Raw genomic sequence first — 72,089 nt, 5'->3', positions numbered from 1 at the left:
GCAGAGCACAGGCTCCAGATGCGCAGGCTCAGTAATTGTGGCTCACGGGCCTAGTTGCTCCGCGGCATGTGGGATCTTCCCAGACCAGGGCTCGAACCCGTGTCCCCTGCATCGGCAGGCAGATTCTCAACCGCTGCACCACCAGGGAAGCCCTAGGTTTTTTTTTTTTAAGTGATCTAGTGTTAGTCCTTTAAAAAGAAAAGTCTCCTTTGCAATAATGCATTTAATACAATTAGATGAACAGCTTGAACATGGAATATTTAATACCTCCAATATCTTAAGCTACAAACTCAGTAACCAGCTGAATCAGATTGCTGCTTCTGATCTCTTCACGTGCCAGCCTGAGCTGTGGGGTGCCATATGTGTAAACCTGTGGGGGGAAGGCATCTTCTCTTACCAATCTGGGTGCTGAGGAAAAGCCCTGGTGACATAATCATGAAACATAAGAACCAGCCACCCAACAGTTTTCTTCATCTAAAATACGAGAAAGTTAGAGTAGATGATCTCCAATACTAACCAGCTGAATCTAAATTAACTTAGTGAACACCTGCGTAGCCAAGTAATGGCTGTGAAGCATACAAAGAAGGGCAAGACGTACAAGGAGTTTACAATCTAGTTGACTAACACATGAAAGACTAAGAGAAAATACAAATAGTGAGTGTTCAGGCGCAGAAGATGTTCAGAAACGGAAAAAAACATCAGGAGTTTGAGAAGGTAGAAGGTTCTAGGAGCAGACAGGAGCTGAGACGAGTCTTCCGGACACGCAGGCTCAGCGGCCATGGTTCATGGGCCCAGCTGCTCCACACATATGGGATCTTCCCGGACCGGAGCATGAACCCATGTCCCCTGCATCGGCAGGTGGACTCTCAACCACTACGCCACCAGGGAAACCCTGAGATGAGTCTTAAAAAAATAGATAGAATAGGAAGACAGAAGGGAAGAAGTAAGATTCCAAACAGGAGGTACTTGTATGAGCAAAGGTAGGGATGAGATAATTATCAGGGAACATTAACTGATAAATAAGAAAGGAGAGTGAATGTCAGGGATGTTGGGAAATTGGAATAGGCAGGGTTTATCCTGGAATGTAGAATCTATCATGGCATCAATACAAGAGAGTCAGTTACAAAATATATTGGAATTGATCAGGAGTAAAGGAGAGTTTTATTGAATCTATTTCTTATGAATTTTTAGAATAAGAGTACATTCATAAATATTTTCCGAATGATGACGAATAAATATAAAGCTATAAATTATGTTTTTGGAGTAAAATACATAAAATGTCAATTCTTCCTAAAGTAATCTAAAATTGAGTGCTATCAAAATGAAAAACTTGATGGAATCTGGTGAGGAAATGTAACTAAATAACTTAAAAGTTATTTCGTTCTTTTCTTCTTACATGGAAGAAAAGTTTAGTCAAGAAGGTCTAGGAAAATTCAGGTAGAGTTAAAGTAATAAGTGAGACATTCCTTATCAGATATTTCAATTACAGCAACAGAGGCACAGAGAGGTTAAGCAGTTTGCCCAAATGCACACAGCTAATCAGTGTAACAGCTGGAATTCAAACTCAGGCTGTCTAGCTCCACAGTCTATGCCCTTAAAAACTATGTTGTAATCCTGCTGTACAAGAAAAGAAGAGTCAGAATAATGGATAATATGGTTCTTCTTTGAACAAGATTTACATCATCTTTATAATGAAAACACTGAAGACTGATAAAGCCAAAAATTGGGGCATAACTACGTTGTGAAGATGGGGGGAAGGGAAGTTGAGGGGCCGCTGGAAAGGGAGCTGTGCCAAGGAAGCTAACTCTTCACTTCCGCTGGAGAAAATCAATAGGTGATATCAACAAACGGAAAAAACAAGGAATAGCAGCAGAATAAGCATATTGTTTATAAATATGGACGCTACTATGAGAAAATATAGTTTAAAGCGTTGAAGATGGTCGCCCCCTATGGGCAGAGGATGAGTAAAAATAGGTGGATTCACACCCACAACACCACTGCAGCAGTCAGAAGAACGAATGAGATGGATATGTAGCAGCACGGGTAGGTCTTCAAAACACAGTGCTGAGTAAAAGAAAAAGTGTATGTACAATAACATTTATAAAAATTACCAGTCCATGCACATGCAAAAACTCAACATAGATTCTAAGTAACATAAAAAACACTTCAGTGTGTACATCAAACGTATCAGAGCAATTGTCTATCAGAAGAGAGAAATGGAGATGGAATAAAACAGGAGGAGGCTGTATACATCAGTGTTGACAGTGTCCACGTGACTTAAGGAGTGCGATTAGCTCAACCCTCTGCACCTAGGTCAACATAAAAATTAAATGGAATTTAGGAATGAAGAGAGATGAAGCAGAAGACTGCTATTTTCTTTATAAGCTTTATAGTGTGGGGTTGACTTTTTAAACCATGCACAAGTATTATTTGATTAAAGACAAAATAAAAAAGAAAGTTGATGGAAGAAATATAGGTATACTATTTAAAGACTCCAAGGTAATCAAAAGAAGAGCTTGCAGTTATCACGTAATTATCAAATATGGGGAGGAGAAGGAGGAAGAAGGGACGCAAGTGTCAGTATCAGTATCATTCACAATAGAGAGTAAATAAATATGTAAATTGATGATAACTCAGAGAGAGATCAGGACAATATCTAGACATTATAAATTCACCGCTAAAAGAACTAAAGAACAGAAATAGTTAAAAGAGATTGCCTCTAGGGAGTGGAACTGAGGTGCTGGGTTAAAAACTGGTGCTTTTTATCACAAACTCTTCTAGACTATTTGTTATATTTAGAATTTTAAATTCTTTGAAATATTATTTTCAAACGGCTATTTAATAGTATATCATATGGATATAAATCTGATTTCTAAATAGGTAACATTTATTGATAATTCACTTTGAACTATCCTAAGCACTTGAAATATATTAATTTTATTAGTTCTCACAGTGACCCTGTGAGGTAGGTAGGGTTCTCATTTTATAGATGCTAAGATGAAGCGCAGAGAATTTGCCCACCATCACACAGCCAATAAGTGACAGAGCAAGGATTTGAACTCAGGTGGCCTGCCTTCAGAGCCTACCTACAAGCTTAATACCAATGATGTTCTAGTAGTGTAATTTAACCTGTCCCATACCTTAGGACAAGTAGTTTGTTTATAATTTTTTAATTCCTATAAATAAATCTTTGTGTCTCTTAAACTGGGTTAGGTCTCCCAGTTCAATGCTATCATAGTACCTGGTACTTCTCTTTCAGGTCAGTTTACACACATGTAATCATTTGTTTACTGAAATTATTTGTTTAGTGTCTGTCTTCTCCACTAGATTATACACAACTGTGAGGGCTGGAACTGTGTCTGCTTTGTTAGGGTACACACCTTCACATCTAGCAGGACGTGCTGCACTTAGTAAGTACTCAGTAAAAATTCCTGTTCTAACTGACTGACCCTGATTTCCTTAGGATAGATTTATGGAAGTAAAATTACTGGGTCAAAATATGTGAACACTTTAAGACTCAAAATACATATTATCAGATTGTTTCCCTACACATCACATCAATTTTCCCTCACACCAAAGGTGTATTTAAGTGCCAAATGCATTGAAGCTTTGACAGTAGGGAGTAGTATAATGTAGAATCTTTGTTATTTTGCTATATAAAAAATAGCTTTTAATATATTAATGTATCATTAAATAATATCATTAAAATTTCAATATTTCAGTTAATTAAAATAAAATTAAAAATTGTTTCTTCAAAATCCGTAAAGTGAGTCTTTCCTCCCCCATTTCTTTATTAGTTATTTGCACCTCCTCTTCTATAAATTGTTTGTATCCTTTGCCCATTTGATAGAATCGAGCAGTATTTTAGAAATTTAAGTGTTTAAAACATTTCTGTAGTCCACCTCTGAAGAATTTACAAATAATCTTACAGACCCATTTTATAAGAGTTTTATGCAGAAATACAGAGACTGCTTACCTGGAAGATTTTCAGTGCTTTTATAAGTCCTCCAACTTCATTCTTTAAGGAAAAAATGAGAGTTGCTCTTCCCTTTTCTATGGAATGATCTTTGTTTTCCTTATTGTCTTCAATCATGATGAATTTGGTGTACGTCTCTAAAAATAAAGTATGAAAATAGAGAGAAAGTTCTAAAAAAAAGTTGTACAACGCAGACAATATTTGGTAGCATAGATAATATTTGAAACTCAGACAATATCTGATAACATTAACCAAGTTTTAGTTTCCTCACCTGTAAAACATGGATGTACATATATACTTTGCAAAACTGTAATGAGACGACAATAAGCTAAACATTGCCTAGCATAGTGCCTAGAATATAAAAGATATACAATACATGTTAGTAATTTTCTTTTTTTTCTAATCCAATCCTTTCAGGGCATGACTCAAGCCCATGGGTTTCTTGTAGTCTTCCTGTTGTGGCCTGAACTGGGCACTCTTTCTCTATGAAAGCCTACCTCCTCTCCCCTTACAATTTTAGCACTTTATTGTACTGGGTCTTATTGTAGTTTCAGATGTACAACATAGTGATTCAATAGTTTTATAGATTATATTCCATTTAAAGTTATTATAAAATATTGGCTATATTCCCTGTGCTGTACAATATAATCCTTGTAGCTTATCCATTTTATACATAGTAATTTGTACCTCTTAATCTCTTACCCCTATTTTGCCCCTTCATCCTCCTCTCTCCCCACTGGTAACCACCAGTTTGTTTTCTGTATCTGTAAGTCTGATTCTTCTTGTTATATTCATTCACTTGTTTCATTTTTTAGATTCCACATATAAGTGATAACATACAGCATTTGTCTTTCTCTGCCTGACTTATTTCACTAAGCATAATACCCTCTGGGTCCATCCATGTTGTTATAAATGGCAGAATTTCATTCTTTTTTTTTCATTCTTTTTTATGGCTGTGTGATATTCCATTGTATGTGTGTGTATATATATGTATGCATATATATGCATGTATACATACACACCACATTTTCTTTATCCATTCATCTGTTGATGGACACTTAGATTGCTTCCATATCTTGGCTATTAAAAATAATATGAACATTGGGATGCATGTATCTTTTTGAATTAGTGTTTTCACTTTCTTTGGGTATAAACCCAAGAGGAATTTCTGGATCATATGGTAAGTCTATTTTTAGTTTTTTGAGGAACATCCATACTGTTTTCCATAGTGGCTGCACCACTTTACATTCCCACCAACAGTGCAGGAGTGTTACCTTTTCTCCACATCCTTGCCATTTGTTCATTGTGTTTATACTGGGTCTTGAATGGCTTCCTCAAATGTGTCACTCATATATGTGACATGTCTTCTAACAAGACAGCAAGCTTCTTCAGAACAGGGAGAAGGCCTCCTATTTCATTTGTAAATTTAAGAGCCTGGACAGCTCTGGACACAGGTGGACTAGAAGAATAGCTGCTAGCCCAGAGAATTCTGGTTCCATATAAGTATCTACTTTCTCTCTGACTGTGGAATCCCCTAGGCCATTGGCCCTGAAGCCTTTTTAGTATTGGCCTACAAGTGCCAAGTGTGTGTGTGTGTGTGTGTGTGTGTGTGTGTGTGTGTTGGGGGAAGTGAGGATTTTTTTTCCTTTTTTAAATTTTTTATTTATTTTTTTATTGGAGTATAATTGCTTTACAATGTTGTGTTAGTTTCTGCTGTACAGTGAAATGAATCAGCTATATGTATACATCTATCCCCTCCCTCTTGGACCTCCCTCCCCACCCCCATCCCACCCATCTAGGTCCTCACAGAGCACTGAGCTGAGCTCCCTGTGCTATACAGCAGGTTCCCACTAGCTATCTATTTTACATGTGGTACTATATTTATGTCAAACCTAATCTCCCAATTCATCCCACCCTCTCCTTCTCCCATGTCCACACATCTGTTCTCTATGTCTTCATTTCTATTCCTGCCCTGCAAATAGATTCATCTGTACCATTTTTCTAAATTCCACATATATGCATTAATATACGATGTTTATTTTTCTCTTTCTGACTTACTTCACTCTATATGACAGACTCTAGGTCCACCCACATCTCTACAACTGACCCTCTTGTTCCTCTTTATGGCTGGGTAATATTCCATTATACATATGTACCATATCTTCTTTATAGGGGAGGTGAAGATATTGTGGGGGATAGATGTAGGGTACGGTAACTTTGTACTGGTGACTCTCAATTGAGAAATAGACACTTGAGAAGTAAGATTTGGATTAATAAATGGTAACAGCATATTGAAGATTTATGGTTATTAGTTTTCTTTGGGTTATTAATTCTCCCTAATTGCCCAGTTTCATGTTGTTGTTCTAGTGGAGTTGACCTTTAACAACTTAAATTGACATAACCGATCTCACTGCCTTTCACCTGCTCTCATGCGTTGATCCAAGCCTGTAGAGCAGGTATAGTAGGATGGCGAGGGCTTGAAGCCAGATAGACTGTGTTCCAGTCCCCCGCAGTTCAAATTTCCCTTACTCGTGGAAGCCTTCCATGACGCCCCCAAGTCAACCCCTAGTGTTGGTTCTCATGGCACCAGATACTTCCCATTCATAACAGCAGTCGCAGGTGCAGCTGTAGCTCTGTATATGGTTGTGTCTGTCTCTTCAACTAGCCTGTGTGCTCTGTGGGGGCAGAGATCATGTATGCTTTTATGCACCATTGTGAGTACCTAGCACAGTCTCTGCACATAACAGGGAGTGGATCGATGTCACTGAATGAATAAATGAAGGAAAGATTGATTACAGACATGGTCCCTACCCTCAGGGAACTAAAAGTCTCATAGAAAGAGAATGAAGGATAAGCATTGTAACAGGGAACACAGATGGTGGCGTGATGGCAGTGGCTAGATTAATTATTCTGGTACGTGTTCAGAGGTGCTTCACTGAAGATGTGTTTGAATTAGGTCTTAAAGAAAAAGAGAGGAAAGAGTCCATGAGGAGGTGAAAGACAAAGGATGAGGAGGTGACCAACCACAGATCAATGAGGGATCATGTAGGCAAGGTAAGTGGGGCCAGATCCTTCAAAAGGCTCTGCAGTTAATGCAGAGGAGTTTGGACTTGATCTTCTATGCACATCCAAATACCCATCTCAGGACCATGGCAAGTCTGATCAAAGGCTAAATGAGAAAAGTTAGGACAAGGTAGTTTTCCATTAAGCTAAATTCCTGGCTTTGAAATGCTTTTCTATAGGATGATCAAAATGAGGAGCTTCATGAATTTCTGTCCTACTGACCGGAGAACTATTGTGAGTTTTCTCTTTCTGCCATAAAGACTTTTTCTTAACCCATACTGTATAACATTTGGGGTACCTTATAAGAGGCATCCCCAAGAGCCCTAGCTGGCTTGATAGAGGGTATAAAGTACCAAATATGGCTCAGTAATTTTCAACTGTATGGTAATAAACAATAGTCTGCTACTAAATCTGCCAATGGAATACAATTTTCTGTTTCAGAATTCGGTCTTTCTGATAGCTTTGGAATTTAGTTTAACAAATATTTATTAGGCACATACTAAGTTGAAGGACTTCTACATATAAGTTCAGAGAGTATGGAAATAAGAAAGAAATTCCCACTCTATGATAACAAGGTTCCATCCATTCTTAGCAACCCAAGAGGTGGGTAAGGGAACTGATATTTGTCAAATGTCTATATATATCATGCACTAATATTATCCCATATAATTCTCATAAAATCTTGGTGGAGGGGGACAGGAATTATACTCTGAAAAACTGAAGCTCAGAGAAACTAACTAACCTGTCCATGGTCACACAGCTAGAGAATGTAAGAACACATATTTAAAACTGCTTTTGGAGATGTGAAAACCTTTGGAAACATTCTTACGTGTCTAACCATCACTCAAAGACCATGTACTTTTTTTTCTTCCAGAGTATGGGTGACTTTGTCCTATAGTATACGGTTGCCAACAATAAGAGAGATGTAAAATAATAAAGCAAATTGCTAGTAATAAATCCAACTACAAATCCATGTAGGCAAGCTATAATTTCTATGTGCATTAATTTCCTTATTTGCAAAATTGGATGGAGGCTAATTAGCACCAATTTCGTGGCTATAAGGAGGAGGAGTATAATATACGAAACCCTTAGAACAGATGCTGACCTACACTAAGTACTCAGTAAATATTAGCTCTAACAATGGGAAGTGCACCCCAAATTTCCCAATCTTCAAAAAAAGAAAATGTTAAATGTAATAAAGTGGACATTCTAAACTTTCCTGGCTAAAAATTTTCCTTACCCTGGGAATTAAGCATTCACAAGATAGTTATAAACCTATTTCTTATAGTAACAAGCACATGGAAAGGTTGTGTTATGACATAACATTTAAGTATTCTTTTGTCTTAAGGTGATTTTCAGTTTCATTAGTTTATTTCTTATGAAACCCAAGTGTATTAAGTTCCAAATCTCAAGTGAATAATTTAGCAATTCTTTTGCAAACAAACAGATGAAGACTCCAAAGTACAATTTACTGAATCAGCCTATATTTACTGAGTCCCCATTTTCCCTCATATTGTCACCATAACACGCTGGAGTAAAAGGATTCTGCAAATATAACCTATTTCCTGGTCTACTACTATTTTCATAATGTAAGCAAACTTTAACAACTGGGAGCAAGGATCAGAGAACAGGAAAGAAAAGTGATTTTTGCCAGTCAGTGGTAACAGAATTTACCAGACAGAATTTCAGATCTCCTGATAGGTCATCCTTCAACGATCCCTCAGAGCTTAGAATGCTCTTCATATAAAACTATATCAAGATTTTCTTTCACATTTCAAAACCGACCCTTAAGCTCCCCTGGCAGGAGCCATTATAAGAAGGTACTAATAGTCATGGCTAATCTAACTCCAACCTTTTGGGGTTCATAATTCTCTTTTTCCCCTGGTTCCAAAATGGATCTAGTTTTGCCACCAACATTTCCCTAATGGGTGGGGGCAAAGGAAGGCAAAGGATACATGAATGGAATATTTATGATGAGTAAGGCATTTTACATTGAGATTTGGAAATATTCCTATCCCTCTTGTTAAGTCAATGTAAGAATGAAGCTTCTCAAAAGGAACTTCTGCTTAGAAACCAGAAGAAAAGAATTCTCACCCCTCCCCCACACCCACCCCAAAATAAGCTTAAGAGCACAAGGCTTTGACCTTTACTAAAATTTGGCCACAGCTTGGCCTGATAGACAGAACTCATGAAGCATCTTTATTCTGTCTTTATTGTTACTCCCAAACCCCTTTCAGAACCTGAGCATTTCCTCCATCACTTTTTTTCCTTTCCCTCTTCCAGCTACCTACCCCCTCCTACTCCTTCAGGGGCAAAACCCACAGTACTAGCCTGGTAAGATAAAAGGCTATGAAGTGTCCAATGGGTCACACTTGTTTGGATCCACGTCTCATGAAGAAGTATATATTTTACTTTTAAAGCAATACTCTAATAAGCCAGTGCCAACTGGTACTTCCCCTTTTTCTTTGAGAGGCCAGGAGTCATTCTCCTATCGAATTTCCTGACCTGACTAAAGATGTACTGGTGTGCAGAATCTGCCATTGGAAATAAGGAACACATACCAAGAAGTCGGTCAGAAGATCAACAGCCCCTTAGTATAGTAGAGGTCAATTGACTAACTCTTTTCTCCCCTTAGTTTAATCAGTAACAGTGTAATTTAAATTTCTATGATCTAGGAAGCACAAAGCACTATCGAATTAAAGTATTTTGAAAGCATGGATGCTGTTTGAAGACAGAACTAAAAGCTTTGGGAAAGACTGGTGTGAAAGGAGAGAATCCTCCAGAGAATCTTGATTTTCTTTTCTGAATGAGGGAAGGGAAAGAGGATGAAAGTAAAGATGAAATATAAAAGAAAACATGAAAAGCATTATTCCAGGAAATAATGGCACCAGCAAAGAAAATGGAAATAGAAGATACATCCCTGCCTGAAGATAATCTAATATGATAATAATACGTGTACAAATGAACTCCAGTGATCAGATTCATAGGCCACAGATTATAGCTTTACAGAACCATTTATAGTTAATTTAAGCTGTGCTCACTTCTACTTTTAAACCAAATAAGTGAATTCCATCTTCCTTTGAGAATTGACAGGCACAAACTTTCACTGGGCTAGAAAGTTCGACTCTAGTCTTCTTCCCCCAAGTCAACTAGAGTAGACCATCAGTGGGGAGTTAATTTTAAACTCCTGAAAACCAAATGGTCAGAGGCAAGGTTAAACTTACCTGGACTTTTAACAGGATCTGAACTACTAGGTCCTATGCCTCTTTGTCAGTTGTAACCTTGCAACCCCGGCTCTTAGTCCCATGTTGGGGTGGAGGTGAGGAGATGTGATGCTGAAAGGCTTTGGCTCAGAGACTCCCTTTTCTTTGAGGGTGTCTAAGGGAAGGTTCCCTTTATAGGAGGAGAAGGAAAAATGAGATGTTGCCATTTGACGGAGAAGAGAAAGAAGAATTTGTCTGTTTCTGCTAGCACAGAGGAATCACACTGACTTGGGTTCAACTCTGAACCTCAGTTTTCTCATCTGTAAAATTCAAGAACTATCTAACCCACAGGGTTTGCTGGGGAGGTGAAATCAGATGACATGTAAAGAGCCTGTTTCTGGCACAGGGGAGGCCCTCAAAAATAGTGTCTTTTCTCACCAAAGAGGGTAGGAGGAAAGGAGAAGAGTGAGTGACCACAGGAGTGCGACTTTGATTTCCCAGGCCCAGCTCCCCACGGGCATTTACCTCCTGGAGGATGACCCTGCCTCTTCCTCGAGCCAACCCAGTGCCCCCAAATTCGCGACGGTGGTCCCTGGTCCCGGTGGGAAGGGGCCACCCCACTCACCTCGGGCGCCGCTAGCAGTGAGCTGGGTCAGCCCACAGCCTCGCGCTGCCCGCCTCTTATAGAAGCAGGCGTCGGGGCCGGCCAATGGGCGCCCGAGGCGGCCAGGCAGTGGCCAATAAGAAAGGGGTTCGCCTGCCGGGTGGGGGGAGGGCCCAGGGAGCTTACCTCCTCTGGGAGCTGACGGTCCCCGCCAGCCTGAGCCGAGACTCGCACGCCTTTGCCTTCACGTGTATCTGACTGGTGTTTTAATTAAGCTAATGTTAGGCCGTCCTTAACTACAGAAGTCTGGCTAATATTAAACGACGGAGTTGGAAATTCCCTCCAAACCAAGATAACATCCGTTATTGACAATATGACATCTCGTAGGCTTGTACGGCTTCTCCCGTTTGGCGACCAAAGCAGGAATCCCCTCAACTCCCTCCACTTCCCAGATATCTCTGTGCTTCTAGGTTATTTGATAGTCCAGCCCTACCTCATCATTCTCTTGGTGACTTCCCTTGTTCCTTAAGGCAAAGCAATACTTGACCTTTTTAGAAGGGAAGTGCTCAGTACCTTTCCAATTAAAGAAACTTTAAAGCTGCAAATGGATGAGCATGCTATATTAGAAAATCATATGTGAACAACATGGCACTGAAGCCAAAAATTTGGACTAGCTTATTTATTGATTGAGTGCTCAGTCCATAAGATCCTGTCCTAAAGGACTATATATGTAACACATTATATTGTAGAACATTTTTTGCTTTGAGTTTTTAAAAGTCAACTTTGTTGATGTATAATTTACTTACAGTAAAATTCACCCTTTTGAGATGTACATTCCTGTGAGTTTTGACAAACATATGCAGTTGTGTAACCATCGAACAATCAGAATATAGAACATTTCCATCATCTCAAAAAAGCTTCCTTGTTTCAATTCTCTCCCCCGACATCCAACCCATGGCAACCACTGATGTTATGTCCCTCTAGTTTTTCCTTTTCTGGAATGTCATATAAAAGGAATCATATGGTGTGTGGTTTTTGTCTCCTGGCACTTAACATGATGCTTTTGAACGTCATCCATCCTGTTGCATGTCTATAAGTAATTTGTTCTATTTCACTGCTGAATATGGATATATTTTAAAATGCAGGGGCTTCCCTGGTGGCGCAGTGGTTAAGAAGCCACCTGCCAATGCAGGGGACATGGGTTCGAGCCCTGGTCCAGGACGATCCCACATGCCACGGAGCAACTAAGCCCATGTGCTACAACTACTGGGCCTGTGCTCTAGAGCCTGCGAGCCACAACTACTGAAGCCCACAACTACTGAAGCGCACCTAGAGCCCATGTTCCACAACAAAAGATGCCACTGCAATGAGAAGCCCGCTCGCTGCAACAAAGACCCAACACAGCCAAAAATAAAATAAATACATTTATAAATAAATAAAATGCAGGGCATCTACTACTTTCAAACGCATTTTTCTTTTTATCTGCATAATAATTCTATGAGGTAAATATTATTCTCATTTTATAGATAAGGAAACTCAGGCTCAGGGAGGCTCTATGACCCTTTTCTGGCACAGACTAGTAAACAGAATCAAGAATCAAGCAAAAGCACTCCGACTTTAAATCTGGTGTTCTTACTACAATATCATGAAAATCACTGGCCAGGTAGAGAGACCTTTCAGAACCAAGCTGGGGTGAAAGGTGGCTTTCCTAAAGTTGGGTCTATGAGAGGGCTTGAACCACCTCTGTTAAAGAAGAGAGATTGGGTCAAGTCATTCAGTGAATCCATAGCCAAGGAAATGAGGAGAATAGGTTGGGCACTGGCCCTGAGGTGGAGACGCTTGAGTAGTTGATATAAATGAAGCCCATCTGAGGTCACCTTGAAGGACTGAGCAAAGCAGGAATCTTTTCTGAGCCTCTCTAAGCATACTCAACTCCCACAACCCTGGAGAGACTCCAGGCATCTGGGTGTGCTTTCCCACTTCTCTGATAGAATTCTAAAATGACCCTGACCCTTCCCAAAACATCTCCAGCATGGTGCCTGGAATTCTACCAATTAAGAATTTTCACTGGACTGAATGATACAATTTAAATTAAATTCACATACTCTGACAAGGCACAGAGAAAGAACTATCAGTGGAGAAATATATATATTTGCCTAATTAGAAGCATTTCATTACTCTTAATGCCAAACCAATACCACAGAGTGAAAAAATGACATTTCCATGGAAGTTTAGAAAGGTAAATTAATCAAGACACTTGAAGAAAAGAAGCAGTCTTAGTGAATGTATTCATTTTCCATTGTTGCTGCAACAAATTGCCATAAATTTCGTGGTTTAAAACAACACAACTTTATTATCTTACAGTTCTGGAGGTCAGAAATCCAAAATGGATTTCACAGATCTAAAATCAAGGTGTCAATTTGGATTTTATATTCAAGTGCATGCTAATTACTTGAGTCATGAGAAGACTGAGAGAGGTCCAAGTGTCCTATTAATTCCTTTGAGTCCGAAAATTTCTCATAATTGGTTTGGCAAGAAGAGTGAGATTAGTTGCTAATGAGGAGATACATATGTAACTTTAGCATGATATAAAGCTGTGATTGTCAGTAAGTGGTATTAGGAATCTAGATTATTTTTATTAGACCTTGTTTCTCTCTACAAAATCATTATCATCTCCTGATATTGTAAATTGGGTTACTTCACACTTATTTTTAATATGTGTTAATCCTCAAACTACAGGTACTTAAAGCCTTGCTAATTAAGGAGTTATTAATAAAGTTAACAATATAAGCAGTCAATTTACATTCTCCAACTAATTCAGATGAAATTCAATTTTACATATTCACACTTTGTTTTCAATTTGCCTGACACGTTTGAAGTAAGTCAAGAATAAGAAATGTTCTCAACTAGGCTTCCCTGGTGGCGCAGTGGTTGAGAGTCTGCCTGCTGATGCAGGGGATGCGGGTTTGTGCCCCAGTCCACGAGGATCTCACATGCCGCGGAGCGGCTGGGCCCGTGAGCCATGGCCGCTGGGCCTGTGCGTCCGGAGCCTGTGCTCCGCAACGGGAGAGGCCTCAACAGTGAGAGGCCCATGTACCGCAAAAAAAAAAAAAAATGTTGTCAACTTACTACATAGACCAATTTAGTTTGTGTTCAAGTGAAGGACTGGTAACATTGTTAAGAATCAGATAAAATACTACTTTTACTAACCAAGAACAAAATGAGCGTTGTGTGGTTTTACTTTTTATAGTCCATTTGGCTTTGTTTTTAATATAAAACTTCCTGATTATATTATACTAGCTTGAAACACTCTGGGACTTTAAACTTCAATTATAACGTGAAATTTCTCTGAAACAAACATTGAAGTGTTTTGCATTTGATTTGTGAAAAAGGCTTTTTTTCCTCTTTAAAAAAATCAAGCTCTTCAAATTATTCATAACCACAATCACTTTTACTTGAAGCATGTGTTGTAGTCTTGAGCATTTTTTCAGTTTTTCACTTCTGTAATCTTTATATCCTTCTTTTGCATTTCGGCTTATGTAAAAGTAGTGTTACAGTGAACACGAGTGCTTTTTTATCCTTTATCCATGTCTCCTTCTCTGTGTTTTGAGTTAGTAAATTCATACTTCCCTCCACTACTTTTTGTTGGCAAAAAGGATTGTAAAAATATTTGCATCTGTTTTTTAGATATCCACAAAATTCCATTTTTAGCTATTGTGTTTTCACAAATTTGAAACACCTTTTGCTGAGGGAGGAAGGATTGTAAAGAACAGTTGAGTTTCTACATGTTACACATTTTGTGTAAATTTTACTGAGTGTCTGGCATCTGCCCAGTGTGTTGCTAGGTACTGTGAAGGAAATGAGGAGAATTAATAATCTTTCTTGCCTGAAGAGCTTTTTATTATGTAAGTAGAGGGACAAGGCTAATAAGTTAGAAAACAATACAAGCTAAAGATAATATATAAGTATGTTTTGAAAGAACAAATAAGATTATCATTTTTATATCTTAGCAGAATAAAAAAAAACAAAAATAAAATCAAGGTGTCAGCTAGGCTATGTTCCTTTTGGAGGCTCCAGGATTGAATCTGTTCTCTTGCCTTTCCTAGCTTCTAGAGGTCACCTGCATTCCTTGGCTCATAACCCCTTCAGCCATCTTCAAAGCAAGCAATGTAGCATCTTTGAATCTCTCTCTGGCTCTCCTGCCTTCCTCTATCACATGTGACTTTTGTGAATACTTTGTGGTTACCCAGATAATCCAGGAAAATCTTCCCATCTCCAAGTCCTTAATTTAATTACATTGGCAAAGTCCCTTTTGCCATGTAAGATAACAGTCACAGGTTCCAGAAATTAGGACATGAACATCTTTGTACCAAAATAAGCAGCTTTGGGTGGTACCCAGATGGGATACTGTGTATCTCCTTATGTTGGTCCTATCATCTTGATCTGTAGAATCTATGGCAAAAGTTTTCTGACCCTGAGATGTGGCTTTTGAGATATTAGAAGTACTGACTCCATGGATGGTAAAAAAAAAAAAACAAAAAAAACAAAAAAGCCTCACTACACTGCCTGGATCTTCAGCAGAACATGTTTGACAGGTGATGCATCCTAATCTCCAGTTTCTCACGTGCTAAGCTGGCTTGATGGTACCTTTAAATTGATCCTTCTATCTTCTTTGCCAGCTCCTCCTTTCTTCCCTCCAGATATTCAGGGTTCCTCCAGGCAAGGATCTAGGCCCACTTCTCCTCTCAGTCCATACCCTTTTCCTTGTCAGTGTCATCCCCTCTCATGTCTTTAAGCATCCTTGATATGCTAACAACATCAAAATGTATATTTCAACCCCAAATCTCCCTTCTAAACTCCAGACCTTTATATCCAATAACTTATTTTATATCTCCACTTCATGACCCACTGTCATCTTAACATATTCAAAAGTGAACTTCGGAAAATGACAAGTGTTGGTGAGGACGTGGGGAAATTTGAACCCTTGTACACTGCTGGTAGAAATGAAAAATGGTTCAGCCACTATGGAAAGCAGTTTGGTGGTTCCTCAAAAAGTGAAACAGAGAATTGACATATGACCCAGCAATTCCCCTTGTAGGTATATGCCCAAAAGAATTGGAAGCAGGCACTCAAACAAGTCCTTATACACAGATGTTCACAGCAGCAATAATCACAATAGTAAAAAAAATGGAAATAATCCAAATGTCCAAAAATGGATGAATGGATAAAAAAGCTGGTAGATACATACAATGGAATACTATTCGGCCATAAAAAAGAATGAAGTACTGACACATGCTACAGCTTGGATGAACCTGGAAAATGTTATGCTATGTGAAAGAAAACAGACACAAATGGTCACATGTTATGTAACTCAATTTATATGAGATATCCAGAATAGGTAAATCCATACAAACAGAATACAGTGTGGTGGTTGCCAAGGGCAGAGTGTTGGGTGGGTGGGTGGAGCTGGCAGGGGAAAATGAGAAGTAACTGCTTAATGGGTATAGGGTTTTATTTTGAAGATGTGGTATGTATACACAATGGAATACTATTCAGCCATAAAAAGAATGAAATAATGCCATTTGCAGGAACATGGGTGGACCTAGAGATTATCATACTAAGTGAAGTAAGTCAGAAAGAGAAAGACAAATACCATATGACATCACTTATATGTGGAATCTAAAATATGATACAAATGAACTTTTTTTTTTTTTTTTTTTTTTTTGGCCGCACCGCATGGCTTGCAGGATCTTAGTTCCCCAACCAGGGATTGAACCCAGATCACCACAGTGAAAGTGCCAAGTCCTAACCACTGGACCGCCAATACAAATGAACTTATTTACAAAACAGAAACAGACTCACAGACAAAGAAAACAAACTTATGGCTACCAAAGAGGAAGGGCAGGTGGAGGGATAAATTAGGAGTTTGGGATTAGCAGATACAAACTACTATATATAAAATAAACAACAAGGTCCTACTGTATAGCACAGGGACCTATATTCAGTATCCTGTAATAAACCATAATGGAAAAGAATATGAAAAAGAATATAACTGAGGGGCTTCCCTGGTGGCAGAGTGGTTAAGAATCCGCCTGCCAGTGCAGACCCTGGTCCAGGAAGATCCCAAATGCTGCAGAGCAACTAAGCCCATGCACCACAACTACTGAGCCTGCACTCTAGAGCCCACGAGCCACAGCTACTGTGCCCACGTGCTGCAACTACTGAAGCCTGCATGCCTAGAGCCCATGCTCCGCAACAAGAGAAGCCACCACAATGAGAAGCCCGTGCACTGCAGTGAAGAGTAGCCCCCACTCGCCACAACTAGAGAAAGCCCATGCGCAGCAACCAAGACCCAAAGCAGCCAAAAATAAATAAATTTTTAAAAAAGAATATAACTGAATCACTTTACTGTACATCGGAAACTAACACAACATTGTAAATCAACTCTACTTCAATCAAAATTAATCTTTTTTTTTTTTTTTTGTGGTACATGGGCCTCTCATTGTTGTGGTCTCTCCCATTGCGGAGCACAGGCTCCGGACGCGCAGGCTCAGCGGCCATGGCTCACGGGCCCAGCCGCTCCGCGGCATGTGGGATCTTCCCGGACCGGGGCACAAACCTGTGTCCCCTGCATCGGCAGGCGGACTCTCAACCACTGTGCCACCAGGGAAGCCCCCAAAATTAAAATTTTTTTTAAAAGAAGAGAACTTCATATGGGAAAAGAATCTTAAAAAAAAAAAGAGTGGGGCCTCCCTGGTGGCGCCATGGTTAAGAATCTGCCTGCCAATGCAGGGGACACAGGTTCGAGCCCTGGTCCGGGAAGATCCCACATGCCACAGAGCAACTAAGCCCATGCCCCACAACTACTGAGCCCGCGTGCCATAATTACTGAAGCCCATGCGCCTAGAGCCCATGCTCTGCAACGAGAAGCCACCACAATGAGAAGCCCACGCACCGCAACGAAGAGTAGCCCCCACTTGCTGCAACTAGAGAAAGCCCGCGCACAGCAACAAAGACACAACACAGCACCCCCCCCAAAAAATATATATATACATTTTTTTAAAAAAAATAAAAAAGAAAGCATATGGTGCAAGTTCTGGGTCACTCCTTTGAAAAGACAAAAAAGAGTGGATATATGTCTATGTATAACTGATTCACTTTGCTGTACACCTGAAACTAACACAACATTGTAAATCAACTATACTCCAATAAAAAATTTTTTTAAAAAGACCTTCCATTGCCTTTAATGCTACTCCGAGTTGAGGACAGAATTGTCACCACTGGATCCAGCAACAGGGAAGTCATTGGGATCCTTGACAAGAGTAAGTGATGTGGGGCAGAGGGAATCCAGTTTACATGTGCAGAGGTGATATTAGGCCACAGAAATGATGTCAGCTCTTTCAGGAGTTTTGTTGTAGAGAGGAGCATAACAATGTGGTAGCAGCTGGAGGGGAATGTGAGGTAAAGGGAGGGATTTTTTTTTGTTTTTTAAACAGGAGATACTAGAGAAAGAATGACCCAACAGGGCAGAAGAAATGGATGACTGAGGAAACTGAGAAGGTAATTGTAGGAGCAAAGTCCATCCCGCTGATCTCATTAGTTCTAATAGGTCAGTCAGGTGAGTCTCTTGACTTCTTAGGTATATAATCATATCCATTGAAAGGGAACCTGAAAAAAATTATAGCACTTTTTAAGTAAGTGATTGTCATAAAAGTCAGTACAGTGGTTTGGAGGGCATATAGAGGGGCAACTGGTCGACTGACAAAAGTTCTACTTCTTGAGCTGTGTGATGGAAACAGGATTATTTGCTTTTTAATAATTCAATACGATTCAGTTTTCTGCTTCTGTGTGCTACTTGACAAGAAAAAGACTGATGAAAAACAAAATAAATTAGGAAAAAATAACATTTTGAGCCTTTCAATATTTAAACCTTATACCTATTTGTTTTTCATCCCATTCTATTAGTAGGGCTGTCAGAACAATTTTCAATAATAACATCCTGTTTTGTTCCAGACTTTAATGGGAATGTTTCTAATGTTTCAATTAAGAATCGTATCTGCTATAGGTATTATGTTAATGAAATTTTCTTTTATTTCAGACTATAAAGGGGTTTTTCTTAGAAACAGATGTAAAATTTTATCAAGTGAATTGTTGGCATTTACTGAAATGATAACAGCTCTACTTTTTTTGGTCCATTAATGTAATGAATTACATGAAAATATTTCCTAATGTTAAATTATCCTTGCATCCATGAGATACGCACCTTGATCATGATAGGTTTTTTAAATATGTATTTATACATTTTTTAATATATTTTTATATATCTGAATTTTATTTGCTGGCATTTTGTTTAGAATTTTTGCATCCATATTAATAAATAAGATTGGCCTATAGTTGCCTTTTGTGTGTGTGTGACTGTTCTTATCCAGTTTTGCTATCTCTGTAGAAATAATTCAGAAATTTCCCACCATTTTCTGTTGCCTTGAGGTAGAGATGGCGTAGTTCTTTAATTACCTTTTCAATGTGAATATTAGTCTTTTAAGGTTTTCTGCCTCTTTCTGGGTTTAGTTTTGAGTCTTTTCATAGAAAATTTTTTTTTCAGTTTCCATGTGGTTATGTTCTTCTGGTTTTCCTCCGTTCTAAATTCTTTTCTTTACTGCTCCTGAGTCAAAAAATGTGTCTGTATGATTTCTACTTATGGAAATTTATTAGGATGTCTGTGGCTCATCACATTATCTATTGTTATGGATGTTATATTAAATTTGAAGAGAATATGAATTCTTCATTTGGGGGTACGTAATAATCAGGGCAGAGTAAGCAATCCTACAGTAATGAATCCCTTTATTATGTTAACACAATAAAAGTTTACGTCTCTCTCACTCTAAGTCCAACGTGTATTGTGTGACTCCAGGGAAGCTCCTCTGCATGTGGTTCTCTGTGTGGTTACTCAGGGATTTGAGCAACTTCATCCTGTGGCTCTGCCACCTCAAGCTATGGCTGTCACACAAAGAGAAGGAAGGGTGTCATAGTGGTATGTCAGCTCTTAAATGCTTTGGCCCAGAATTGATACTTGTCATCGCTGTTCTCATTTCATTGGCTATAACTAATCACATTGCTCTTCCTTACAACAAGAGAGCTTTGAAGTCTAGTCTTCTGTTAAGTCCAGGAAGAAGATAAGAACGAAATATGGAAAGCCTAAATATTCTTTTTTTTTAAATTTATCTTTGGCTGTATTGGGTCTTCGTTGCTGTGCGTAGGCTTTCTCTAGTTGTGGTGAGCAGGGGCTACTCTTCGTTGTGCTGTGTGGGCTTCTCACTGCAGTGGCTTCTCTTGTTGCAGAGCACGGGGTCTAGGCACGCAGGCTTCAGTAGTAGTGGCGCGTGGGCTCAGTAGTTGTGGTTCACGGGCTCTAGAGTGGAGGCTCAGTAGTTGTGGCACATGGGCTTAGTTGCTCCGCAGCATGTGGGATCTTCCAGGACCGGGGCTCGAACCCGTGACCCGAGTTGGCAGGCGGATTCTTAACCACTGCACCACCAGGGAAGTCCCCCAAATATTCTTTACTGTAGAGTACAAAGGTCTATATATGTGTGCATTCAGAGCATAGGAGTTAAAAGCTGGACTGTTGAGCCATACACAGTCTTGTCATTTACTCAGCTGTGTGACCCGAGGCAAGTTACTTACATTTTCCATGACTTGGTTTTCCCACCTGTAAAATGAAGATAGTAACATGCCTGTCCCAGAGGACTGTTATAAGGATTAAAAGAGTTCATACTAATAAAGTATTTAGAATAATGCCTGGCACATAGATTTGATAAATAATTAAAATATATAAAATCAACATTTAAAAATATTGTTATTCATATTCTCTATGTCTTTACTTTTAATTTACTTTGATTTTTTTTAACTTGGTTTGTCCATTTCTGAGAGGTAAGTTTAAGTTTCCTACAATAAAAAAATGCTCCTTGTATTTCTAATAAAATTTGCATTATATTTATTCCCACTACTATTTGGTATTCTAAAGTTTATGATTGTTACATCTTATTAATTGTATCACTTATAGTTTATAAAATAGCCCAGGTATCTTTTTTATTGCTGTTAATTTTATTCTTAGTTTTTCAACTCCTGCTTTCTATTTTATCACTTCCCTAGTTTATCTTTATCCACCCCTTTATTGAGTGTTGTTTGTTTTAGGTTTGTCTCTCGTAAACAACATAAAACTTGATCTCTGAGAAAAATCTTTATCTTTTAATAATGGGATTTAAGTCATTCATATCATGGGTATATTCAGTCCTAAAATGTATATTTATTTTTCTTTCCTAACCTGAGTTTGCTGGATAGATCAAAGTTTCTTTGATCCTTTTTTTTTAAACTAGTGGTTTAGCAATTCCACATCTTTTTTTTTATTTCAATAGTAACCATTTTTGAATGCTTGACATACTTAAAGGTATATAATCCTAACAACACCAAGATTAGTCAGTATCTATAACCTTTCTCCTTAATAAGACAAGGCACTTGGAATGCTCTTACTTCTGTTTTACTCTACCCACTCCACCCTGAACCTCCTAATGTCTCATTCATCTGTTCAACAATTCTTTACTGAGCTTCAACTATGTGTTGCAATCATCTGGAATTTTATTCACAAGTTGTTAGTACATTAACATTTAACAATTGCATCAAATGCCCCATTAACTTCATCACTGATTATTTGAGATTTTTTTTTTTTTTTTTGGTTGCACCACGCAGCATGCTGCAGGATCCTAGTTTCCCAACCAGGGATCGAACCTGTGCCCCTGCAGTGGAAGAACAGAGTCCCAAGCACTGGACCACCAGGGAAGTCCCGGTGATTATTTTATCTTAACTGACACATTTCCTGATTTATTGGTTCATTGCTTGTAGAGGATATTACTGTTTCTATGCTTTGCATCTATTTCTTCGTCTTCCATTAACTGAACCCCAGTTTTCCTCTGGAGACCCACAGCTCTCCCAGTCTCAGTCTATTTGCTTTGGGTGGACCTCATTCTACCTGCTCCCTACCCAGTCCTAGGGTAGCCACATGACTCTAAACAGCTGATCAGAGTACTGTAAGCCGTTAGCCAGATCAATCGGTTCAGTGATGGGTCAATATGAGCCAATGAGAATCAGGCCTAAGACTTGTTTCTAATTTAGAAGAAGATTCTATTTCTTATCTTTAACCTTGGAGGATAAAAGCCTGGAGTTAATGGAAGTTAGCCAGTGGAGAATGACACCAACGTGAAGAAGAGTACTACTGAAACATGAAGAGAAACTAGGACTAATGACTTTGTTTGAATGTCTGGAACCAGCCATACCCGAAGCTTGCCCCCTTTTTTTTTTTTATTAAACCAAAGGCTATGTTACTATGAATTTATTTTTTATCTTCTTGAAGTAAATCCTTGACTTTTTTTTTTTTTTCCAGAAAGACTGCATGGGTATTATACTTTCAGAATACTCACACAAGGGAAAGTGTTCCAATTCTGGAGACTTGCTGTCTTTGTCATTTCATGTGTCTCCTTGGGAAAAATAAGTAAAACTGATACAGCATTTCACATGATGGCAGTTTAATGTTCGATATGATAGATGTAGGAAAGGAAGAATTTTTAGGTAAGAAAATGGGCTTTATAGTCAGACAAATTTCAATTCAAATTCCAATTCTTCTACTTACTATCTCTGTGATCATCAAAAAATTTCTCAACCTCTCTGAAACTTTCTTCATCCAGAAAAGAGAGATGATATTATCTCCCTTGAGAGACTGTTGTATTAATAAGACTATGTATGTAAATTCCCCAGATCAGGTCCTAGCATATACTAAGCACTCAATAATTGGAAGTTTCCTTCTTCTTCCTTTCCTTATGGCTCTTCAATATAAACTAGAATATCACCACAGACAGGGACATTTATTTTAATACATGTCTTAACTCTAAAACCTTAATACAAATAGCTAATCAAAGTTTGAAAAGTAACAATAGCATTCGTGATCTGCACAATTATTTTTAAAAGTTGTAGTCCCAAGATGCCACACTTCTAAGATAGCCAAAGTTATGTTGAATTTTTAGTTTTGAGTCATTAAATAATATATCAAATGTGGGTGTATACTGTATGGAATGTACGGAGGACTTTCTCTTTTTTGTGCAGTAAGACCTCAGATGTTAGAAGCCATATGGGGTTCTATCCATTTTCAGATGGAATTAATTTGATGATGCAAAGGGATGAGGAGAGAGATCAGGTCACACATAATCTCCTGAGTCCTCAAGATCTAAATCCACTAAATCTCCCTCCAAAAACACATTAATCTTTACAACATGGTGCCTTCAGTGATCACTCATCTCTGGTAACATCCAAATGACTCACATGTAAGAGTCTGTTTACACAAGCTTTACACAAGTTTCATTCCAAATCTGCTTCAATTCTCAATTCCACTTTTAAAAATTACAATTGGGGCTTCCCTGGTGGAGCAAAGGTTAAGAATCCGTCTGCCAATGCAGGGGACACGGGTTCGCGCCGAGCCGGGAAGATCCCACATGCCGCGGAGCAACTAAGCCCGTGTGCCACAACTCCTGAGCCTGCGCTCTAGAGCCGAGCCCACGAGCCACAACTACTGAAGCCCTGAAGCACGCGCGCCTAGAGCCCGAGCTCCACAAGAAGAGAAGCCACCACAATGAGAAGCCTGCACATCACAATGAAGAGTAGCCCCCGCTCGCTGCAACTAGAGAAAGCCCACGTGCAGCAAAGAAGACCCAATGCAGCCATAAAAAAAAAAAAACAACTTACAATTGGAAACTCTGTTTATCATTTGAACATCTTTGCTTCAACACATTACTCCAAAAAACGCTGGCTTGCGGTCAAACACATTGAGCAAAACAAGCCCAGTTAGTATTGGTCATGACAAAGCCTTCTACTTGCTGTGCATTATAACTTGCCTGAAGTCACACAGGCAGTAACAGAGGGGGGCCAGAATCCAAGACCTCAATTAACCCAGAGAATTTTTCACCTCCATGTACCACAAAATTTCAAAAAAAAAAATGGACTAAGGAACCCAAAGGATTTATTCCTTTTTTTAGTTTCTTCAGGTTTCTAGACTTCTTTGACTTTGGGCTCTGAGTCATATGGAAACCTCCTAGTCCATTATTGAGAAGTAATTATGAAAGCACCCAATACCATCTGAAGGACCCAAGACATTCTAAATCCAGGGAGCATGATTTACAAAAGACAATGCGAATGGTGCTCCCTGGAGTTGTGCAATATAGCATTCCTGCTCAAGTTAATAAAGCAAACAGTGTGAGAAAATGCCACTATTAGGAAGTGCTGGCTATTCAGATTTTTAGGACGAGAGAGACTATCTTATAGCATGAGAAACAACTGTGCTTGAAGAAACAGGGCCCATTGCCTGGGCACACTTGGTTTCCCCCAGTGTCTGCTGTCTTAATGTTTGCTTTGTACTGTTTAAACAGGCGTTATCACCCCTCTCATTCAATGCAACTAGTCATTCCTCCTACAAGTCAAATAGCATTTGCTGGGGCTGCAGAAAGCAAAGCCAGTACCATTTGTCTAATTAACGATCTCTGAAGCTTCTATGAAAGGGTATCACTGAGTCTGCATCAGGGAAAATGAGCAAACTTGATGATTAACATCCCTTCTCCTTTGTTTCTCCAGCTGAGCTGAAGACAGTGTGGCCAAGCTTTCACAATCATCAGGAAGATTCTGAAAGACTCTAAAAGTGACCACCTGGAAGAGGCAAGAGAGGAAGGTATACCATTCAGACAGACAAGGAATGCCACTCCTGGAGTTCCACAGGGTCAGAAAGGAGAGATAGAAAAATCCTATCTACATGGCATTAATACCCCAGACCCCACCCTGGAAGAGGTTAGTTGGGGGCACATTTTCTTAGGTGCCAGATATTAGAAGACTTTATAGACTCTATTACAGCAGAAGTTAATCCAAAAAGTCCCAGTCCTTCCCTAGAGACAGAGGAGCAGCCATGCCCTTAATCTGCCTTTAGTCATCATCGGGGGCTCTGGTTTATGTGTTACATAACATTTTCCTCAGAGGGCAACAAAGCCACTGATAATCAGATGCATTAATAACTTGGATGTGACCTGCTAAGTAGGTGTTTGATACACAGAAGCGGCCAAGAGGACTCACACCAAAGCATGGCCAGGAAAAGGAAGCCTCAGACAACCCCGAGCAGCCTTTGTACTCCGTGGATGATATGGGTAAATACAGGTCACACAGCCATTTAGCAAGTTCAAAGCCACTTCAAAACACCACTGAGAGCCTCTCATCAGCTCCTGCACAGCGAGCTGCTCCATTCCTTCCTCTACAGACTGTGGTCGTGCTCACCCTATTGAGAGTCATGGAGACACACTCCCAGGTGTGCACCTGGACAAAGGCAAAGAAGAGGAAGTTCCACACGTGGCCCTCCTCTCTGCCAACTGGCCCACATGTGCAGCAGACATGGTTATTGTTTGCCTCTGTAATAAAGTCATTGAATAAAGTTTGTAGAGCTTTAAATCAGCTTCATAAGTGTCACCAGGCAACTCCTCCAAGAAAGGTAGGGGGGATGGTGACAGAATTCCAGGGACACAGTAAAAAGACCAGTGTGTTGCTTGAAAAGGCCTTGTACTGGAAATGCTATGAAGTCACAAACTTTGTGCTAACCTTGAAATCCAATCAATACAACAGACTTGGAAGAGGCCTAAGCAAGTGAGAGGTCCTTAAACCAGTGCTCCCCAAACTTTGCTGTTCATGAGAACCACTTGGGGAGATTTAAATTCCTGATGCCCAGTTTGCACCCCATACCAATCGGAATGTCTGGAGGTGAGAGCCAGGCATCAGTTTTGTTTTGTTTTGTTTTTGCGGTACGCGGGCCTCTCACTGTTGTAGCCTCTCCCGCCGCGGAGCACAGGCTCCGGACGCGCAGGCTCAGCGGCCATGGCTCACGGACCCAGCCACTCCGCAGCATGTGGGGTCCTCCCGGACCGGGGCACGAACCCGTGTCCCCTGCATCGGCAGGTGGACTCTCAACCACTGCGCTACCAGGGAAGCCCCAGTATATTTTTTTAAACATTTAAAGATCCCTAGGTGATTCCTATGTGCGTCAAAGTTTGGGAACCACTGCTTTAAGTTTAAGCTTTACTAGCTTCAGGTAAGGCTACCTCTGGTAATGGAGCATAGTTTTCATTCATTTATTTAACATTTGTGGAACAACTGCCACATTCCAAGCACTGTATCCCCAGCACTTGGCATTGTGCCTGACATGTAGCTGGCGATCACTAAATGCTTGCTGAATGTATCAATGAACACTACTTAGGCAGTCTCTCCTGTTTCACAGAGGAGACTGGTTGTACACTAGATCTGGAATTCTCCAGTTTTTCTTTTCCTTTAGATGTGTCAGCTTTTAAAGGAACACTGGTTTTAACCCCAAGATAAAGATCCTTCATGGCTCCGCCATACATATTAGGTGGTCCCTATGGATTCTAGATACAAAAGATGTCAGCCAGCAAGCCTCCTGAAATGTAATGAAATATCTTTTTCATCTATTGTCCTCCTCTTTGTTTTCTTGGAAATGAATCTATGTGGAGAAATACTGAGTATATCTGACTATAGTAATTCCAAAAGGAATCTGTAAGGATTCTCACTTATCTGCTAAAACTTTGGCAACTTCATCTCCTCTGACTCTTTCCCCATGTTACAGGGTCTCAAAATTCAACTCACACTGCGGGATGAATTGGGAGATTAGGATTGACATATACACACTAATCTGTATAAAATAGATAACTAATAAGAAGCTGCTGTATAAAAAAATAAAATTCAAAAAAAGAAGGTATCTTATAATAAATTCAGGTTTAACTAAAATTATACATATATATATATATATATTTTTTTTTTTTTTGCAGTAGGCAGGCCTCTCACTGTTGTGGCCTCTCCCCTTGCGGAGCACAGGCTCCGGACGCGCAGGCTCAGCGCCATGGCCCACGGGCCCAGCTGCTCTGCGGCATGTGGGATCCTCCCAGACCGGGGCACGAACCCGTGTCCCCTGCATCGGCAGGCGGACTCTTAACCACTGCGCCACCAGGGAAGCCCACTAAAATTATATTTGACCTTAAAAAAAATTCAACTCACATTGTTACTCAGATGTGGAGAGAAAAAGTAACAACTTCATTTTGTTACCATAACAAATCTGATATTTCTCTGGATCCCCATCTGTTATTAGCAGGAAAATTAAAAAACCAAAGATCCAATTCCGTTTAAATTCACTCTGGTCCAATAATTTAAATAGGCCCTTCAAGACTGTGCAATCTTTCACTAAAAAAGAAAATTTTTAAGGCTGGGTGTCTCACAAGCTGCCTCCTAAGATGCTGTCCAGGTGTGGAGAGGAGGGGTGTAGCTGAGACCTCATGGTGGATGTGAAGATTATGTTCTTTCCAACTCTGACCTCTTAGCTTCCGGAGTGCTTGTGCTTCACCATCATTTGAGGTTGTGTCCTACAGCTTCTGTAAATTCAGGATTTTGTCTCTTTGGGCTTGGGTCAGGCTCCATAGTGCTCCCTGAGTGACTAGGCCTCATCTCAGCTCCCAATGGCAACAAACCCTTCTTGAGTCTCCGACATACACATCATTCCTCCAGCCTCCTGGACCAGGGCCTCCCCTCCCTCCAGCCTCTGCTGTGGCATCACCATGTTCTGCTACAGCAGGCCTGTTGGCATCTCCACTTGCTCTCAGAGCCTCCCTCTGCAGGTGGGATGTAGCCAAGCCCTCGGCTGGAGGTGCTTTCCTTACAAGATCCCATAAGAAGAGTGGGGGCAAGCATTTATCTGATGTCCTTAATTGTCATGGAGGATGGGCAACAGTGAAAGGGAGCTTGCTGTTGGGCCTGCATTTAACTGCAAGGAGATATCTACCCACAAAGGGACCTATACACCTCTTATAGTTATGTAAGTCTCAAGACAGTCCCAAATCTCTGACTAGCATGTAACTTGGAGAAGTGAAAGTATATCATTTCAGGAGAAGTGACACGGACTCTGACTTTTGGAAACTAATGGAATAAACGTCTATTAACTAGCTCTGTTTTCCTCCTGTCTTGAATTGTCAACTTTTTAGTCCCACTGAGCACAGTGCTTACTTAACACATGGCAAGTTCAACACATTACAACATAACAGGGCACGAATGAATGAGAAGTGTTCATCCACAATCCAGTTTCTCTCTTACTGGTTCAGTAAACTCCAACAAAGCACTTACTGATCATATACTGGACGTCTATCCCTGATTAAAGATGTGACAAGAGACCTGTGTTTTATGAACATCCATTTTCTCTCACAGAAGACAAAATCCTCTGCCACTAAAATACTTCAAGGCTCAACAGCAATGTTAACAGAAATCAACATGAGCATGTAGGGTGACAGAACTGGTCCAGAGTGATGGTACAGGCTAAAAAGAATTGAGCTCAAATTTCAGAGCCAGAGAAGAAATAGATTTTAACCAAAGATAAGTATTTCCCAAACTCAGGATGTGGCAAATAAACTCATGGCAGCTCCTCTGTGGTAGAAGTAGACAGACAAAAATCACTAGACCAGGGCTTCCCAGGTGGCACAGTGGTTAAGAATCCGCCTGCCAATGCAGGGGACATGGGTTCGAGCCCTGGTCTGGGAAGATCCCACATGCCGCGGAGCAACTAAGCCCGTGCGCCAAAACTACTGAGCCTGCGCTCTAGAGCCTGTGAGCCACAACTACTGAGCCCACGTGCCACAACTACAGAGGCCGGACGCCTAGAGCCCATGCTCTGCAACAAGAGAAGCCACCGCAATGAGCAGCCCCCACTCACCGCAACCAGAGAAAAGCCCACACACAGCAACAAAGACCCAACACAGCAAAAAATAAAATTAATAAAAATTTTTAAAAAACCACTAGACCAACCCAATTCATCTGATGACAATCACAGCAGCTAAAAAAAAAACCCTTTCTGCTCCCTCTGAATTTATTTCCAGGAGCAGATGCTCATGGCTTCACAGACAACCCTCTGTGTGTATCCTGCTTCCAATGCCCAGTGTTTCTGCTCTGTTTGGAATTATTTAGGCCTTTAAACATTAGACTCTCTTCCCATACCTGCCTCCTCCCCACCGTCCAATTGCTTTCTTCTGGTCCTTTATATCCAGAATTGCAAAAGAAAATAAATATCTCAGCTCCCACTGGCTACAAACCCTTGAATCTCTTTCTCATCACTTTTCCAGATGAGAGGTTTGGAGGGGAGGCAAGAGAGGAAGAATTTTTTTTTTCCTTTTCAATTAATTTCCATTTCTTTCAAGTCTGAGTAAACTCTGGGCACAGAGCAACCAGGATGATATGATTATGGAAACTATTAATCTCTCCATCAAAGGAGAGCCAACTCATGGTTACGGAGCAGCTGGCACGTTCCTCCAAAGGGCTTCTGCAGCATGATCCTCCTGGTTTCCTTTGGGCTGTAAGTGATCAGGGCACAACCTGTGGCAACTTCCTAAAAAGATAAAATAATCCTTGAGTGCTTTGTGAGTTGTTCTGGAAAACTGTGTGTTTTCCAGCAATTGCCCTAAAGAAATTGCCAAACCACATTAAAACATGTCCAAATAGAAAAGAAAGAGAAAAGTCTACTAAGATTTTCAGATCACTCAAGACTCATCCAAAAATGTGAAATTTGGATTTTTAAAGACCATTCAGATATCACTTGACGTGGGCAACAAGCAAAGGGGTGCATTTGGAGCAGGAAGTCTCCAAGCTGCTTTAAATATTGAATACTATAATCATAAAAATTAAAGTAACTTCTATAAGTTACTTAGGACACACAGGACAGGTACCTGCTTTGTCCAAACGTAAAAAGAAATTAGAAAATTCAATTTGGGGACTTTGTTCCAGGGTCCACAACATCAGAAGATTTTTTTTTTTCCTACCAGTGGTGACAGAATACAGGCTTCTCTGTGATGGAGAAGTTACAGGACATAAGTTTGCTCCAGTAGAAGTGCTTGCTGACTGGCCACGTGACTGCTTGTTCCTGGGTAACACCAGTTGCATTGTGAAAAAAGCACACTCATAGGTTTACAAATGCCACCAGCCTTCCCAAATACAGTTCCTAGGAGAGTTAATTTCCAAAGATGCCAAATTCCTCAAATGGTATGGGGTCAGTAGGAGCCATTCAAAACAAAATTACATGATCCTACATCGAATGAGTGACTTTTATATGCACTCTCTTGAACTGTGGACTATGATAAATATAAGTTCCCCACCAACCCACACACCTTGCTTTCAACATACACTCCTTCGCGGAAGCAAGCCCATACTTCAGTAAGTCAAACTCCTCCAGAGTACAGAAAGCCTCCTTGTCCTTTCTTCTCACTATCTCGCTGTTGGAGTTTGCATGCACAATGGGCCTGAGCAGGAAATTGTCAGTTCTATGAAGGGACTGTTCCCCAAAATGCTTCAGTTTCTCATGTAATCATATAAACCCTGAATGGTAAAGGGGAAAACCCATAAAAGTAATTATAAACAGATCCCGTGATGTCAAAGGAAAAGCAGCTAGAGTTTAATAAGGCTTTCTTTTATTACAATAGACTTGACGTCATTATTTATTATTTCCAATACTAAAACACAAAGACACTTGCTACATTGTGGACTAGGATGAAAAGGACATGTGGACTTTCCTGAGTATTTTAATATCCTCTTATTGACAATAGATAGAAGATCTGAACAAGGACTGGAAACAGGAAATGATTTTAGTGATTTCATTACAGTAATAGAGAAAAGCACTTCCAATGGCAGAGATTGGCAGATGGTCTCCTACGGCTCCAACTTCTAAACAGCCTGCAGGTCAACAAGCCCAGTATTGATACAAGCTCAGTATGTAATTAACTAGGCGTCCTAGTGAGCAGAAATGTTTTTATAAATATATGCTGTAGCCTTAGCAGTGGAACAGAGGAAGCTGGTGTTTAAAAGTTAATCTACAACCATTGCACAGGAAAGGTATTTAGAGGCAGCAAGAGGCATACAGTAAGACTGCAGCTAGAGATGTTGATATGATTTGTACTTGATGTTCTGGTACAAATCACATTTGCAATGAAGTATCAAATATGGTGTATTTCACTTAATTTATCTCTGGTGAAAAATAAATGTGGTTGTAGAATTTTCAGATTTTTGAGACTTTTCAGACCTCATTCAAGAAAACCTAAAAAGCTTTGTAATATATTTTGAAATCATAAGTGCGATGCCTCCAGCTTTGTTCTTTTTGCTCAAAATTGCTTTGGCTGGAGTCTTTTATGGTTCCATACAAATTTTAGGATTTTTTTTTCTATTTCTGTAAAAAAAGATCTTTGGGATTTTGATAGGGATTGCACTGAATCTGTAGATTACTTTGGGTAGTATGGCCAATTTAACAATATTATTCTTACGATTCATGATCATGGATGTCTTTCCATTTGTGTCTGCCTTAATTTCTTTTGTCACTGTTTTATAAGTTTTTAGTGTACAAGTCTTCCACCTCCTTAGTTAAGTTTATTCCTAAGTATTTTATTCTTTTTGATGGTATTATAAGTGAGATTGTTTTAAAAACAGACATATAGACCAATGGAACAGAAATAGAGAGCCCAGAAATAAACCCAAACACATACAACCAGTCTTTGACAAAGGTGTCAAGAATATACTGTGGGGGAAGGATAGTCTCTTCAGTAAGTGGTATTGGGGAAAACTGGATATCCATGTGTATAAGAATGAAAATGAAACTTTCTCTTACATCATACACAAAAATTAACTCAAAATGGATAAAAACAGAAATGTAAAACCTAGACTGTAAAAACTCTGAGAAGAAAACATGGAGGAAAGCTTCCTGACAGTGGTCTTAGCAATCATTTCTTAGATATGACACCAAGAGCACAGGCAAAAATGGTCAAGTGGGACTACGTCAAACTAAAAATCTTCTGCACAGCAAAGGAAACAATCAACAAAATGAAAAGGCAACCTACAGAATGGGAAAAAAATATTTCCCAACCATATATCTGAGAAAGAATTAATATTCAAATAGGGAAATCCTGCAACTCACTAGCAAAAAAACCCCACAAATAACCTGATTAAAAATTTGACAAAGGAATTGAATAGACATTTCTCCAAAGAAGACGTACAAATGGCCGACAGGAATATGAAAAGGTACTCAACATCATTAATCATCAGGGAAATGCAAATCAAAACCAAAATGAGATATCACTTCACACTAGTTAGGGTGGCTATTATACATATACAAGTGTTAGTAAGAAAAGATAAGGGTTAGTGAGGCTGTGGAGAAAAAGGAACCCCTGTACACTGTTGGTGAGAACGTAAATTGGTGCAGCCACTGTGGAAAACAGTATGGAGGTTCCTCAAAAAATTAAAACTAAAACCTAGTCATACCTAGACAGAATGCTGCACAAATGGAGAGCTTACACTGTTTGCAAACAGAAAGTGACATCTCAATAATATTGGGACAAGTCAATCAGGGTTACTGTGCTCCAGATCAGTCTTATCCTGACAAAGATGGAAAAAAATCATTATTTTAGGAGAAGAGTTGGGGGGTGGGGGATGAATTAACTATTCTCTTAGCTAAGTTACTTATGCTTCAGCAATCTCACTTCTGGGAATCTAACCAAAGGAACTGAAATCAGGACCTCAAAGAGGTATCTTCACTCTCATGTTAATTGCAGCATTCTTCACAAAGCCAAGACACGGAGGCAACCTAAATGCCCACTGACAGATGAAGAAAATGTAGCATATATACATACAGTGGAATACTATTCAGCCTCTAAAAAGACTGGCATACTGAGACACTGCTTACATCAACTTCATTAACATTCCATTAGCCAAAGCAAAATAACTTTGCCAAGCTCAAAATCAAAAGACAGGGAAGTATACTCCATTCACCAAGAAGCCATGGCAAGAGAATGGATACACAGAGGTGAAGAACTGAGAACAATGAGCTAATCTGTATAAGCTGCATGACCTCCTCTGTTCTATGCAGACCAGCTTCTTCCCCTGTTACTCTGCAGAAAACTCTAGAATGCAAGCTCCATTTGGCAAGATTCTTGTCTTTGTCCACTACAATATTTCCAGTATGCAAATCCTGTCTGTTTAGTTGGCTGCTGTCTTCTTAGTATTTAGAACAATACTTGGTACACAGTAGACAATAAACAGGACTGGCTGCCCCGAAATAGGGTCTTCAGCCTTGCAAGTCACATGATCTTTAGAGTCCGGTGTTCCTGAACCAGTGTGATTTGCCCAGCTTGGATCAGGAATCAACCATACGCTGTAACTGGACGAAAAAATGTAGGTAGGTCAGAGACAATTTTCAGAGAAGGGGGCATGGATAAGCAGATATCCCAGATGTCTACCCCACAGGATACATATGATGACCCTTCATGATCTGGTCCGTGTCTACCTACAGGATGCAAGTATAATACAGTGGTTAAAAGAAAATGCTTTAGGGTCAGGCAGCCTGGATTCAAACCCTGGGTCAACTACTTACTGTCTATATAACTTTGGCCAAGTTACTTAGTCACTCTGAATCTTCATTTCCCTATCTGTAAAATGGAAACAATTAATTACCTTTTGATATCGTTTCAGAGTTAAATAAGAAAATATATGTAAAGATCTTTATAGAGTGCTTGGCACACAGTAAACTCTCAATAAATGGTGGCTACTTCTACCAAGCATGTAGGCCTGGTGTCTACTACATCATTCTGTATCCTCAAACTTTGTATCACATTCATTTTAATTTCCACTTTAGTTGACTGTATTAGGAGTGCACACTTAGCACAAAATAGCCAATCCACAGGCTGGTCAGTGACCCACAACTACCTGATGTACAGATCCTCTCCCTTTCAGGTCTGGTTTCAGTGTGGCATGGCCCCTTCCCAGAACTTTGTTTCTTGCCAGGGCCCTGAAGCATGGAAAATTAGAGTAAAATGAGAATGGCCTACTCCATGATGCTGCTAAATTATGTTAAGTCTTTTTTTTGGCCGCGCTGTGTGGATTACGGGATCTTATTTCCCCGACCAGGGATCAGGGCCACAGCAGTGAAAGCACCAAGTCCTGACCACTGGACTACCAGGGAATTCCCAAAATTAGGTGGTCCAGGGAATTCCCAAAATTAGGTTAAATCTTGCAGGCCTAGACTTCTAAGGAAAACACAGCTGTTAAAAAAGGGCAGTCACATGGGCACAATAATTATGATATTAGGAGTAGCCTAATAAAATCTTCGGCTTTGAAAACTAACTAGAAACCCATGGAGGCTCTTCAGCTTTTATATTATAGATGCTCCCTGAGTTGCACAAAATTTGATTTATGCAAGTTTGATTTTATGCATATTAACCTAAGGTACATCATAATATTTTAGCAATGCAGGCTTTGAATTCTACACAGAGATACAGAGCAGTCTGGCTGACGGGCAAAAAACATGAGGTAGAATGGAAGGCTGGAAACATCCACCACAAGGTCTCCTCTTGCTTCTAGTCTTAATCTGATATCTTGGGGTGCTGCTTTAGGTCTGGCCTGGCCCTCAGGACTACACTGACCCAGTCTCTTGTAGGCTTGACTAGCCCAGTGAATAAGCACTTGACATAGGGAGTGTCTAATAATCTGTCCATCTCAAAAATTCTATGATTCTGCTTCTCTCTCTTAGTCTCCTCTACCCACAAAATATACCATTAAAGATCACCAATAAGAACTTTTGTTAGTGGGACTTCCCTGGTGGCACAGTGGTTAAGAATCCGCCTGCCAATGGAGGGGACACAGGTTCGAGCCCTGGTCCGGGAAGATCCCACATGCCATGGAGCAACTAAGCCCGTGCACCACAACTACTGAGCCTGCACTCTAGAGCCCGTGAGCCACAATGAGAGAAGCCACCATAATGAGAGTACCTTGCACTGCAACGAAAAGTAGCCCTCACTCAACACAAAGAGGGGGCTAGACTGGAGAGAGCCCGTGCACAGTAACGAAGACCCAACACAGCCATAATAAATAAATAAATAAATATTTTTTTAAAAGAACTTTTGTTAGTAAAAGTACCCCACTGTGGTAATAAAACATATATGACCTCAGTTCCTAATTGGTTAATAGTCACTCACATTCTTCATGATAAAAGTCTCATTGTCGGGGCCTCCCTGGTGGCGCAGTGGTTGACAGTCTGCCTGCCGGTGCAGGGGACACGGGTTCGAGCCCTGGTCTGGGAGGATCCCACATGCCGCGGAGCAACTGGGCCCATGCACCACAACTACTGAGCCTGTGCTCTAGAGCCCACGAGCCACAACTACTGAGCCTGCGTGTCTGGAGCCTGTGCTCCGCAACAAGAGAGGCCACGACAGTGAGAGGCCCGCGCACCGCGATGAAGAATGGCCCCCGCTCGCCGCAACTAGAGAAAGCCCTCGCACAGAAACGAAGACCCAACACAGCCAAAAATAAATAAATTAATTAATTTAAAAAAAAACCTCACTCACTTTAAAAAAAGTCTCACTGTCAAGTCAGTTAAAACAGTGACGATAATAATTTTTACATAATTGGTTATATACTGATGATAATCTTTTCTATCAAGTATTTGTGTTGGTTTCAACTGTGCTGAATTCAATAGTATTTAATGGCAATACAATAGTGTGTTTTATTTAGACATAAAAGAAACAAGCATCACTTGTAATTAAATTCATGTTTAAAATTATGTGTATGATCTACTTGCTTTTAAAAAACATTAAATAGGAAACCTCAAACATATACAAACATAGAGAGAATAGTATAACGGATCCCCATGCCATCATAACCCAGCTTCAGCAATTCCAATTCATGGCCAATCCTGTTTCATCTCCTCCCTTAACCCACTTCCTTCCCCTCATCCCAGACTACTTTGAAGAAAATTCAAGACATCATACCACTTCACTACAAATATATAACTTTTAATAATGGTTCTCAGATGAAATCTCATCCTGGCAATAAAAAGAAAAATACTGATATGGACTAATTCAAGAGGGGTGTTTACCTATTTTTTCCTTCTTAAAACTTTTGCCAGGAGCAGAGAAGCGTAGTTGCAAAGTGGTAAAACGACAACATATTCTCAAGGAGAATACAGAGATGAGTTCTAAATTAATATAGATCTATTTTTTTCTAAAAAGGGATATTGATGAGCTTTTTTTTTTTTTTTTTTTTTTTTTTTATTTTTTTTTTTTTTTTGCGGTATGCGGGCCTCTCACTTCTGTGGCCTCTCCCGCTGCGGAGCACAGGCTCCGGACGCGCAGGCCCAGCGGCCATGGCTCACGGGCCCAGACACTCCGCGGCATGTGGGATCTTCCCGGACCGGGGCACGAACCCGCGTCCCCTGCATCGGCAGGCGGACTCCCAACCACTGCGCCACCAGGGAAGCCCTGATGAGCTTTTTAAAAAATACTATTTAAAACAGGCAAGATAATCTATAACCCCAATATTCCTTTTCTTCAATTTATTCAAATTCACAAGTTAACTGTCAGAACCAGCATCACTATAGACCAGTCCTGCAGCATAGAAAACGTTGTTCAACAGTTCATGCACTTAAGATTTTCTGAACCCTAAACACAGGTTGCTTCTTAATGTCTATGGTTGGTTTCTACATATGCTTCATTTAAGAAGTATACAAGAGAGATGGTTTTAAACTTTTTTCCACTTACATGCCAAAGTTATTCAGGGCAACTAATTCAAAACAAGGCAAGAGAAATGTTGGAGAGAGAGTGGAAAAAGTCTTTTGATCTTGAAAGTTGGATCAGCCAAGAGAACAATTTAGCTATATTCCATTAATTGCAGGGAATTAAAAAAAAAGGCAGAGAGAAAACATATCTTCTGTGTCTGTCTTAAGTGGTTTAAATACCTCAAAATTCAAACTCAAATTTAATTAGAAATAGAATGACACATTTAACAAATGCTCACTGAAGTTCCTCTTGTAATTTCTTCCCTCCTCTGCAAAAAAGTATGGGGGAGAATGAGTTTCAATTTCATTTGTACATAAAATTCCAAATTTCATATTTATGCTTCTGGAGAAAGCACCATTTTAAAATATCACTGTAACTAATGCAAGCACTAAAATTTTTTGGTAAATTCTTCAAACCATGTAGCATTAAAAAAATTTTAACACTGCTCATTTTTTAAAAAAAACTATTTATTATAATTCATAGATTTAGGAAGTTTTCAAACATATCAAAGTACTATGAAAATATGTACCACCTCATAACGTTACAATAGCAAGAAGTAACAAGTAAATAAGGCAGGTTCAAGACAGAAATGGGAAGTAGAAAATAACCTGGACATCCCTAGCCTCCCCATGATGTATCCTTTTTCTCCCTCTGTAACTTACCCACTCTGCGAGGCACTCTTGCTCAGAAACTCAAGATCCTTGTGCCCCCCCCTTTTAAAATGTGCTCTCAGAAAAACAGAATGTGAATTTATGCACTGAGGTAAACATGACAATAACTCGGAGTGTTACTCTTATGGAGTTATTTGCATCTTAACTTTAAGCTTCAAGAGATAACAAGAGTGGAATTTTTAGCACTGGCTAGCAGGTAGGAGTGATTTCATCGGTGCCTTTGAAAGCTCACATTAAAGTCACAATCAACCTGTGGATAAGGTCATCACCAAAGACATACAAATACACGTAAAGTAAACCTACCAATTAGAGTTTAATCGGTACGATTTTAATTTTATAGTTCAATTCTTTTCAGCAGGGATACTTTCAACAATAAAACTATCCCCAAACTGGAAATTAAATTGATTTATCTCTTATAAATAACACAGGACACCCCTGTGTTTTATCAGCAAAAGTCACTCAAGGAAAGAATACAAAATGTGAGGCAAGACCAATGCTTTAAAGCCTAAAAGTTTCTGCAATAAACTGAAAAGAGGCTATACCAGAAGAGACGTTTAAAGAGCTGGCTTTTTCATTCATAACTGATATTTTCTGAAAATCTATTAAAAGTCCACTTTCAGTAACTGAAATAATGCAAACTGGGTGCTTCCTGTAAGTGTAGCTGGTTGATTCTCTGAATATATTTCATTAAGAAGCACTATAAAGAATGATAAAGTATGAGAGGGGAATCACGTATAGCACAGTTTATAAACAATAAGAAGTTATGAAACTCCCTCAATCTTAATTTAAAAACTCTGAATTCACTCAAGCAAATCACTTTCTGAAATTAAACCACTGTTATTCTATCTTCTCTGAAGATAAAGAATTTTGCTAACGTGCTTTTATCATAATGTTAGCATTTCCATCTTCATACATAAAACATTGGAAAAAAACTGAACTATAACAAAGCTAAACTAGTAATTGCTTTTAATTGTTACTAACAACCTAGCATGGAGCCAATACAAGTAAAATGGATAGACAGGTTTGCATATTGTGGCAAACACCATGGATTGGGTACGCTCAAAAGCCATTCATATCTCCCTTCTCTCTTGTCTTTCTCTCCTGTAGAGGCTAGAAAGAAAAAAGTACTTGATTTCAAATACCTCTAGTTAGGAATGACTATGCGACATGGTTCTGGCCAGGGAGGGCTGTCCTTTCCAAATAAAAAGGTAAAGACTTGCTAGAAGAAAGCCCCTTTGCCTCTTTCTCCCTTTTCCTCCCTGAATATGGAAGAAAGGACCAGAGATATTATAGTCCCCTTAATCACAAGACAATAAAAATGAACACAAAGGTCTACCTGGCAAACACATAGAGGTGAAAGGAGTCAGGGTCCCTGAGCCACCTTATCAGGGCTGGACTGCCCACCTCTGGACTTCTTATTGCATAAAATACATACAAGTTGGGGCTTCCCTGGTGGTGCAGTGGTTGAGAGTCCGCCTGCCGATGCAGGGGACAGGGGTTTGTGCCCTGGTCTGGGAGGATCCCACATGCCGCATAGCGGCTGGGTCCGTGGGCCACGGCCGCTGAGCCTGCGCGTCTGGAGCCTGTGCTCCACAACAGGAGAGGCCGCAACAGTGAGAGGCCTGCGTACCGCAAAAAACAAAACAAAACAAAACAAAAAATACAAGTTATCAGATTAAGCTACTACTATAGTAGGGTTTTCTACTACTGCAGGTGAATGTACTTGTAGTGGATATGTATACAAAATCCTGAGTAAAAATCAAATTAAGGGTTACAAAGAAAATCTTCACCAACCCCTCAGATATTCAAAAAAGAACCTCAGTGATAAGCTTGTATTTTGTCTTCTTTACCTGAAGAAGACAAAACACTGCACAACCAATACAAAAAAGAAGGGGGGGGGAGTTGATGTTTGATGGTAGTGAAACTAGATTCCAATGCCAAACAAAAATGAGATAAGGCTGGAGGAGAAGGGCATGAGTATAATACCAAACAATTATGGTCTAATATTTCCTGTTTGTCAATTTCAACTGTCAGCAAGGAAAATAGAGTTCATTTCTTCAGCAGAGGAATTCCAAGAGTTTTTAAGTCTGAACCTTCAAACTTGGGAAGCTTTCCTCCAGGTTACCAGCAAGGGTCTTATCAACTTCATGTAGGATTTTGAGGAAGTCTTCTACCTGTGAGTCAAACAAAAGAACCAAATAAACATAAGTAGAGGAAAAGATGTTTTAAGATACTGACTATTGTCTGTAAAAATGCTCTACCTATGTTTTGTAAACAGTCCAATGGAAAAGATATGTTGACAGCTTGTCAGATGACAATAATAGTACTTCCTGGATGGTCCTCTGAAACCTCAAGGAAATGACTAGCCCTTTCCATTTGTTTTCTTTTAAACTAGTATTTATCCTCCTACTGATTCCCCTTGAGGGTCCATTACCCGAGTTGTATTATCATCCTCCTTGCTGACCCACCCCCTCACTCCCACATTCCATACTTCATTGTCCTAAAAAAAGTTATTTTGAAATTGCCTCTAATGGTAGCAAATGCAATGTAATTTGAAGGACCATAAAAACCTACTGACTGTATCTACCTAAGAATCTTACTTTTGGTTAATATATATGCTATAACAGAAAGGGGTACTATAAATTCAGTGTTGATTCCTTTCTCTTAAAATTTAAGCTGTTACTCAGGCTAGTGCCATGAATTATCCAACAGTCATCTATCTGACAAAGGCATTAAGTCATGCGCATTATATGCACTATCTTTTTTGACAAAGGCCTCAAAGATCAAGTGCTCACTTAAAACATTTTACTCAGTAATCCCCTGAAACTCAGCCACCTGTACATTTACTCATACTCACCACAGGGTTATAGAGAGGAAGAAGGTTTTCAAATGCACAGGAACACTTCTGTTTGCTTAACTGCCCCTCCTTTAGTCCCTGAGCTACAGTCTCCTAAAACAAACAAGAAGATCTGATGTCAAAAAAGGAAAATTTCTAAAGCTATATCTGGTGAGTAAATACAAACCAGTATTTACAATTCCCTACTGATCCTACATGCATTTCAAATGTCCCAAACTAAACCCAACATCATTCCTCCTTGTGTAACCCCAACATGTGCTCCACTGCAGCCCTTATTTTGGTGAAGGCACCACCAGCCACCCAGCCTGCTGCACAAACCAAAAATGTGGGGTACAGCCAAGACTTCTTCCTCCTCTGCTGCTAGCCGCTCCCCCTGAGTGTTTAATTCTACTCTACTAAATCTCTCTCATCCCACTCCTCCTCTCCATCCACTCTTCCACTGTCTAAGCTTTCATTATTTTTCAGATTATTCTTGAAGATTACCAGGCACAAGAGCCTGTTGGTTGGTCTCCTGACTTCTAGCCTCAACTCGCTCTAATCCTCTCTCTCCATTGCTTTTGGAGTAATCTTTCTAAACAGATCACATCACTTGATGCTTAAAAAAAATCTCTAGTAGCTCCTCAGTTTCCTCAAGATTAAGTCCAAATTCCATTAAGTGGCATATCAGAATTTTCAAGACATACCTCCAGTTTATTCTCAGCCCACTTTCCACCTATATTCCTACCACATAAATATTAAGAAACATCTACATCCCTCCCTCCAAAACAACAAAAGCAACAACAAGCAATAGGAAAAATACTTGCAACGAATATGCAAAAGATATAGATACAGAATTACCCAAGGAATTCATATAAACAGCCAAAATGGGTAAGTTTATAAAGCAGGAAACACAAATAATATATAAATATATGGAAAGATATTCAATCTCACTAATAATAAAATACAAATCAAAACAAGGCACAATTTGGGGCTTCCCTGGTGGCACAGTGGCTTAGAATCCACCTGCCAATGCAGGGGACACGGGTTCAAGCCCTGGTCCAGGAAGATCCCACATGCCGTGGAGCAACGAAGCCCGTGTGCCACAACTACTAAACCTGTACTCTAGAACCCGTGAGCAACTACTGAGCCCGCGTGCCACAACTACTGAAGCCCACATGCCTAGAGTCCGTGCTCCGCAACAAGAAAAGCCACGGCAATGAGAAGCCCGCGCACCTCAACGTAGAGTAGCCCCCACTTGCTGAAGCTAGAGAAAGCCCACACGCAGCAACGAAGACCCAACACAGCCAAAAATAAATAAATAAAATAAATAAAACATTAAAAAAATTAAATTTTTAAAAAAGGCACAATTTATCACCTGTTGAATTTTACTTGATATAAAAATTATAATACACAATAATAAGGATCAAGTAAAACCAACATTTTCACATGTCAAAAGCATTTTGGCAATATGTAGCCATTTATGCCTCAGTCAGCTTCACATTTATCATGTTGAAACCAGCAATCTGACTTCTGAAAACCTATGCTAAGGTAATAATCCCAAATCTGGAGAAGGGAAGCAAGATAATTCATCAAAAATACAAATCACCAGAATAATTGAAGCTTGTTTTAAGGAATATTCTTCCTAAAAAAGTCAATGAATATGAATACATTCTTCATAGTTATATTCATAAATATATTTTCCTAAAATATATGGATAGAAAGAATATGCTCAAAGAAACAATATGTTAATAATCCTGCACATAATCAGGAAGAATACTCCTTATAACAAGTTTACAGTAAATTTTGAAAATTGATTTTTTGGCAAATTGGGTATTAAACAAACTGGCTCTCAGTGAAAAATCTTTCAGTGTATTGATCAGGAGTCAGGAAAAGTGCTTGTAATGTTACATGAAAAGAGCAGCCTCCAAAAATTGTATATACTGGTGATAAGTATGTGAAAAACACATAAATATACCAAACTACATCAGCTGTTAGTTTAAGAGTATGAACTTATGATAAGTTTTTTCTTCCTCTATTTTCCCAAATTTATGTAAAATTAAAAAATAAAAACACTAATAATAAAATTTGGAGCAGTAAGCAATCCATACTTTCTTTTACTGAAGAAAGCATTAATACTTCTTTCCTACCTTTGTTAAAACTCGGAAAATATTGGAAAGAAATTCACATGAAACATCCTTCAAGATTTTCAAGTGGAAGTCATCCTGGGTTAAATCAGACTTTTTAGTTTCTCCTGTGTTAGACTCTGCTGAGTTCTCTGGTTTCTTTTGACAATGTTTCATATTTTGTAAGACACGAATCAGGCTGTCAATCAGAGGAAGATCTACTGTACAAACAAATCAAGAGGCATGGCATTAGCCAGTTAAATTTGGTTACATTCATTCATTCATTCCTGCACATGTACTGAACACCTACTATTGCTAGACACTGTATTTTAGGTACTGCAGATATGGTGGTAAACAAGATCATCAAGGTCTCAGACTTCAAGAGGCTTACATTTTTATACTCTCAAATAAGCAAATAAATAACACAGGTTGAAGAAGAAACCCAAAATGATGAAAAAGAATAGATATCTGAAAATATAATTCTGGAACAGCCCCTCATCCCCCAAGACTTAAATTTGAAAGTACCAGGGAAAATTGATAAGGAATAGTCAACACTGAGATGCATGTTTTAAGTTATCAGATATTAAGGATTAAAAAAATGGGGGAGGGGCAGTTATAATTACATTTTGAGCCAGTTATAAAGGTAACCACTAGACCCAAAATACAACCCTTACTAAATGCCAGAAATACGCACAAAAACAAAGCAAATAAATTATATATTGAAGTATTTCAATATAAATATACGTAATGAAAAATGTAATACAACAGCATTCAGATTAAACATAACTATTACTACATTTAAATGAGTTTAACTCATCTATTAAAAAGAAATCAAAACACCTAAAACAAAGTATTTAGAAAGGTTGAAAAGAGTAAGATAGACAAAGGTATTGGGGCAAATGCAAACAAAAGGAAAACAGGGATGTGACCTTTGTATCTGATATAAAAGGATTTAAGCCAAAAAAAAAAAAAAAGCATTGTGGGCAATCTATAATGAATGTCTATATACCAAATAACATACCAACAACATTCATTAAGAACTACAAATGATGAAAAGAAAAGGACAAAATATTGGCAGTAAAAAATATTAATTTTCCTCTCTTTCCACATCAAGTCAAATCAATAGAAATAACTAAGGTTACGGAAGAAGTAATCAGCATAACAACTGACAACTCCAACATGTATAGTCTAGCTCAGGCCTCTCTCCTCAGCTCCAGACTCAAGACTGTAAGCTCAACAGCTCCAGCTGAACATTGAGTAGACATCTCAAACTTATCATGTTTAAAACACCACTCTTTCCGATCTTAGTAAATGGCAACTCTTCTGGACAAAAATGCCAGACATAGCTTGACTTTTCTCACCCTCCTCATCCTATCAGTCAGCAAATCCTGTTGGCACTACTTAAAAGTGATCAGAATCTGATTATTTTTCCCCACCACCGCCCCTGTTACCACCTTAATCCAAGTTATACCATCTCTTGCCTCAAGGTCACAGCAGCCTCCTAACTAGTCTCCCTTTTGTACCCTTGCCCTCCCCCTGCATTTCTCATCAACATGTCTGCCAAAGAGAGCCTATTAAAAGTTGGCTCCTGTCTGTCCATCCTCTGCTTAAAACCCTCCACAGCTCCCTAACTCATTCCAAGTAAAAGGCAAAACCAGGCCCTCTACACTCTAGCCCCTGTTGCCTCTCTGGCCCCAGGTTCCATTCCTCTTACCCAGGCTGAAACCGCCCCAGCCATACAGGGCTTCACTGCTCTTCCTCAAATATACCAGGCACACTTCTAATTCAGTTTTACACTCGTCGTTCTCTCGTCTGGAATGCTTTTCTCCCCAAGTATTCACATGACTCACTCCATTACTTCCCTCAGGTTTGTACTCAATGTCACCTTCTCAGTGAGGTAACATCCATAAATGCAGAAAAGACACTTGAAAATAGTCATCATTTTTTTTGATTAAAAAACTCTTTATAAAATAGAAATAGATTAATATCTCCTCAAATGGTACAACATAAATAGCTTAAGCCCAAAACAGAATCATGATTAATGATGAACCTGGCCAATATAGTCAGGGAAAAGGCAAGGATCACCATTATTACTTAACCCCAGAGGTCCAAGGCAACCCATTAAATAAAAGAAAGAAGAGGTAGAAAAGTGGTAAGACATATCTAAGTTAAACCCAAAGTAATATTAGATAAAGTCCAAGATTACCACTGGAACAACCATTAAAAACAGTAAGAGAATTCAGTAAGGTTACTAGATGCAACATTAATATAATATACAGAAACCAACAGTCTTCATATATTCCAACAAGAATAATCAGTGGAAGAAAAGATACCATAGACAACAGCAATCCGTAAGATAAAATATCTAGCAATAAACCTAACAAGAAATATTCAAGATCTGTATGAAGAAAATCATAAAACATTGCTGAGAGACATAAAATAAGACTTGAACGAATGGAAAAGCACATGTTCTTGGATACTCTACAAATTTAACATGATCTCAATAAAAAAAACCAGGAAAATTTTTTGGTTTTGTTTTTGGAACTTGTCAGTTTAATTCAGTGTTAAAAAAAAAAGAATAATAACAGTCAAAAACATTCTGAAAAAGTAGAATGCAGGAGTACTAGCCCTACTAGGTATCAAAATATAAAGCTTTAATAATTAAAACACTGTGGCTACTGATACATGAGTAGAGCAATGGAACTGAATAAAATATATAGGGAAATATAAAACATAGTAATGATGAAAATTCAAATCTGTGTCGGTAAACTGGTTTACTTACTCAATAATGTTGAGACAGCTGGGTATCTGGAAAAAACGTGAAACCATACCTCACATGTAACACCAGAATAAATTCTAGATGGTTCATGGATTTAATTGTATTAGTCATAAAAATCATTCTGTGAAAGACCACTTGTTTACATAGGAAAATATTCATTTATGTTTATAAATGAAAAAAGCTGCCTAAAAAACAGGCAAAAAAATACATACGTATGTGAGTGTATGATAGTTATCTCTGAATGATCAGATTACAAGCACTAGGCTTCCTTTTATAAATTTTATAATTTTTTTTTGTACTGGGCATGTGATGTTTTTGTATTCAAGGGGCTAAAAGCACTAAAAAAATGGAAGAAAGAAATAAAATGAACAGCAAACACATCTGACAGACTAGAATTTAATTTAGTGAACTAAAATTATACTTGCCTTTTCCTATCTTTAGATACTCTTGTTCAGCCTGTGAGGCATAGATGGCGGACAACACTGAAAAAACAGAGGCTAACACTGTTTTCTGTTCTTGAAGTATGATGGGTGGATCATCAGACTGGCAGAATTCATGGCACACCAGGTCAAAAAGTAAATTCCAAGTGTCTTTTCCAGTATCAGGACACTGTACTTAATAAAAATGATGAAGGAAGAAGTAATTCAAAAACAGAAAACAATTAAATGAGTAACTATCATGCTTCCCCATATAACATCTTACCAATTGCTTGAATTCCATCATCCACTGTAGTCAGCAGCTGTAAGATATGCATGTAAACATCGAGCCCTTCTGGATTTTCAGAACTAAATACAAAAAGCAAAAACTCAATCAACTTTACTGTCTATGGGACTGTAATCAATCATTTATTCAACAAATATTTATCACTCTGTACTAGGCCCTGCCCTATATGCTAAGGATAAAACAGGGAACAGAACAAAGTCTCTGTGTTCACCAGAGCTTACATTCTGATGGGGAAATCAGTCAAAAAACAAATACTATGTAGTACAATCAACACACACAGGACAAGAAGTAAAAATTCTTTTTGGCCCTGTCCCATGAAAGCAACAATGCAGAAATCTATCAAGTGATACTTCACCATTCTGGTTTACTTGAATAATCAGGACAAAAAATGACTGAGATTTTTATAGAATGAATGTAAGGCCCACTGCACCAAGCACTGACAATAATGATGTTCTTAAAACTTCACAGGATCATCTTAGCTCCCAAGTTGAGAATACTAAAACCAGATAAGTATAATTTTTGTGATCAACAGCTTGGATTCCTAGAAACTCACAATCTTAGTTCTTCAACCACACAATTAAGTGAAAAAGATAGTGAACAATTAAAAGATGGTTCAGCAAATATTTAAGTGCCTATAGTTTGCAGGCACTATGTTAGGGGATGGGAAAACAGAGACGTATAAAACATCCTTACCTTCATGAAATTTACTGTCTAAAATGAAAGACAATAATTAAAGTGGTAATAACAATAAAGTAATATGAATGTTGCACTAGCGGAAGTCCAAGGTGCTAGAGGACCACACAGCAAGAGGATTTAATTTAGTTTGGAGAATCAGGGAATGTATCGTAAGAGAAATGGTTACGCAGAAACCCAAAGGGGCAAAGAAATGCTGGAGGCAGAGACAACATGGTGTGCAATGGCTTGGTGTTGAGAGAGCTTGGTTCAGTTGAAGAAATGAAGGAAATTTCATACAGTTGAAACAGAAGACAAGGAATAAGGATGGAGAAGCACAGTACAGGGCCTTATAAGCCATAAAAATCTGGACCTCATCCTAAGGAAGGCAACTGAAGGGTTTGAAGCATGAAAGTGAGGTGACCAGCATATGTTCTGGAAAAACAGCTCTACAGTCTAGGCTTGGAAGGAGCTAGTCTTGAGGCTGGGAACTCAGAGAATGTAGCAGTCCAGGTAAGAGACACTGGCCTGGTGGTGGCACAGATGGAGTCCCAGAAAAAGTCAGGAAGAAGGATTGAAGGTTGACTGGCCATGGGAAAAGACTGGGATGGGGAAGTATCGGTAATGGCTTCCATGTTTCTCCCACATTATCCAAATGGAATAATGATTACATCATTTACTGAGATTGAGAATACAGAAGAAGCAGGTTTGGGGGAAAGATGATGAGTTTAATGCTCACTTGGATAAAGGACATAAAATTAAAAGGTTTTAATGTGAGTTACAGGGAATTCTCTGGTGGTCCAGTAGTTAGGACTCCATGCTTCCGCTGCTGAGGACCCAGGTTCAATCCGTGGTTGGGGAACTAAGATGCCACAAGCTGCGCAGCACAGCCAAAAAAAAAAAAATGTGGATTATAAAGCACTAAGAATGCACAGTTGACCAATAAGCAGATCAATTCATAAATTAATGTTCTAGTGATAGCAATAAACAGTTTCAATAACCTAAAACACCTAGTAATCACTCTTGGGAAGACATCAGACCCCAAAAGCCAGTCACTTATCCAAGACTGGCACATACACATAAGGAGCAAGAAAACAAGTGATGTCTGACATTAACTGAAGAAGTTGTCACATGACCAGTGGAAAATAAAGCACAAAGAAAATCTTTTCCATTTGATATAAATTATATGAGACTGCAGAAGATTTTAAAACAGTAACCATAATTAATTAACAGTAGCCTACCACTAAGTAATATTAGAACAAGTATTTTGCAACCATTATGATTCTTGCAAAGAGCAAATATATTGTTACCAATATCAGTAGTGAATCAAACCCGACACAGATCAGCTATGTGCTACTCATCCTATTGAAAGGAAACTAAAAAGACATATCTGGGCTTCGCTGGTGGCGCAGTGGTTGAGAGTCCACCTGCCGATGCAGGGGACACTGGTTCATGCCCCGGTCCGGGAAGATCCCACGTGCCATGGAGCGGCTAGGCCCGTGAGCCATGGCCGCTGAGCCTGCGCGTCCGGAGCCTGTGCTCCGCAACGGGAGAGGCCACAGCAGTGAGAGGCCCGCGTACCGCAAAAAAAAAAAGACATATCTAAGGATACTTCTAGCAACTGGATTTTCCCAGAACATTTTGCACAAAAGAGCTCACCTACCGTACTTGTTTGGCAGCTTCAAGTACACAGGGCACAATTCGAAACACTGGCTGCTGTTCAGAATCTTCCTGGGGTTGGTCCAGAGGCTGAACAGCCCCATTTCTAATCCATTCCAACATTAGCTTCTCATCCAAATCAAAGAGCTTATCCACAACCTCCCCGACCTTCACCAGCAAGTCAACTGCAGAGAATAAAAGAGATATTGAAATAAGAAACAAAATTTTTAAAGTAGTAAGTCTAATCAAAATTCTTAAAACTATTCCAAGAAAGCCAAATCTTGCCAAAGCATTACTTATTCCAAGGGCAATCTGTTTACCTCCTTTGTTTAAATTTGCTTGGCTTCCATCATTTTTAAGTGGGGAATTTATCAGTATCCTGAGAGTTTAAGAAACTTCATATCTTGAATTGAAATACCTTCTCACCTAACACTTAGTCTTTAATGGACCTCCAGAAATAGTTACCTGGTTTCCTAACAATTAAATATAATTAAAAAAATATTTTTTTCTACATTACATGGTGACTTACCATTTGTTGAACTTGACATGATGAAGCAAATGCTATCATAAATAGCTGGATGTTCTCGGATTCTTTCAACCCAGACAATGGCCACTTCTGTCTGGGAAAGGCAAGTAAGTAACAACCTACGTGATAAATGTGAGCTTAGTATCTATCTTTCAAAAACAGTAAAGGAAACTCAAGAGTGAAAGAGCAACTCCATTTTCCTAGTTTCCCTTAGGGGTAAGTATATAGAATCCATAAAAAGAAGAAAGCATACCTGCTTGTTTCCAGCAGAGTAGGAGGGTCTGAATCACACAAACAGTACAATAATACCTGGCTACAAAAACAAAAAAATTAACCCAATATGCCTCACTTCTCTCATTTCAAGTATCAAAGCCATAAAATCTGGACCTCATCCTTAACTTTTACTTATAAAAACTTAAATAACTAAGTTTTTATTTAACTTTTTAAACATTTTAATTGTGAAATATAGCATATATACATAAAAACCTGTAAGATACAAATCTATACTTAGTGAATAATTATAAAGCAAGAAAAAGAACAGAGCTGCATCTCTGCAGCCCTTGTGTGTCCCTTACAAATCACAATTCTCTTTCCCACCTAGAAATGACTACTATCCAGACTTATCCAGCAATCATTTTCTTGGTTTACTCTATAGTTCATTTTATATATTTTGGTTTTGAACTTTGTATGAAAGAAATTATATTGTATGTATTCTTTTGAGTCTGAGTTCTTTGGCCCAACACCATGTCTTTAAGATCTACCCATCTTGTTCCAGTAGCTGCAGATTCATTGCTGCAGAACATTTCATTGTATGAATATAACACCATTTATTTTTCCAGCCTACTACTGATGAACATTTGGGTTGATTCCAATTTTGGGCTTTCAAGCAATAGTCTTATAATACTTTTTATATGAGTATACTGATATATGTGTGCACGGTTTCTCTTACCATATACCTATGAGTGGCATCACTGGGTCATAGCATATGTGTACCTTCTAATATGACTAGGTAATGCCCAACTGTTCCAAAGTGGTTGAGCAAATTTATATCTCATCAGCAATGTATACTGTTTCATATTAATTTTAAGATATGCATTTAATTAAGTTCATAAAATTTGTCAATATTACTCACTCACAGATTTTTAATAGGGATCACTAGAGACCAAACATAATCCTGAGTCATTTATTGCATGAATGATTATAAGTTATGGAAGAATAAATACTTTAAACTAGGATCTTAAAGTCCTTTCACACCTAGAAGAGGTAATAACCTCTATTTTGGAGCCCCAGGTACTTGAATCCTGTGTTAAACCCTACAGCCCTTGTTGAAAATAACCGCCTAGAAGAGTTTTCTTAACCTATTGTGGGCACAAATTTCTTTGAGATTCTGATTAACAGCCATAAACCCTCTGCCTAGAAAATGAATATACTCATAAAATGTGGCATGTAATTCCAGGGTGTTCTCAGACCTCTTAAAATAACCACCGGCGTTTCCACCATTAGAAATCCTCTGCCCAAAACTTCCTACATGTAGAAGAGAACTGGCCTCCAAGCAGAAGTATGAGAGCCTTTGAATCACAGGGGCCACGCTGTATCCTCTAGTCTGTTGGCAAGTCCCCCATCGCCACCATCTAAGTCAGAACTGACTTGTTGACCAGTGTCAGGGTGACACTGGTCAACAAGTCTAGTTTTTCCAGACTCTAGCTCTGAGCCTAAACTGTTTTGGACTCTGGTCAGGTGCCTCCATCTCCAAGCTCTGCCCCACTGGTTCTTATCCCATGTGGCTTACCACCTGCTGACGATTCAGGCCCCTCTGCAACCAATACAGAAAACAGGCCTAAATCCTGAATCATGTCCATAAATAGTGCGCAAGTCCCCAGCCATCATCAACACACAATGAAGTTCCTGGAGACTGCTCATCAGGAGAAAGGAAGTACTTCATTTCATAATGTTTCCCTATCTGTCCTATGTATTAGGATTTCCTTAGGGATATGAAATATGAACCTATTTTTTAAAAACATAATTATTATGTAATAAAACTTACCCAAGATTTTTATCACTGCTGATGGACACACATATCTCCTGGAAACAGGCCATATTGCCTAAAATTCCCACACAGATTTCCTGCCAAATCAAATTTCACAGGTCACAGTCGCTCTGAGGTAAAAGACACATATACAAAAATAAAAACTTGAAAAAAAAAAAACTTTCACTGAGCCAAGTTTGGGGAGAGAAAAGAAGGAGAGGCAGCACACAGAAGTACATTGCCTGCACCCTAATTTGACAAGTTTCCAGTAGTGTTTGAGAGAAGATGAAAGACATAAGAAAAAGAAAGATCCAAGGCAGGCAGGAGTTATGGAATAAGAAATCTTACGGATGAACTGAGTCATAAATGATTGGTAGGATTTAGATATACAAACAAGAAGACAGACATTCAAACACGGGGGAAAGTATCAGCAAAGGCAGGAAGGGACTAATGTAGAGTGGACAAAGGCTAATACAGAAAGCTGCCTGTATCAGTACACAGTTATTAGTAGCACACAGTGGGAGGAGAGCATGAGATAAATACAGCAGGTAAAAAGGATCAGGATAAGGGCCCTAAATGCCTACTTAATTTAGTAGGCTATTTGGAGACATGAAGGTCCTCAAGGAAGGGGTCAACATACTGCAATGTTATTTTAGGTAGATTATTCTGGAAGCAAAATGATAGTGAAAAAACTTTAAAAGAAGTTCATAACCTCAGTAGTAACAGCTATGTTTATTTAGCACTTACTACATCCAGGCACTACCCTAAGCACTTTCCATGTAACATTTCATACAATAATTTATGAGGTATGTACCATTATTGTCCCCATTTTTCAGATGAGGAAACCAAATCACAGAGAAGTTAAACAACTTGCTGAAGATCTCCAACTAGGAAATAACACAGCTCCAGAGCCTGAGCATTTCACCGTATCACACTGCATCTCTGAAATCAAGTGAAGGAAGATGAGGGTGGTGATGGCAGGCATGGAAAGGAATGAAGCTGAGAAAGACTCCAGGTGAAAGCAGAATAATTTGATGGGAGTAAAGGGAGAAAGCAGTTGAACATAACTCCTAGGTTTCAAGTTGTTTCATTTCTCCAGTAGGAGAGATTGGTTCCATTGACAAAAAAATTGGAAAAGAAAGCATAGGAAAGAACACAACGAGTTCAGTTAGGATAGTGTTTCCAAACTTGCTCGAACACAAAAATCACTCAGGGAGTGTGTTAAAAATACCATTTTCCAAGTCCCATCTCAGAGCTGCTGAATCAGAATCTCCAGGGTACGGTCCGGGAAGTTGTTTACCAAGCACATCATATGATTTATATGATTGGATAAGTGCGACAAACACCGAGTTAGGACATATGGACTTTTGGATTGGAACATGCAACATGCAACTAAAGAATGCCTGAAGAAAGTTAGAGATATAGCACCTGAAGTCAGAAGGGAGGTCGTAGCTTTGATCCCACAGGGAAGATTTACTCCCAAAGGTGTAAAGAGTGGATGAACTCACCAAGGAAGTGAATATAAAGAGGAAAAGGGATCTGAGTCTACACCTTAAAAGGAGTCCACACTCAGCATAGGAAGAAAGTATCAATAAAAAGTCAAAAAAAGCAACAGAGAAGTGACTGGAGAGGTTAGAGACCAGGAGAGTGAGGTGGCACCAAAGCTATAGGAGTAAAGAGTTTCAATAACATGTGGGTGGTCAAATGTTGGGAAAAGAGTAAAAGAGAACAGGGCCAGAAAAGATACACATACATTTCCCCGAAAAACTAAAGAGGGAATAATTGAACTTCCAATCAAAGATCAAGTTTTTTAGTCTCAGCTACTCACTGATATAACCTGGGGGGACTTTAAAAGCTGCCTGGAGTCCCACACTTGGAGAGACTATTTCAACTGATTTGAGAATGGCCTGACTTGGGATTTATAAAAGTTCCCTAGGGCAAAGCTTCTCAAAATTTTGGGCCTTGGTGCTGGTCAAAACCTGACTAACATCACTGCAAACTTGTTAGAACTCCTCAATCCTACCCCAAACTACCCGATCAGAAACTCTGGGGGTGGACTCAGTAATCAGTGATTCTGGGACATACTGAAGTTGGAAAGCCCACATTCTAGGTGATTCTAACTTGTGGCCATGGCTGAGAATCGCTGTCATAGACAGGCTATGGTTCACAGACATATATAATAATAGGACTAACTCCTGAAAGGAACAGTTCTTATTTTCTTAAAATTAGTTTTTTTTTTAAGTACTAATCGTGAGTCAGTGTACCTAAGTTAGAAAACTCCAGGAGAAAATCATATAACTGTCAAATCTTTATATTAACATAACAACTCAAGGAAAAAGTGGTTCATTGGTTCATGAGGCCCCAACTCAGGTGGAGCATTGTACTTAAATAAAATTTTAATTCAACATTCAATTTGTAAAAATATACTACAGAATTCTTCACCTCATGATTTCAAAAAAAGAGAGACAATACAGTACAGTGGTTACACTGAAGTCAGGCAGGCTAGGCTCAAATCCCAGCTCCATTCTTTCCTAGTTGTATGACCCCAGACAAATTTCTCAACCTGAGACTTCGTTCGTTTACTTACAAAGTAGAGATAAGTGCTTACCTCATAGAGTAGTAAAATGAAATACTAAGTAAATAGCAGTTATTCATGATTACAATTACTTAATAAATATTTGCTAATCACTCACGATATACCTAGCAGATGGCAAACCTAAATGGCACTAAAGCACAGAAGACTTAATGAGAAGTACAGAATTGTTTTGGTGCATTCACTATCATCACTGGCCACTGAGAGCTTACTTATTTGGGAAGGCTTGGAAGTAAACTACCATCTTGGGAAAATAGATGTGAATATTGAGAGGGGATGGAAGGCATACAAAGGAAGGTACGGAGATGGCAACGATCACAGTAAGCTCCTGAGGTGAGGAGTAGACAGGCCATGCTAAATTAGAAGACTATCTGGAGGGTATATTTTATGCTAGAAAGACGAATTGGATTCAGATTGTGGAGAGTCTTGAGCAATAGGCTGAGTTTAAGCAATAGAGGATTTTATGACTTAAGGAAAAAAAAAAGCAATAAACTGAGAAATGAGTGGTCCGGGCACTGTTCCCTGTTCAGCCACATATTAGTGGCATAATGATGATTAGGACTATCTAGTGTCCATAGCTGTTAAATTAAAGTATTGATCTCCCTGGCCAGCCCAAATCTAAAATTCTATGACTGTAATAATTTTAAATAGCATACTACTTAGTACCTGGTAATGTTCAATAAACATCTGCAGACTCATTTGTAGCCATTCAGAACATTAAAGTGAGAAAAATGAAAGACTATCCAGCACTATCTGCTGTTATTGCTCCAAAGAGGCAGTTTTAGAAATGCACATACTTACCCTTAATCGAGGACATTTGGATTTGGCCAATACTCCCATAAATATGTCAGGAGCATTAAATTCTTGGAGAAACAAAGCCACATCCTGAAAATAAAAATGATTATTAACTTGGATGCTGAATATTCCTCCTTCAACACCATAGCTCAGGCAACCATAAAAAAAAATAATTCCATATATACCTCCTTTCAAGCACAAGGAAAAAAACCCCACAAGGTTAGGAATTGTGTCAATAGACAAAAGTAATGTTAGTGCTGTGGTATCTGGTCTCGAGGCAATGGAACAATTCCATAAACAAATCTGAACTAATTGTGATATTCCAAAGGACTGTCCTCCTTTTACTGCCTTGTACGTATTTACCTTAATGATCTTTCTACCCACCAGGAATTCTCTTTAACTCATTCAAGCACATTTGCTGATTACCAGGTATCATGCTAGAAGACAGAATAAGGGAAAAAAGTAAAAGTCATAATTTCTGTCTTCTAAGAGCTTAAAACTTGATAGAGAAAACAGATTAAAAACTCCTATTGGGTTATGTCCAAAACCAGAACTTTTGTTTTCAAAATCCTCAACAGAAAAAAATTCTGATCACAATGTAACTGTGACAGCTTCACATCCTCCTAGAGAGTTTGCCCGGTCCCCAGTCCCTAAAGGGACACACCACACAGGTGAATGAACCTGGAGTGGACATGTGGCCCAATCTCGCTAGAAATGTGGGCCCCCAAACTAAATCAATTAACTGTGGAGATTTGCATTGTAAAATATTTAGATAAAATTAAGTTTCTGGCTGTCTATTGCCTCATATTTTCACCAAACTTGAGGTGTGTATTCGCAGTACCTTAACTTAGAACACAGGCTATATGTCTCATGTGAAAAATGCCCTTTGAAGGGCTCTCAAAGGGAGCCCTTTGAAGGGCTCTCAAATGCCCTTTGAAGGGCTCTTTGAAGGGAGTAATCCTTCAGAGCAGCTGAAATTGGGGTAACCTGCATGACTGTTGACTGGAAGAGATATATTGCACTTAAGAGATCATGGTCAGAGAGAATATTTCAAAGACATACTCCAAATTGAAAGTCAAAGCAGCAGATGCTCTCCACTCTAAGTGACCAAGCTGTCTGTCATGTGGGCAACTCTTTGTAGCATGCAGCGATTTATTTATTTAATGATAGTTAAATAATTCCTGGAGTAGCAGGAATAATATCAATAATTAGGTAGCCTAATAATACCAATACCAATAATAACAATAATGGCAATTAACATTTATTGAACAAGTATTAAATGCCAGGCCCAGTGAAGTGGTTTGCATGCTATCTCACTTAATTCTCAAACAACCCTGTGAAGTAATTATTATTAACCCCATTACACTGCAGTTTTAAAAGGTTAAGCAACCTGCCCAAGACTGTACAATCAGTAGGAGAACAGAGCCGGAATTTGAACCCAGATGAGTCTGATCAAGTCCACACCCTTAACCAGCACACCATAGTAACTGTCAGGTATTCATCCATTGATTACCTCTTCATAAAACATTTACTGAAAAACCTGAGTAATAAGCACTGTTTCAGGCTCTGGGGACACATCAGTAAATAAGATAGATAAAGTCTCAGTGGAGTTTTCATTCTAGAGGGATGAACAAACAATAAACATATAAACAACTAAACTACATAAATCCTAAGTGCTACAAAGGAGATAAACAAGATGGTGTGTGCTAGAAATGAAGACTAGGGGGGCTACTCTAGATGTATAAGAGAAAGTATCTCTGAAGAGGTGACATTAAGCTTTTAAGAGGAGGAGCTTAAATCCATCAGAGGACACAGGCTCAAAACAATCACTGAATAACAGGATAAGTGTTTTGTAATAGAATGAACAGGTTCCATGAGAGCACAGAAAAGAGAGGAATCCTGCCTGGAGTGTCTGGGGAGGCATCACAGCGGAGGTGACATTTGAGGTGGGCCATAAAAGGTGGGAAAGATCTTGCAGGTGAAGGACATTCCATGCAGAGTGGCATGAACAGAGCATGAGTACATGAAAATGCAGGAAGCATCTGGAAGTCTCTGGTGCTGCTGAAGCACTGAGTGGCAGGCAATGTGTGAGATGTAGTCTCATTGGAGGGAATTTATGCCAGTGAATCAGTGGGCAGCTCAATTCTCTAGAGGTGCTTCAAGAGCTACCATAAGAGGACAAAGAGGAGGCCAAGAGCATGACCCTGCCTCCATGGACAATCTCATTCAAACAGCAGCTCTAGTTTACCTATTTGATATTTGAGGATTTCACACTAAGATTTCATTTGAAAAACAGGTTGTTTCTTTTAAAAAATGTTTTAAAACCATAGCTTCTTAATAACTGTAGAAAAAGTAGAGAGAAGATGAACAATACTCTCAACCAACTTGATCAAATTGACATTTACAGGACACTCCCACCAGCAGCAGGAGCACACACGTTCTTTTTAAGTGAACATGGAACATTAACCAAGACAGACCAAGGTCTATAAAATCAATTGTATATCTATATACTTCCTATAAACTATCAATGTATATCTATATACTGAAATTTTAAAAAAATACTATTTACAATAGCTCCCCAAAATATGAAATACTGACAAAAGATGTGAAAGACCTAAATACTAAAAACTACATAACTTTGAAGAAATTAGAGAAGACCTAAACAAATGGAGCAATAGAACTTGTTCATGGGTCAAAAGACTCATTATTTTAATTTATCAGTTCTTTTCCTAAATGATCAATAAATTGAACTCAATCTCAAGCAAAATCCTAGAAGGCTTTTTGTAGAAATTGACAAATTGATTCTAAAATTAATTTGGAAATAAAAAGGACATAGGACAACCAAAACAACTTTGAAAAAGAACAGAGTTGGAGATTAACACTACCTAATTTCAAGATTTATTACAAAGCTACAGTAATCAAAACAATGTGGTATTGGCAAAAAGATACAAATCGATCAATGGAACAGAATAGAGTCCAGAAATAGACTCATGTGTATATGTATGGATAACTGATTTTTGACAAAGTGCAAAGGCAATTCAGTGGAGAAAGAATAGTCTTTTAAACACACTAACTAGAACTGGTTATCCGTAGGAAAAAAAAAGTGAAATTCAGTTCATCCCTTGCATCAAACACAAAAATTAAGTCAAAATGGATCACAGACCTATAAGTAAAACCTAAAATCATAAAACTTACAGGAAAAAAAAACAACACAATTAAAAAGTGGGCAAAAGATTTAAACAGCCCCTTGCACTGAAGAAAATACACAGATTGCAAATAAGCACATGAAAATATGCTCACCATTATTAGCAATTAGGGAAATCTAAATCACAATTACAGTGAGAATAACAACACACTTATTAGAATGGCTGAAATTAAAAAGACTAACCATACCAAGTGCTGGTAAGGATGAGAAGAAATTGGAACTGGACTGTATCTCATACACCACTGGTGGCAACGTGAAGTGTAAAAAACACTTTGGAAAATAATTTGATCTTTTCTTTATAAGTTAAACATACACCTACCATATAATCCAGCCACACTACTCTAGGTACTCACCCAAGGGAAAGGAAAACATCTATCCATACATACTTATACACAGACATTCACAGAAGCTTTACTTGTAATAAACTGTAAACAACTCAAATATCCATCAAAGAATCAATCATGGTATACACATATAATGGAATACCATTCAGCAATAAAAAATAATAAACTATAGGGCTTCCCTGGTGGCGCAGTGATTGAGAGTCCGCCTGCCGATGCAGGGGACGTGGGTTCGTGCCCCGGTTCAGGAAGATCCCACATGCCGCGGAGCGGCTGGGCCCGTGAGCCACGGCCTCTGGGCCTCAGCGTCCGGAGCCTGTGCTCCGCAACGGGAGAGGCCACAGCAGTGAGAGGCCCGTGTACCAAAAAATACATAAATAAATAGATAAATAAATAATAATAAACTATAGATATACACAACAACATGGATGAATCTAAAATACCGATGCTGAATGAAAGAGCCAGACGCATCCGAAAAAAGAATGCAATCCCATTTATACAAAACTCTAGACAATGCAAACTACTCTGAAGTGACAGAAGGCCCATCAGTAGTTGCCTGGAGAGGGTAGAAGCAGGGAGGGGTAAGATACCGGGATCACCCTTAAGGGGCAGAAAGAAACTTTCTGGGGCTGACAGACATGCTCTCTGTCTTAATTATGGTGATGGTTTCATGCGCCAATACATACATTAAAATTTTTCTAATTGTACACTTTAAATATGTGCGGTTTTTATACTTCAATTATACCTCAAAATATATGCAGGTTTTTTGTGTCAATAATATCTCATAAAGCTGTTTTACAAAATGGCTGAAGACAATGAGTAGCCATTGACAAATTTTAAGAGAGAATTTTAATACAAGTAAATCTGTGTTTTAGGAAAAAGATAACTTGGGTAGCAATGTGGAGGACAGAGGGACGTGAAAGAGACTAACACAAGGATTTTCATCAGAAATCTACTGCAAAAGTCCAAGTAATAAAATGAGAGATTATGTAAGTCAACCTCTTTTTCTGCCTCTTTTCTTACCTGTAAAATAAGGATACTACCTATATCACAGGGTTACTGTGAAGAGCAGATAGAATGCTTTCAAGCTACAGAGTACAATACAAATGTTAAAATATTATTGCAATTATATACATGTAATTCCTTCTTGTCCCTTTCTTCTAGTTTAATTGTGGTACCTCAGTGGTCTCCAAACTCCTAACCTGCTCTCAAATATAAGGCCAGTGTTCTTTTTAGGTAGATAAGTATCAGAACTTTCCTGGGCTACAAGCGTTCCAGCATTCATGAGAACTATCTATATAGCCCAAATCTAATGACACTCAGATTTTCTGCCTTCAAAGACAAAAGTTGAGCATTTACAGCTCCTGGGACCTCATCCCTGTACCATAAATAGGAGTGACTACAGACATTAAAGTTTTTCCCCAGAGACTTAAGGACTGAACCTAAAAAAAAAAAAAAAAAATCCACTCACTACCTCCTTACCCAACAGTCTTTTCAGTTCCATTTCCAACCCCATACCTCATCCATTGACATATCCCACACTCTGCAAATTTCATTCTCCATTTCTTCATCAAGCTCCATCTGCTGCTCCTCATCATCTGAGCTGGATTTGGAGTTTTCAGGGCTAACAATCTTTAGAAACACAAAGGAAGGAGATGAATAAGGGCTGTCCACAGTACTCCTCAAGTAATATTACCCCATAATCATTTACAGGTCACAAAAAAAGGGGGGGGAGAATTCCCTGGTGGTCCAGTGGTTAGGACTCCGAGTTTCCACTGCAGCAGGCACGGGTTCGTTCCCTGGTTGGGGAACTAAGGTCCCGCATGCCACCCCGTGCCGCCAAAAAAAAAAAGGAAATTAGTACCTTGGGTACCTTGGGTAAACACTGTTGCTAGGCATTGGGTAGAAATACAAAGATAAACAAGATTTAATCCCTTACTTCCAAGTAGTTTAGGATCCGGTGGGGAAAAGACATAAACTGATAATCACAACAGAAAAAGCTAAGTGATCCAACTGAACTGTGGACAAAGAGCCGTGAGAACAAAAATGATGGACCAATGACCTACGTCTGGGAGAAGTTTCCCCAAGCTTCTCTTACGAGGTGATACTGAAGCTAAATCTTTGAGGGGTAATCGAAGTTTGTCATGTGAAGAAGGGAGAAGAGCATACAGAAGAAAGTACAAGAGTTCAGAGTTAAGAAAGGGCCTAGCATGTGTGCGGAATGGTAAGCAGTTTAGTGTGTCATGGGCAGATGAAGCTGGAAAAGTTGCAAAGAGTCCTGGATTCCAAGCTAAGAAATATGTATTTTTCTCCTGTAGGCAAAGGTAACTCTGAGGAGTTCCCACAGATGGCTTTTTTTTTTTTTTTTTTAAGATCATTCTCGCAGCTGTGTAGAAGGTGGAGTGGAGAGGACAGTGATTGGAAGTAGGAAAAAAGTTAGGGAAACATAAGAACGTTCATATTTACTGAGAGGCTCCTATGAGGCAAACACTATAGTAAGCACTCTATGGCTATTATAATCTTATATAATCTACGCAATAACTCTATATACAATAATATAAATATTATCCCACTTTATAGAAACTGAGAAAGAAATCGGTTAGGCGACTTGCCCAAAGTCACGCTGGGTAAGCCGCGCTGTTGACAACAGGGCTGTTTGACTGCAAAATCACCATTTATTCTACTACAACGAAAGTCCTCGAAACAGATCAATTAGGACCTGGGCTTCAGAAACGAGTGGGAATGAGGGGCAAAAACCCTAGCAATGAATTTACATGGTCACGTATTTTTGGAAATTTTTCAAAAGTAAAACATTTTAATTAGAAGCATTCCAGCATCCCTGCCATTACACTTCCCTTTGTGTTGAGGGGCACAGGGAGTGGCGCCCGGCAGTTTTAGGGTCCGGGAGACAGCGAGGACACAAAGGGTGAGACCCGGCCGCTGGGGCCTGGGGAGGGGGTCGCTGTGGGGACGGCGGCTCCCCCAGCAGTAGGGGGCTGCCAGAGGCGGGGTGGGGGTCTGGGGGAACGTACAGGGAGCCCACGCGAGGCGCGAGTTTCCGCACCTGGATGAGCCCGCTGAGGACGCCGAAGAGCCAGTGCTTGCTGTAAACCGTGCTGCCTATGCAGTCCCCCCCGGCCGCCTCCTCCTCCTCGTCCCCGTCCCGACTCCGCGGCGGCGGAGAGGGATTGCGGTCCATGACTTGGCCTCCTCTGGCGCGCGCGAGCAGCTCCGGAAGCCGCCGGAGGAGGAGAGAGGCCTCCAGGCGCCAAGAGGGCACGGCGCGGCTCCCGCCACAGCGCCCCCTGCTGCCCGGAGCCCTGCCAGCCCGACGCTCTACCCAGGACCGCAGAGCGGTTATATTCATAATTGTTATTTGTCACCCTCACTGGACCAGATATTCCATCTCTCCAAGGGCCCTTAGTCTGATTGGAAGGGACGGGGGGTGCGGGCACGGAACAGGACAATGTCTGTAGTACAGACGTGAAGCTATCGGACCTCTGACCTCTGGGCACACTTGCCATTCTTAAAGACATCATTCTTCTCCCAGGTGTGGTCGGAATCCTGGAAAAGACGAAAGTCACCAGGAAGAACGTCAGTATTACAACTCCCTGTGTTTTCAGTTCCTGCTTCTATTTAGTTTGATGGCACTCAACATCACACCCAACGCTCCACCAAACCCCACAGCAAAAATTTTAGAACACCACTTTAATGAAATGAAATTTATAGATGATATAACTTACCTCAACATGTAATTCCGATAATACCAATATGATTCCCTTACAGAAAGAAAAAATAAAATTAATTTTAAATAAAATATGTATTTTAATGTTTTAAATGCTCCGGCACAACTGTACTAGAAGATATAACAAAGATCTCCGATTTTGGCACATACACATCAAATTACTGTGAGCCCCACATTTACAAATGCAGAATGACATGGGTGTGGTTCCTCAGCGACCCTGCTTCTCAAAATCATGAACAGATGATGGTAAAATTTCTAACAAAATAAAGTTCCAATTTACACAGCAATTGCACTTATGGAAATTTTTAAGGTATATTAAAACAGGACAAAAAATACTGTGTGTTAATACATAAAATACAACTAGATCCTAGGCTCAAATAATTATAAACATTTTTTCACCTTTTGTGCAGGGGCAGACCCAGGTTTTGTGGGGCCTGAATTATGCAATTTCAGAAGCCCCTTTTAGGGGAAACAGTACAAAATTACAAATATTAAATTTGTTACAATAGGAAATATTTATTTAGAATGGGAAAAAAGAAATCACAGTAAATCACCAATTTTAAGAAACCAACAAATACCTTAAAATGAAATCCAGAAAAATATACAACTGCTTTTATTAGTAAGTAGCCTGACACACTTCTACAATTCTTTTTCTTTTTTTAGTAGACTTTATTTTTTGAGCAGTTTTAGCCACAGCAGTATTAAGCAGAAGGTACAGAGATTTCCCTTAGAACCCTTGCCCCCATTCATACATAGCCTCTACCATTATCAACATTCCCCACCAGATACAACGTACAACATTTGATGCAATTGATAAACCTACACTGGTGCATCATTATCACCCAGAGTCCATAGTTTACATTAGGGTTACTCTTGGTGTTCTACATTCTATGGCTCTGAAATTTATAATGGCAGATATCTACCATTATAGTATCATACAGAGTAGTTAGTTTCACTGCCCTAAAAATCCTCTGTGCTCTGCCTATTTACAATCCTTTTTTAATATACTTTTTGCTGAGGTTTCTTTGATCATTTTTTTATATAACAGTGACCTTGTAAGAACATTTTCTGTAACAAAAAATAGGTAATTCTGTCTTTAGCATAGTTTAAATGTTTAAAATTATAATTGGTAGTTTAGAAAATTATCGGTGGCTGAAAGTGTCTTTCAGCTTCACAACTTGTTATTAGTAATATTCTGTAAAGTTATTTTTTTTAGCTACCTAGTTTTTAAATTTTATTTATTTATTTATTTTTGGCTGTGTTGGGTCTTCATTGCTGTGCACAGGCTTTCTCTAGTTGCGGCGAGTGGGGGCTACTCTTTGTTGCAGCGCGTGGGCTTCTCATTGCAGTGGCTTCTCTTGTTGCAGAGCATGGGCTCTAGGCGTGCGGGCTTCAGTAGTTCTAACGTGTGGGCTCAGTAGTTGTAGCTCACAGGCTCCAGAGCACGGCTCAGTAGTTGTGGCACATGGGCTTAGTTGCTCCGGGGCATGTGAGATCTTCCCAGACCAGGACTTGAACCCGTGTCCCCTGCATTGGCAGGCAGATTCTTTTTTGTTTTGTTTTGTTTTGTGGTACGCGGGCCTCTCACTGTTGTGGCCTCTCGTGTTGTGAAGCACAGGCTCCGGACGCGCAGGCTCAGCGGCCATGGCTCACGGGCCCAGCCGCTCCGTGGCATGTGGGATCTTTCCGGACCAAGGCACGAACCCGTGTCCCCTGCATCGGCAGGCGGACTCTAAACCACTGTGCCACCAGGGAAGCCCTGGCAGGCAGATTCTTAACCACTGTACCACCAGGCCAGTCTTGTAAAGGTCTGACTGCTTGAATTTTCCTTCAATTTTCATGGTGTCAAATTTTCCTACCCACACAGAAAGGATGGGGATATTTTCTACTGGGCAGAATTGTTTGTACAAAAAACAATCATTTGTTTTTTTGAAGGGTTAAATTGTCTATAGAACCATCTGGGACTGCTATTTTCTCTGGGGGAAGATTTGATCTTTTACAATAATTATAGAATAATCCAAGTTTTCATTTCTTCTTGAGTCAGTTTTTGTAAGTTGTATTTTTCTAAGAATTTGTTAATTTTTATCAAGTTTTAAGCTTTATTGCCAAAGTTGTTCATGGTATTCTTTTTTTTTAAGTGAGTTTTTTTGTTTTGTTTTTTAATTTATCTATTTATTTTTGGCTGTGTTGGGTCTTCGTTTCTGTGAGAGGGCTTTCTCTAGTTCCGGCGAGTGGGGGCCACTCTTCATCACGGTGCACAGGCCTCTCACTGTCGCGGCCTCTCTTGTTGCAGAGCACAAGCTCCAGACGTGCAGGCTCAATAGTTGTGGCTCACGGGCCCAGTTGCTCCGCGGCATGTGGGATCTTCCCAGACTGGGGCTCAAACCCGTGTCCCCCGCATTGGCAGGCAGATTCTCAACCACTGCGCCACCAGGGAAGCCCCCATGGTATTCTTATTATCTTTTCCATGATTTGGAACAGGGAGTTATGGCCTGATAATTGGTCCATATAATGGTCCATATATGGTTTATATAGTATAGTCTGTGCTCTGGACATACAGCTGGCCTGCTCTCCACATGGGTGGGTTCCACTCAGCGGATGTGGAGAGTCAACTATACTATGATATTTTATATGAGGCACTTAGTATTTGCAGATTTTGATATCCGCAGGCGTCCTGAAGCCAATCCCCTGCAGATACCAGTGGATGACTGTGAAGTTTTACCCCAAATTATTACTATTGTTTATTAGTGCGTTACCTCCTTTTTAAAAACTATGATGTTTATTGATCATCCCCATGGTATTAAATAGGCTCATGTTCCCAAGAAGACTGTCATATGCTGTTTCCAAATGCCAAAGACAAATTGGATTTCACAAGCATTTGTTCAACATTTTTATGTGGTCTTTATCAACTATCAAGAACTACAGTTACAGAATACAGCAACCTAGCTCAGCACTGTCTCCACTCGCTTGAGCCCTGTCTCCTGAGCAGAGTGAGAAGTAGCTCAGTACTTGTCGGGCAGGCCTGCAGGTCTGAAGTGATTGGGGTCTTTGCCGCTCCGGCCCCATTCATTGGCCTCCTGGTCGGCCCTCGAGTCCTCCAGTCCGTGGCCACTGTCTCCATGCTTAAAAAAGTCTGTGACTCTCGGAATAACCTCTCTGGCATCGCTGGAATGGAGGAGGGCAGGTAGGGGATTACTCCAGGGCTGACGAGCAACAGCCCACCCTCCCCATCTCTCCTCTTTCCAAGGAATCAAGGACTCTGACAGGAGCTAGGAAGGAGGGGATGAAGCCTGAGGCTGCCCGGGCTCAGTCCACCTCAGCCCTGCAGGTCCCCTTATGCTGGGTGAACAGCACCCATGGGGGAGGCTTGGGAATCGTCTGTGCCACCAGCCTTGCTCTGCTCTTCAGCCACTCAGACCCCACACAGGACACAGAGGGTGAGGGTGGATAAGAGGAGGAGAGGCCACAGCCCTACAGGAAGTCCTCCAGGGCTTCGCCCCTCCTGCCTGTCCGAGGCTCTCACACCCATCCCTGCATCCTCAGGGCCCCTGGTACCTGATCACTTTAGCAGCCCAGGCGCCCCCAGGTCCCCTTTGGGCAGCATCATAGTTGCCCCGGGCATGGAAGTACTTGTCTGAATTTTTGTAATTGGCTTCTCTCATGTCAGAGTAGGCTCTCCACATGTCTTTAGTCCCTGGGAGGAAAAGAAAGTGATGAGATGAACATGATCACGTCTCAGCAAAACAGAGAAAGAAAACATTTTCCTCTCACTAGGTCCAGATTTCAGCCTTTGACTAAGCCCTTGGAGATTATTCTATTGGCTTGAAATGAATATTCCTTTACTTTTCACTTCCCTGGGTTAATGTTATGAGAATCATACATGGTGCAAGTTTCACTCTGTTTGCTTCCATCCTAAGTCTGTTGGTACTTCGTTTTTCGTTGTGTGTGATGCATGCGAAGAGGAGGTCGGATGCTCTTTAAGGGATGTTTGGTTGTACAATGGACCTCTACCTGGAAAGATACAGGAAACCCTCTGACCAGAGCTTGAGAACAACGGCGATTCTGAGGGAGGTTGCAGACATAGGATGCTCCCAACCTAGTCAAGGGGAGAAATCCATCCCTGTGGACAAAGTGAGGACAACTCGGTCCTGAGTACATCTGAATGTCCGGGGCATATTTGGACCTGGCCAACTGTCAAAATTCAATCAGCAGGGGCTTCCCTGGTGGCGCAGTGGTTGAGAGTCCGCCTGCCGATGCAGGGGACACGGGTTCGTGCCCCGGTCCGGGAAGATCCCACATGCCGTGGAGCGGCTGGGCCCGTGAGCCATGGCCGCTGAGCCTGCGCTCCGCAACGGGAGAGGCCACAACAGTGAGAGGCCCGCGTACAAAAAACAAAAAAGGGCCTCCCTGGTGGCGCAGTGGTTGAGAGTCCGCCTGCGGATGCAGGGGATACGGGTTCGTGCCCCCGTCTGGGAGGATCCCATATGCCGCGGAGCGGCTGGGCTCGTGAGCCATGGCCGCTGGGCCTGCGCGTCCGGAGCCTGTGCTCCGCAACGGGAGAGGCCACAACAGTGAGAGGCCCGCATACCGTAAAAAAAAAAAGAAAAAAAAAAAAAATTCAATCAGCAGGTGATAAAGGTGAGTTCCTTAAGAGAGCTTTGAAGAAACTGGGTAATCAGATGCAGAAAAAGGGCAACTGACACACCAGCTCTAAAGTTCAGTGTCCTCTCCAATAAAATAGAGGAGTATTGCCTCCCTCAGAGTGGTTACACAGAAGAACTGAGGAAATACAGGTTTAAGAGCTAAAACGTTGCAGGTGCTCAGTATACTCTGACCTCTCTAGTCCTTAGGAAGAGTGGGATAAAAAATAAATAAAAAGAATGAAGATGAGGAGCAGGGAGTTATGGACAGAAGGACTCTGATCAGCTAGAATTAAATGGCAAAGTTAAAAAAAAAACTTACCAGGACAAAGAGAAAAATCCAATGTAGAGTTATAATCAGGGTTTATATAATGACTCTATGAGATAACTTATCTTCATATTATATATTTGTCATGTCTGGCATTTGGAAAGATAGTTTTGTTGAGAGTTATGACATTCCTACTATACTTATTCCCACTGAGTTACTGATTTAAATTGGTCCTTGAAGTCCAGACTTTCTTAAAAAATATTTCCAAAATGCCTGGCATATCTTCTCACCTAAGGTCAGCAATACCAGAGGTACTATGCACACTTCAGTGTGCATAAAAATCAACTGGGGTGCTTAATAAAGGCCAGATTTCTAGTCTCAACCCCAGGGATTGTGATTCAGGGGAAGGGTTGTGTGTGGCCCCAGGCACCTGCATTCCACAAAGCACCCCAGACCACGGGTGATTCTCATGCAAGTGGCCCTAGAACAGCCCTTTGAAAAACACTGACCTAAGAGATGAAAAAATATTTTTAGCTGGGTCTGTGAGAATTTAGATAGAATGGCCAGCAAACTCTTAAAACAATTATTCAGTAACTATCACAGAAAAATAATAACACAAAATAATTTTGTGAAATAAACAAATTTTTGCTACTTCACTCTGTCTAGTGAGGTACATATCTCTTGCTATCGGTTTCTGGCCAGGTCTCAGCCTCAGTAGAACCAGTGTCAAGGTAATTCATTGTGCCATTTATGGTGGGGAGAGGAGCTCTATCAAGTTGCCTTCTAAAGGCACCACATCCCCACTATTTGCCATTTGCTCAGATACAGAGCAGGACATGTGTTCACAAATCCCTCACTCTCCCACGTGTACTCTTGTCTGGGAGGCATATAATACCTCGGTTAATAGCAAGGTCTGGGGGAGCTCAATGTCTTGGGTTAAATCCCACTCTGCTGGAGGACTTTGTTAGGTGTCTTAATTTCTTGGTGCCTCAGTTTCTCTGGTAAGGGATAATGGTACCAACATTGCAGGACTAAAGGATTAAAACCTGAGGATGACAAGGAGTTCACTCATGCATGTGAAGCTCTTAGAACAGTGCCTAGCAGGTATTAAAAGCTCAGGTATTTTAGTTATAATTATTAAGTGGATGGGGAGGGTGAACATTCCCCACCCATTTAATGCACCCACTTCACGGTACCTGAGACTTGGAAATAAGCCATCCCTGGTTGCCCACGAGGGGGCAGCAGAGCCCCACTTGTGTTTAGGGAACATGCACCTCCTGAACCCAGATCTCTTCCTCACTCCTGCTGAAAGTTGGGGCCCAAACTCTATGTGACCTCGGGCTTGGGAATCCCAAGGGTGCAAAGCTGGCCAGAGGGGCTTCCCTGGTGGCGCAGTGGTTGAGAGTCCGCCTGCCGATGCAGGGGACACGGGTTCGTGCCCCAGTCTGGGAGGATCCCGCGTGCCGTGGAGCGGCTGGGCCCGTGAGCCATGGCCGCTGAGCCTGTGCGTCTGCAGCCTGTGCTCCACAACGGGAGAGGCCACAACAGTGAGAGGCCCGCATACCGCAAAAAAAAAAAAAAAAAAAAAAAAAAAAAAGCTGGCCAGAAAAACCTGGGGAAGTGCTACCACGGAAACCAAGCTCCTTTTTTTCCCTCTTATGGCCTTTGCCCTGTGGGGATGTGACCTCTGCTCAGGTAAATCTTGGGAGCTGCAGATGCATCCTTCCCCTGACCCATCCTTTGATCCTTACCTTGACCAGCTTCCTTGAGGAATGTAGCCCATCTCTGGCTGCTGACCCCCAGGATCAGGAAGCAGAAAATGATGCCCGTGGAAAGCTTCATCCTGCTGCAGGGAGATGAGCAGACACAAACAAGGATGACAGGTCTGGGTTTTTGTTCTTGTTTTTGTTTGTAATGTGGATTCACCCTTGCATTCCAAAAAAAAAAAAAAAATTCCACTGAATTTTATCTCAATATATAGCCGATAGATAGATAGCATTACAGAGGATCCAGTTCTCATTTCCGTGTGTCTCATTGGAATCCCAATGATTTCCTGTGTGAGGGATTGCAACGGGCTTTTAGTATAAACCATTTCCAGTCCAGTCATCCCCTATCAGCCCTGAAACCCAACTGCACAGCAAGTTTCCCAAAGGCATTAGGAGTTTGGGCACTATACCTCTCTGTAATATGAGATGAGGTAAACAATGCACAAGCATTTGTAGACTGCCTGCTCTACCTATCACTGACTTCACACAGAAGAATATGGAGCCCCTACCTCCCAAAGTATTCACAGCTGGTGAATTCTGATTGTCAGAATAGTAGATTCAGGAAGGAAACAGAGGGTTGGGCTGCAGCACAAGAATGCTGGTGAAGAGAGAGAATCTCCAAAGAGGAAAAGTTTAGAAAGTTCTAGCACCTCACCTTTGGCTGTGCCTTCCTGCTGAGGCTCCCGGCGAAGCTGAGCTGCCTGTGCCGCCTGCCTGGGAGACGGGGCTGGTGCTTTATATACTGACACTTGGCTAGTGGAGCAAATGAGAAGAGAGGTTTGAACCAGAAGAAGAAAAACAAACAAACAGGAAAGAACGAAATTTGGGAAATTCCTCTTGACAGCATTTCAAAACAGCAGGGTTATTCTTCACACACATCTAATTCTCCTGGATTGTGTAATCTGGCAGTTTTCAAGGGTGTAGCAAGTTGGGCTGCTTCTGTCTGTTTCCAGTCTCATTCCTGGCGGGGAAAGGTGTTTTCCCCACACAATAATATACTGACTTTTGCTGTGAAGGATAATCAATATTAGAAAAAAAGAGGTGATTGCCTAAAGAATGTGAGGATACAGGGCAAAAGGAAAAGCAGTACGGGGCCATTGCAAGGGACAGCTCAGGATGAAGCTGGGACCCCAGGGTACAGGAGTCAGAAAAGAAGGAGTTAGAAACCCAGGAAACCCGGGGGTGTAAGTCATCAGGAGGCGGAAGCACAGCGGGGGTGGGAAGGTGGTAGAACGCCGCATTGAGATCGGTTTGCCGGTCTTTAAGTGGTCGCGCCCCCTTGGAGAACGCGACCAGAAGGCAAGGCGGTCCCGGGCTCTCTAGCTTCGCGGTGATTGTAAAGTGCAGACCACTTGCCACAGAACATGGCTGAAACAGAAAATAGGAAGATGGCAGCAAACCCTTCAGGACAAGAGCATTAAAAATTCACCCCAAAGATAGCCTCATCTACCAGAGGGCAGACAGCAGAAGCAAGAGGAACTACAACCCTGCAGCCTATGGAACAAAAACCACATTCACAGAAAGATAGACAAGATGAAAAGGCAGAGGGCTATGTATCAGATGAAGGAACAAGATAAAATCCCAGAAAAACAACTAAATGAAGTGGACATAGGCAACCTTCCAGAAAAAGAATTCAGAATAATGATAGTGAAGATGATCCAGGACCTCGGAAAAAGAATGGAGGCAAAGATCAAGAAGATGCAAGAAATGTTTAACAAAGACCTAGAAGAATTAAAGAACAAACAAACAGAGATGAACAGTACAATAACTGAAATGAAAACTACACTAGAAGGAATCAACAGCAGAATAACTGAGGGGGAAGAACGGATAAGTGACCTGGAAGACAGAATGGTGGAATTCACTGCTGCAGAACAGAATAAAGAAAAAAGAATGAAAAGAAATGAAGACAGCCTAAGAGACCTCTGGGACAACATTAAACACAACAACATTTGCATTATAGAGGTCCCAGAAGGAGAAGAGAGAGAGAAAGAACCTGAGAAAATATTTGAAGACATTATAGTCAAAAACTTCCCTAGGGCTTCCCTGGTGGCACAGTGGTTGAAAGTTCGCCTGCCAGTGCAGGGGACACGGGTTCGTGCCCCGGTCTGGGAAGATCCCACATGCCGCAGAGAGGCTGGGCCCGTGAGCCATGGCCACTGAGCCTGTGCGTCCGGAGCCTGTGCTCCGCAACGGGAGAGGCCACGGCAGTGAGGGGCCCGCGTAACGCCAAAAAAAAAAAAAATTCCCTTACATGGGAAAGGAAATATCCACCTGAGTTCAGGAAGCGCAGCAAGTCCCATACAGGATAAACCCAAGGAGAAACACACTGAGACACATAGTAATCAAGTTGGCAAAATTAAAGACAAAGAAAAATTGTTGAAAGCAACAAGGGAAAAATGACAAGTAACATACAAGGGAACTCCCATAAGGTTAACAGCTGATTTCTCAGCAGAATCTCTACAAGCCAGAAGGGAATGGCATGATATACTTAAAGTGATGAAAGGGAAGAACCTACAACCAAGATTACTCTACCCAGCAAGGATCTCATTCAGATTCAATGGAGAAATCAAAAGCTTTACAGACAAGCAAAAGCTAAGAGAATTCAGCACCACCAAACCAGCTCTACAACAAATGCTAAAGGAACTTCTCTAAGTGGGAAAGACAAGAGAATAAAAGGACCTACAAAAAAAAAACCAAAACAATTAAGAAAATGGTCATAGGAACATACATATCGATAATTACCTTAAACGTGAATGGATTAAGTGCTCCAACCAAAAGACACAGACTTGCTGAATGGATACAAAAACAAGACCCATGTATATGCTGTCTACAAGAGACCCACTTCAGACCTAGGGACACATACAGACTGAAAGTGTGGGGATGGAAAAAGATATTCCATGCAAATGGAAATCAAAACAAAGCTGGAGTAGCAATACTCATACAAGATAAAATAGACTTTAAATTAAAGAATGTTACAAGAGACAAGGAAGGACACTATATAATGATCAAAGGATCAATCCAAGAAGAAGATATAACAATTATAAATATATATGCACCCAACATAGGAGCACATCAATACATGAAGCAACTGCTGACAGCTGTAAAAGAGGAAATCGACAGTGACACAATATAGTGGGAGACTTAAACACCTCACTTACACCAATGGACAGATCATCCAAAATGAAAATAAATAAGGAAACAGAAGCTTTAAATGACACAATAGACCAGATAGATTTAATTGATATTTATAGGACATTCCATCCAAAAACAGCAGATTACACTTTCTTCTCAAGTGTGCATGGAACATTCTCCAGGATAGATCACATCTTGGGTCACAAACCAAGCCTCAGTAAATTTAAGAAAATTGAAATCATATCAAGCATCTTTTCTGACCACAACGCTATGAGATTAGAAATGAATTACAGGGGAAAAAACGTAAAAAACACAAACACATGGAGGCTAAACACTACGTTACTAAATAACCAAGAGATCACTGAAGAAATCAAACAGGAAATTAAAATATACCTAGAGACAAATGACAATGAAAATACGACAATCCAAAACTTATGGGATGCAGCAAAAGCAGTTCTAAGAGGGAAGTTTATACCTATACAAGCCTACCTCAAGAAACAAGAAAAATCTCAAATAAACAATCTAAACTTATACCTAAAGGAACTAGAGAAAGAAGAACAAACAAAACCCAAAGTTAGCAGAAGGAAAGAAATCATAAAGATCAGAGCAGAAATACATGAAATAGAAACAAAGAAAACAATAGCAAATATTAATAAAACTAAAAGCTGATTCTTTGAGAAGATAAACAAAATTGATAAACCATTAGCAAGACTCATCAAGAAAAAGAGGGAGAGGACTCAAATCAATAAAATTAGAAATGAAAAAGGAGAATTTACAACAGACACCACAGAAATACAAAGCATCCTAAGAGACTACTACCAGCAACTCTATGCCAATAAAATGGACAACCTGGAAGAAATGGACAAATTCTTAGAAAGGTATAACCTTCCAAGACTGAACTAGGAAGAAACAGAAAATATAAACAGACCAATCACAAGTAATGAAATTGAAACTGTGATTAAAAATCTTCCAACAAACAAAAGTCCAGGACCGGATGGCTTCACAGGTGAATTCTAGCAAACATTTACAGAAGAGCTGAC

The 72,089-nt window shown here is 40.0% G+C and overlaps 2 protein-coding genes across 6 annotated transcripts in view; both read right to left on the bottom strand.

The window, feature by feature from the left end:
* The window catches only part of TPH1 (tryptophan hydroxylase 1), a 17,623-nt gene extending 13,499 nt beyond the window's left edge, over positions 1-4,124 (bottom strand). The window contains exon 1 of the mRNA XM_081238524.1: positions 3,977-4,124. Coding sequence (XP_081094650.1) covers positions 3,977-4,093 — 117 coding nt within the window. The 5' untranslated portion in view covers positions 4,094-4,124. The remainder of the gene's footprint in view (positions 1-3,976) is intronic.
* Positions 4,125-26,943: 22,819 nt separating this feature from the next.
* Positions 26,944-61,183, bottom strand: SAAL1 (serum amyloid A like 1). Of its 5 annotated transcripts, none has more exons than XM_081238522.1 (13): positions 60,563-61,176; positions 59,017-59,130; positions 53,959-54,042; positions 50,583-50,662; positions 48,792-48,851; positions 48,542-48,657; positions 48,017-48,197; positions 45,661-45,743; positions 45,384-45,572; positions 42,204-42,400; positions 40,078-40,170; positions 39,314-39,394; positions 26,944-33,426 (listed from the first exon to the last, which is right to left on the bottom strand). In XM_081238522.1, exons 1-13 carry the CDS (start codon positions 60,863-60,865, stop codon positions 33,415-33,417), a joined length of 1,593 nt encoding a protein of 530 aa, XP_081094648.1. In that variant the 5' UTR covers positions 60,866-61,176; the 3' UTR covers positions 26,944-33,414. The 5 variants fall into 5 exon arrangements, with proteins under 5 accessions (XP_081094648.1, XP_081094647.1, XP_081094645.1 ...); XM_081238521.1 differs by lacking the exon at positions 26,944-33,426 and adding an exon at positions 33,448-33,785 and having other exon boundaries at positions 60,563-61,183; XM_081238519.1 differs by lacking the exon at positions 26,944-33,426 and adding an exon at positions 36,260-38,842 and having other exon boundaries at positions 60,563-61,180.
* Between the last annotated feature and the right edge of the window lie 10,906 nt (positions 61,184-72,089).

Source organism: Mesoplodon bidens (assembly GCF_964165515.1).
Source record: "Mesoplodon bidens genome assembly, chromosome: 7".
In the NCBI taxonomy this organism is placed as follows: domain Eukaryota; kingdom Metazoa; phylum Chordata; class Mammalia; order Artiodactyla; family Ziphiidae; genus Mesoplodon; species Mesoplodon bidens.
The sequence above is the reverse complement of the archived record's forward strand: the minus strand, read 5'-3'. Positions and strand labels throughout refer to the sequence as shown.

Excerpts from the sequence above, each read along its gene's own strand:
- SAAL1 (XM_081238519.1), bottom strand. The coding sequence starts at position 60,865 with ATGAATATAACCGCTCTGCGGTCCTGGGTAGAGCGTCGGGCTGGCAGG. Across the intron at positions 59,131-60,562 it reads TCCTCAGCGGGCTCATCCAG|ATTGTTAGCCCTGAAAACTC; the intron begins GTGCGGAAACTC and ends GTGTTTCTAAAG. Across the intron at positions 40,171-42,203 it reads TTTTCCGAGTTTTAACAAAG|GAGACTGTAGCTCAGGGACT; the intron begins GTAGGAAAGAAG and ends TGTTTGTTTTAG.